At 37.9% G+C, this 60948-nt stretch overlaps 7 protein-coding genes across 8 annotated transcripts; 4 read left to right on the top strand and 3 right to left on the bottom strand.

Moving 5' to 3' along the window:
• Window positions 1-1213: 1213 nt before the first annotated feature.
• LOC111575332 (solute carrier family 22 member 7-like) lies at window positions 1214-4673 on the top strand. Its single transcript, XM_023280378.3, has 10 exons — window positions 1214-1647; window positions 1922-2025; window positions 2477-2631; window positions 2743-2911; window positions 3007-3130; window positions 3247-3356; window positions 3449-3663; window positions 3757-3865; window positions 3979-4185; window positions 4428-4673. Exons 1-10 carry the CDS (start codon window positions 1267-1269, stop codon window positions 4459-4461), a joined length of 1608 nt encoding a protein of 535 aa, XP_023136146.2. The 5' UTR covers window positions 1214-1266; the 3' UTR covers window positions 4462-4673.
• Window positions 4674-5704: 1031 nt separating this feature from the next.
• Window positions 5705-10548, top strand: LOC111575333 (solute carrier family 22 member 7-like). The gene is made up of 10 exons (XM_023280379.3): window positions 5705-6729; window positions 6826-6929; window positions 7482-7636; window positions 8081-8249; window positions 8467-8590; window positions 8685-8794; window positions 9101-9315; window positions 9532-9640; window positions 9773-9979; window positions 10064-10548. The coding sequence occupies exons 1-10, from the start codon at window positions 6346-6348 to the stop codon at window positions 10104-10106; spliced, it is 1620 nt and encodes a 539-aa protein (XP_023136147.1). The 5' UTR covers window positions 5705-6345; the 3' UTR covers window positions 10107-10548.
• A 140-nt stretch (window positions 10549-10688) lies between these two features.
• LOC111575315 (solute carrier family 22 member 7-like) lies at window positions 10689-18665 on the top strand. Its single transcript, XM_023280355.3, has 9 exons — window positions 10689-13638; window positions 14115-14218; window positions 14333-14487; window positions 14666-14834; window positions 16454-16577; window positions 16694-16803; window positions 16925-17139; window positions 17307-17415; window positions 17553-18665. Exons 1-9 carry the CDS (start codon window positions 13258-13260, stop codon window positions 17761-17763), a joined length of 1578 nt encoding a protein of 525 aa, XP_023136123.1. The 5' UTR covers window positions 10689-13257; the 3' UTR covers window positions 17764-18665.
• Window positions 18666-19035: 370 nt separating this feature from the next.
• Window positions 19036-29060, bottom strand: LOC111575314 (ATP-dependent RNA helicase DHX15). Its single transcript, XM_023280353.3, has 14 exons — window positions 28901-29060; window positions 26447-26792; window positions 26169-26362; window positions 25890-26049; window positions 24438-24656; window positions 24164-24331; window positions 23987-24073; window positions 23632-23781; window positions 23357-23465; window positions 23060-23251; window positions 21551-21673; window positions 20614-20804; window positions 19588-19757; window positions 19036-19483 (listed from the first exon to the last, which is right to left on the bottom strand). Exons 1-14 carry the CDS (start codon window positions 28963-28965, stop codon window positions 19366-19368), a joined length of 2292 nt encoding a protein of 763 aa, XP_023136121.2. The 5' UTR covers window positions 28966-29060; the 3' UTR covers window positions 19036-19365.
• Window positions 29061-31427: 2367 nt separating this feature from the next.
• On the top strand, window positions 31428-33953 carry LOC111575331 (extracellular superoxide dismutase [Cu-Zn]). The gene is made up of 2 exons (XM_023280376.3): window positions 31428-31585; window positions 32489-33953. The coding sequence occupies exons 1-2, from the start codon at window positions 31572-31574 to the stop codon at window positions 33120-33122; spliced, it is 648 nt and encodes a 215-aa protein (XP_023136144.2). The 5' UTR covers window positions 31428-31571; the 3' UTR covers window positions 33123-33953.
• A 136-nt stretch (window positions 33954-34089) lies between these two features.
• On the bottom strand, window positions 34090-45491 carry LOC111575330 (coiled-coil domain-containing protein 149-like). 2 transcript variants are annotated; one of them, XM_023280374.3, is made up of 13 exons: window positions 45270-45491; window positions 43169-43330; window positions 43002-43040; window positions 42201-42308; window positions 41847-41963; window positions 41094-41266; window positions 39766-39838; window positions 39526-39610; window positions 39240-39387; window positions 39045-39121; window positions 38891-38926; window positions 38638-38703; window positions 34090-36384 (listed from the first exon to the last, which is right to left on the bottom strand). In XM_023280374.3, the coding sequence occupies exons 1-13, from the start codon at window positions 45318-45320 to the stop codon at window positions 35837-35839; spliced, it is 1683 nt and encodes a 560-aa protein (XP_023136142.2). In that variant the 5' UTR covers window positions 45321-45491; the 3' UTR covers window positions 34090-35836. The 2 variants fall into 2 exon arrangements, with proteins under 2 accessions (XP_023136142.2, XP_023136143.2); XM_023280375.3 differs by lacking the exon at window positions 38891-38926.
• Window positions 45492-47100: 1609 nt separating this feature from the next.
• On the bottom strand, window positions 47101-52976 carry LOC111575327 (leucine-rich repeat LGI family member 2-like). Its single transcript, XM_023280371.3, has 8 exons — window positions 52655-52976; window positions 52421-52492; window positions 52210-52281; window positions 51909-51980; window positions 51670-51741; window positions 51198-51367; window positions 50348-50512; window positions 47101-49676 (listed from the first exon to the last, which is right to left on the bottom strand). The coding sequence occupies exons 1-8, from the start codon at window positions 52828-52830 to the stop codon at window positions 48841-48843; spliced, it is 1635 nt and encodes a 544-aa protein (XP_023136139.1). The 5' UTR covers window positions 52831-52976; the 3' UTR covers window positions 47101-48840.
• Between the last annotated feature and the right edge of the window lie 7972 nt (window positions 52977-60948).

Below are 60948 nucleotides of genomic sequence, written 5' to 3'. Positions count from 1 at the left end.
TCTTTGACAGAATGCCCGTAAATGGATCTAACTTCTCAATCTCAGTTTGGTTTCATTTAATTTCATTTTAATGGTCACATGACTTTTTGTAAAATGCCTTTCTCTGGAAAACTCAGTATTAAGATCATTGGTGTCATTTGTTTTTCAGTTTTCTTAACTGTTTCATCTTAACCCCACATATATTTTGAACTAAATCCAATTCTCAATGTTCAGTGTCAGGACAGTCATCGCTTCATGGCTGTCTTAATGCTGAGCTGAAAATAGAAGAAAATCTGAAATTTATTGATGATGCAATGCAGTTTCTATTTTGCAGATTTTGCAGAGAGATTTAACATTTGTTTTGAACTGTTGCACTGTAAAGGATCTGGTTTCTTCTCTGAATGGGTTTGACAGCTGCATGAAGGGACACAAAGCCATGAGATAGTAACTCAGAGATCTACTCAGTGTAATTTAATCTGAACTTCCTACTGAGAGTTTATAGATGTATGAAGCTGAACTAAAATGCAAACCCCCTTGTAGTAACTGACACTATGCAAAAGTCACTGTATGCGCTCATAAATTACTGTAAAATGTTTAGGAACAATTCTTTAATTAAGTCAAGCTTTGGCATAATGCAAATGCCCTAGGAAGGATTCAAATGTAATCCAGAGATGCTGCCAATCTAAGCCTTTTTGTGCCTTCTCCTATCTATTGTATGCCTTGTGCTTGTACACATATTGAGTATTTTCAGTGTTCTGTTCTTTGACAGCTGTCATTTTTTCCAAGCACGTTGCAAACAAACACAAAGAGCTACAAAACATTCTTTCTTAATGTGAAAGAGAGCCCCCCCCAATTAATACTTTTATCTATAAGAATAAACAAAATAGTGGGAAATGCTGATGATAAATTCAGTATCCAGTTTTTAAAAATGAACAGCCACTGTTATGTGTATGATAGATTATGTTTGTCTGCATATGATGGTAGTTAGTGAAGAAACATGATGTGTTTTCTCTGTCTCTGGATGTACACATTATGGTAATTTGGAAACAAAGGTCAACATTACAATACATATGTATTCTATGCTGAAAGGTAATGATTTATCACCACAGCCCTCTGACTAATTTTCTACCTCACTTCTGTCAGCTTGAATCAATAAAACACAGAAAACACATATTTGTTGGTAATTGTAATGATTAACATTGCATGGGTCTTTTTCAGTTTATGTCAGCTGACTTTACCTCGCTGCTACAGTATTCAGCCTCTCGCTGCCCCGGGAAGGACGGAAAAATGAAATTTGACAGCATACTTTCAGAAGTCAACGGATTTGGAAAATTCCAAATCAGGCTAGTCTTGATTCAGATGCTCTCTCGAGTCACTCTGCCATGTCACTTCCTGCTGAACAACTTCATGGCGGCTGTTCCCTCTCACCACTGCAACATCAGTGCTTTGGATGATGGAGGCATCTTTAGAAATTTAACTTTACCCCAGAAACTGGCTGTCGCTATTCCAGCAGAGCAGGATGGAACTCGGAGCTCATGTCAGATGTTTTCAAAGCCCCAGTATCAATATCTGTCAGACTCAAACAGCAGTCAGGCTACATCTCGTGTCCAGTGTCAGAATGGATGGGTGTATGACAACAGCACCTTTAAATCTACTTTAGCAACTGAGGTAAGTGCCTTTCAATAAGTGTGTCAAACCGTATGTTTCTACGGAGCATTATTGGGAAAGTAAATCTGAATTTGTTCAAGTAAAGTATTTTTTCTGAATAAAAAAATGCACATTTGTAAACAGACATTGCTTGTGGTTGAAGCTGTGACTGAGTACTGTAAATACTATGCATGCAGAAATGAGAAACATGATTTTTAACTCGTAAAAAAATTTCCCAGTGTTCAGTGTCCATCATGGGCCACTATAAAATACATATTGTAACATTTTTTTGCAGTGGGATCTTGTGTGCAGCAGAAAAGGGATGAACCGGGCAACTGCCACCTTTTTCTTCGCTGGTGTGATGGCTGGAGCCCCTTTATTTGGATTTCTCAGTGACAGGTGAGCTTGGTAATTAAGTAATAAATCTTTGGTACGTCCAAAGTGTCTCTCCATCTCTGTAGCCAATGTTGGATAACATAAAGTTAAATAAAGTAATTATATGCACGATAATATTTGAAAAATTGATAGAAATGTGCTTGCTGCGCAACTGTTTACATCAAAATGAAAACATCAGCAGCATGCAGAAATCCCCACATCAGCACACTGATTAAAAGAGTGACAGTTTTGCAGGTCTAACTTGTTTAAATCTGTATTACAGGAGGTTGATGTTCAAGAGAAACTGCCTTCTTAAATATAAACTACTCAAATAAGAAGCACAAATCAATTTATTGTGAGATAAATGGTTCGATCACATGTGTGTAATACATGTCTTACATAATATGCATGTGATATATTTAATGCAAAGTTCTCAGCAAAATCGTCACATTCAGCAAATTGTTTTTATTTTCAGGTTTGGCCGACGGCCGCTTCTGCTGGTATCTTACTTATCATCCTTGACGTTTGCAGTGCTGAGTGCATTCTCCACATCGTATATAATGTTTGTCATCATGAGATTTTTTACTGGACTGTCACTCGCAGGAATAAGTATCATCGCTATTGTTTTAAGTAAGGAGGTTAACGCTGAGAAACAAAGACAAATAAAAATAAAATGTTAGTATAAAAAATTGCATTCTTTGTTAATTAAAAAAGTTTTTATCCACGCTAATGTTTCTGCAGATGTTGAATGGTTTAGCATCGATCACAGGACTTTCGCTGGTGTAATCATAAGCCTGGACTGGACACTTGGGAACTTTCTTATGGTTGCAATAGCATATTGTGTAACTGAATGGAGGATGCTCATTGTGGCAGTGAGCTCACCCCTGATTTTGGCCACTATTGCTTGGAGGTATTAAAGTGGAGTTTTTTCAGCTTTGCAACATAAAACGTTGAATCTCACTAGATGTTGTTGAGATGCTGAATTCATCTTACTTGTCATCTTAGGTGGTTACCAGAATCTGCTAGGTGGCTCGCAGCAAATGGGAAGGCAGACGCTGCTCATCGTTACATTATGAAATGTGTTGAGATGAACAACACAACCAAATGTATGGCCAGCATCACACCAATGGTACATCTCAGCAATGATTTTGCTTTGATTAACTGACAATATTCCTGTTACATAGCAGGAAAAAAAAATGTTTTGTAAGTGATCAGTCTGATTGTGTTTGTCTGACTTTCTTACAGACATTGTTGGAATCTGTAGAAACTGAGACTGGAGATAAAAAGTACACTTTTGTAGATCTTTTCAGGACTCCAAATATTAGAAAACTTGCCATATGTTCAGGTATAGTGTGGTAAGTATCAAGTTGACTGTCCTATTATCTTTTGGGTCAATTTGACCAAATTGATCAAAGTAGAAAGTCTGAATTTGTTTTGCATTTTTCAGGTATGGAGTTGCATTTACATATTATGGGATAAGTCTGAATATCAGCGGGTTTGGACTAAGCCCATACCTCACACAATTCATATTTGCATCCACTGAAGTGCCAATGAAGATTGGTATATATTTCTTCCTGGAGAAAATTGGTAGAAGGCTTGGCCAGATGACTGCCCTGCTTGGAACTGGTCTTTGTCTCTTCATCAACATGTTTGTTTCAAAAGGTCACTTTTCATTTCATGTAATCATTACATTTTATTGCATATTCGGGGTTTTGGCAGTAAGCGTGAATCAGCTTTTTAAACTTGTTCCCTCAGATCAGTCGGTGATTCGTACAACTGTTGCAGTTCTTGGAAAAGCCATGTCGGAGGCCTCATTCACAATCATTTACCTCTACACTACTGAACTCTATCCAACAGTCGTACGGTTAGTCAACAGCAAACTCATGTAACCAATTCAAACACAGACATTGACCTCTTATGCTGTTCTGACCACTTGTCCAACAGGCGTTCATTAACCTCAGTGTTTTTATTTTTCAGTCAGAATGGTTTAGGCTACACATCGGTTTTAGCACGGCTGGGTGTGTCCATGTCCCCACTCATCATGCTATTGGAAGATGTGTGGTATCTCCTCCCTGCAGTCACCTACTGTGCAGCGGCAGTCTGCTCTGGTTTAGTGGCTTCACTCCTGCATGAAACATTAAACTCCCGCCTGCCAGAATTCATCGAGGACATTGAGAAACCAAGGTAACGAGGAGATGGTGTTAACATGTAATTCAGTATTAAAGCCACAGTAAAGGATTAACCACTACTGCTACAGAATAATCCAGTCCACCACACAAAGGTATAATTTCAGCACATTTCACATCTGACATAATGTCTGCCTGAATAATTTAATCATTTGCTGATGTCAGAAATGAAAAAAATGTTTTTGTATCTTGAAGAAATCGATGTTCAAAGCATTAACCTGGGTTTTATCTGTATTACAGGACACAATCAACAAGGATGGAGGAGACTGAATAAAAGTGACACTCGTTAACAATGTGACTGTTAATAAAGATGTTAATGAAGATGAGGTGATTTTGACATAGTAGTTTTACCATGTTTTCATAATAACAGTCAACAATGTTGTGTTTGAATGACAGTTTCCTAAATACCTTCTTATACTGTGTGAATAATCTCATTAAATGAATGAAAATGGACTGTACATGTTAATAAAAAGAAGGGAGACAGTCTGTACTGTGATATTTTCTACTGAACTTGAGGTGGATTTGTAAGATATACCTCTTTTGCTGACTGCTAACATTTGCAACATTAACTGATTAGCACTTAACCCAAAGTATGGATAATGAAATTCATAGGAATATAAGTTTTACAGGTATTTCCAAAGCAATCATATCAATTAAAGATGTTTGGATTCATCCTTTAGGAACATTTTATTTCTAATTATTTGCTGCATTCAACACATTTTCATTGGTTAGAATATTCCTAACCTCCTAAAGGGTACGCTTTTGGCAATTTAAAGAAAATTGTTGCATTTAAGTGATCTTTCATGGTAATTTATGTATTTCAATGTGTTATATTTATCAGATGGCAGCCTAGTGTGGAATATTATCAAAAGAATAAATGCAGTTTGTTAGTTTTTTTTTGTAATAGAAATCAAATTGACTGAGCATTTCACTTAATAAAATCCATCTGTTTCGGAGATATTGCAACCTCATGATAGAGCTACAGAAATAAACAAAACATAATAAGAACAAGAAGAATTATCATCGTTATCATTCTTCTTATTATTATTATCATCATTTAGATACAACTTTATACAGAAAATGGAAGTATCTGTGGAGTGTCTACAGAACAGGATAAATGGCCAAATTTACCAGTATCCAAAAATGTGACTATGATTACACCTTATATGCTTTAACTAAACAATAAAATTTGCCTTTCACTTTAACGGCTTTAAATATACATAGCAAACTTTATGGTCCTCAACCACACATTTATTTGGATGCTGACACAGTTTAATTTTAAACCAATCAGCCACAACAATAGAATCAACAACAGGTGAAGGAATACCATTGATCATCTTGTTAAAATGCAATATTCTGCTGCAACCTTGTGTCGTGGCATTAATGTAGATGTTAACTGGGCACGTAGCACCCACCCAACCGTTGTTACAAACACACATCCCCATGGCAACAGCAGTCCCCAACAGCAGCGGTCTCTCTCAGCAGGACAGTGCACCCAGCTACTCCAAAAACTGCCCAGAACCAGATAAAGGAACACAGCAAGGAAGCCAAGGTACTGACCCAGATTCCAGATCCCAGTTCGACTGTCAGCAGGATGCACCTGAACAAACCAGATTCATGGAGGCCTCATCTTACAACTGACAGAACTCAATGGATTTACTGCCAACATTGTGGTCCCAGACACCACAAGACACCGGTGGAAATACTGTGTGCGTCCATGGCCCAATTGGTAGGAGTTGTTTCTGTAGGCACGAGGGGGAACTATAAGCTAACTAACAAGGTGCATGGTTTTAATGTTGATGAATTATATTTAAGAACAATGTCCTCCACAAGCACATAGTTTTTAAACTTTAGACAGTATGTAGATGATTGTACCATCCTCAGTATGACGTAGATGTTAAATTGCCCCATGCTTAAGGACACTGCAGTAGGAACAGCCGTGTAGCTTTGGTATTATGGAGTCTTTGTGAATGATTTGTTTTTTGAATACACATTACTTGTCAGACAACTACACATTCACACAGTCTCACCCATTAGCTGACCATTAACCAACAGCATTTAATAGTATGAAAAAGGCCTGTGGCTCACTGTCTAACAAACATCGTGTGTGCTTTGTGATATTTTCTGTGACTCAAGTATTGCACCATATATTTCCAAGATGAAGTTTGACAATGTGATGGCAGAAATCAATGGCTTTGGGAGATTCCAACAAAGGACAATCTTTTTGCTGGTAATTCCTCGTATGACTTTGCCTTTCCACTTCCTGCTGAATAATTTCATTGCTACTATTCCCGCTCATCACTGCGACATCAGCGCTCTGGATGATGGAGGTCTTTTTAGGAATTTATCTCTGGAGGAGAGGCTCGCTGTTAGTGTTCCCGTCCAGCAGGATGGGAGCCCTAACTCCTGCCAAATGTTTGCAGAGCCTCAGTATCATCTGCTGCTCAACTCTTCGTCCAACTTAACTGACCTTCCCACGGTGCCGTGCCAGAACGGATGGATGTTTGACACCACCACCTTCAAGTCTACTCTGGCCACGGAGGTGAGAGTGTCATCATTCTCTGTTTGCAAAGAATTAAATTAAAATCAGTCCCAAGCAATTTTATTCTTCACGTTTCTGTTTGTGTTTTCCTCATAGTGGGATCTAGTTTGTGATAAGAAACCAGTGAACAGCGCCACGGCCACTATTTTCTTCATGGGCGTCATGGTTGGAGCAGCAATATTTGGCTACCTTAGTGACAGGTGTTCATGTCTTCACCTCTCATGTCATTCACCACCTTTTCACTCATTTATTTGAAAATACATTTAATGTAATATAAATAAGTGAAGGATGAAAAATGAATAAAGCATGAAATATTTTTTGCAAAGGAATAATTATTGCTATCAGCTTCAGTCTGTGTTAGCATCTGTGCTGTTTTGTAGCATCAGCTGTGTCAGATGTCTATTTTCTAATTGTCAAATTTGATGAAGAACACCTGTAGTCAAGAAATGAAATTGTGTCTCTTTAAATTCCATAAACAGGGCATTAAAGGTCCTTTGGCTGTCCAGTTGTTCAGCATTTATGTGCACCAAAGACAGAAACAAATGTTGTACTTCCAATCTGTCAAGTTAACACTTCTAAGACTATATAAAACTTTAACCTATACATTGAACAGCATGACTATACTTTTCTTTTTTTTTTTTTTTAACCCTGTGGCCATTGTAATATATTTATTTATGCAAATGAAGTGTTTTTGCACCAGTTTTTGTTATGATCTGCTCTGTAGATTTATCTAGAATTATCTTGTTTCACAGGTTTGGCCGGAAAAAAATGCTTCTCTTGTCCTACATCATAACTGCCCTCTTTGGATTTGCAAGTGCTTTCGCACACAGTTTCCCCATGTTTGCTGCCATGAGGTTCTTCACTGGACTTGGACTTTCTGGAATAAGTATAATCAGCGTGGTCCTCAGTGAGTTCTCTTGTAAAGCTAAGTTTGTTGATGTAATACACTCTTTGTGTTTAAATCATTGTAACCGAAAACCTCCAATGAAATGGTTTATGGCCAAACCAGGAAATGATTCACTAAATGCTTCACAGTTTCAAGGCTTGCTACTTGAAACCGTTTCTCAGGCAACTATGTATTAAAGTGACACTGCACATGCATAATGTCATTGTGCCATTAGATGCCTGTACACCAAGGACAACGTATTTTGCTTGTGAGATAGTATTTTTTTTAAGAAATGAAAAACACAACTCTGGCTTTTCGGTTATTACTTTTGTTCCCATGCATACGCTAAACTATACAAGACTTTATTACAGTACACTTCTTAACGCTGGCCTTTTTTAATCATTTTTGTGTTTTAACATCAATTAATGCCATTAATCATCTAAAAATATAAATTACACTCCACAGATATTGAATGGGTGGACATCAAGCATCGAACAGAAGCTGGTGTTTTAATGAGCATGGACTGGAGTGTTAGTACTGCTGTGCTGCCTATTCTGGCCTATTTTGTGAGGGACTGGAGGTACCTGACTGCCACTGTAACCACCCCACTGCTTGTGGCGATAATTTGTTGGTGGTAAGGAGAAATTAATAATTGAACTTTCAACCAAAACAGTTTTCTGCCAATTAACTTTAAAAAAGTATATTTTTGTATGAGTACATGTACAATCACAACAACACTGCTGTGTTTAATGATCTGTTTTCTCATTTGCAGAAGAATTTCACATTATGATAAAGCAGGTGAATGACTGATGTGTAAACTTTTTCTTTTTCCTGATCAACCTACGTTACAGGTGGCTCCCTGAGTCTGCCAGATGGCTGATAAGTAATGGAAAAGTGAACGATGCTCATTTTTACCTCAGTAAGTGTGCAGAAGTCAACAACAGAGAGGAGTTCATGGTCGACCTGATGCCTGAGGTACGACACTTTACATCATCTGCTTGTATCTATTCATAACTTGATACATAGCACGTCTCCCTTTTCTGATCAAAGTTTCCTTTTCACTCTCCAGGTTCTGTCCAAAGTAATACTTGTAGAAAAGGAAAACAGAAAATATTCCTATTTGGACCTTGTGAAGACCCCCAAAATGAGAGCACTGGCTTTATTTAGTGGCATTGTGTGGTAGGGTTATGCCTTTCAAATATTGCAAAAATGTAGGTTTACTCTATTGTACATTTATGGCTGTGCATCCTGAGAGCAACCTCTTTAAAAAATGCTTATCATTTTGGACAGTCTGCGCCCATGATGGGGAATGGTATGCTATGCACTACTATTGCTTTGGTTACAGATCACTTCTATACACACAGTTTAAAACAGTGGTTTAACTTTTAACCTTTACAGATACTGACTAGCCAATCAGAAACTATCCTTCTCTGGCGCAACTGTGTGGAGTGAAAAAAAAACACAAATCTCTCCTCCTGTTCGTAGGTTTGGAGTGACCTGTACTTATTATGGAATCAGCCTGAACGTCTCTGGATTCGGTGTGAACATTTATCTGACACAGTTTATCTACGGCACATTAGAGATCCCAGGAAAACTACTTGTCCTTTACACTTTACACAAAATAGGCCGAAGATTGACTCAGGTTGGAATGCTCATCCTGACTGGACTGTGTATTTGCATCAACCTGTTTATCCCTCAAGGTAAATGCTCAGCTCAATTGTGCATCTCTTTAAAAGAGCAAACTAATCCCTATTGCAATATTGGAATAAAAATAGCATGCATTCCCATTATTTATTTCTGATTAAAGAGTAAAGTAAAAACTCGAACAGTCCCTAAGTCATTAATTTTCAAATTCCACAGCATTAAACATCACATGAGATGAGGTTAAAATGCCCTTTACAATGTTTTCTTTTCAGATTTGGGGAATTTTCGGACAGCTGTGGGAGGTTTGGGCAAGATGTTCTCGGAAGCATCTTTTACAACGATATTTCTGTACACTTCAGAGCTTTACCCCACAGTCATGAGGTCAATAAATACATATTTTTCTTATACATATGTTTTATCCATTATCCAGAAGCAGTAGGTTGCTGGTAACTGAGAGATTTTCAGGCTTGAAGGAACTGCAGTAACAAATTCATTGTATTTTCTGTTACGCAGGCAAAATGGACTCGGTTACTGTTCCTTCATGGCCCGTTTAGGTGTGTCTATATCCCCCCTAATGATACTTCTTGAAGATGTGTGGGCCCCTCTGCCAAGTATTATTTTTGCCCTGGTGGCCTTTACTGCAGCACTGTCAGCTTCTTTTCTAGCTGAGACACGAAACATCCGTTTACCGGAGACTATTGAGGATGTGGAACAGAGGAGGTACTGGGTTTTTATTCGAACCACACCAAAACATTCAGAGTTACAGTTCTAGATTATTAAATGAAAATCTTTCTTGTATTTCAGGAGACGATTGGTCTCTACATCTGATGAAAAATCTCCTTCATAAAGGTTTTTCTTCATTGCAACCAAAAGGCTCATAAGACTCTGAGTGCCAATGATTGGTCACAGTGAATTTCCGGGAATATCAGTGGTGGTAGCACACATCTGGATATGGAACATGAAGCAGCATTAAAATATATTTGAAGTTGTGTTGAGTGACTCAATTCTAAACATTTAACTACCAGAATACATCATAAAGCAACCAAGGTAAAGAGATCCATCCTATTATTATGGTTGTGTAACCTGATGGGAAACCAAAGATAATTTTAAAACATGTATTTAGTTATATTCATAAGATGGAATCCACGATTTTTGTATTTTGCTTGAAAGAAAATTTTCTTGATTATTATGCTGGAACTCAAAATAACTGAAAATAGATTTCCCAATCAGGACGTCTCTATGTTTTGTAACAAAAACTTCTACAGTTCTCAATAAATGCATGAACCAACCATTGCTTAAGAGCTGTCTGTTCAAGGCCAAGATTTCATTATTTATTTTGGAAATTGAGCAGACGCACAGCCTTAAAATAACATGAAGTCAAACACGTTTCTAGCTGGCGTTGGAGTCAGTCAGGGTTACCACTTGTCTCCAAATACTAGCGTGAGGAGGGTGTCTGGTTTGGGAGCCTCAGAGTTAAATCTCTGCTTTATGCAGATGATGTGGTTCTATTGGCCTCATCAATTTGAGGCATCCAGCAAAAATTGAAGTGGTTTGCAGTCAAGTGTGAAACTGCTGGAAAGGGAGTCTGAGGCCATAGCCCCCTGCTGCTGGAAACTAGTGGATGGTTCTCTCTGGGCTGCAGATGAACTGCTGCCCTGAGCAAAGGACGTCAAGAATCTCGGCACCTCGGTCAAGAGTGACTGGAAAATGATGGTTTGGGTCAACATCTGCAGTAATGTGTGAGTTGTACCGGACAGTAATGCTGTACTGCATTTGCCTGTTGATATATGTTCAATATAGAATAGAAGAAGCCAGATTGGGTAAACTCCACAAAGTGGCTAAGCATTAGAGATAGCGTGAGGGGCTTGGACATCTGGAGGGAACTCGTAGTAGAGTTGCTGTTCCTTGACAGTAAAAACACCCAGCTGAATTGATTCAAGCATCAGACAGGATACCTCTTGGGCAACTACCACCCAGATGAGAGGAGGGCCTGGGGAAGACCCAGAAAATGTTGACGAGATGAAATACCTCATCCGGCCTGGCAATGCCTTGGGAGCCCCTTGGATGAACTAAGAAATGTTAATGGGAAGAGGGAAGTCTAGAATACCTTGTTTAGCTTGCTGCCACTGTGACCCCATCCCAGCGGAAGGAAATAGATAGATGAAGGTATGAGTGCATGTGGAGGTTTGGCAACTCCAGGGAGAATAGGACAGAAGAACAGTCATTAAGAGGTGACCTGTTAGTTGTATGGTCAGGGTGCATAACACATGGGTGCAAATTTAATCACTGGATCTGCCACTCAATTTCAGACTGAACCACCACTTGTGACAAATCTGATGTATTTCCCCACAGCTCCCATCTAGCTCCAAAATCCTTATCTAAAAAAAGCAAAAATGCCAAAATAACAGGGATAAATCTCATGGTTCAGAACACTATGAGAATTTCTATAGCATTCAAACTATAAACAAACTATTGTTGTGTTCCTACAACATTAAATCCTTTTATTAACTCATGCCCAGGTACACGTTTATATTGTGGTTAAATTATATGACATTTCTCAATCTATTTCTTTATATATTGAGAAGCTTCAAGATTTGTCATGAAATAATACACAGCATTTCCATTTCTCCTGCCAAACTTCCCCCTAGAGTACTGTTTACGCCCTGATGCAAGGCATATTACAAGTCCATACAAAACAATTTAACACATATCTCTTACAACATGAACCTATGAAAAGGAGGTTTAGGAACCTTACTTTAATGTGAGTATCCCTGACACCACATTGGACCTCATTATTATTCCTCATCAGGGGAAATTGTCAGAAATGTTCTCAAATTCAAATGCCAGCTGTTCTGGATGTTACTAGATGTTATCAGTTCATTAAACTATTTCTGGGCTTCAGTATCTGAAGCACAATGTTAGATCCCAATCTATATGTCAAAAGCTTCAACAACATTTCACTGACATTCCACAGCATTTACTTCATTTAAAAGCATCGGTTTATAAAATAGATGGCTGCCTATCCCTTGTCTTTTAAACAATAGATCAAGTAGAATACAGTGTGCCTGTAAATAAGAAGTTGAGATCCACTCTGAATGATTCCCTTTAAGAAGAGCCTGGTTAATTTTAAAACCTATCCTTGTATGCATTTCCGGTGTTGTACAGCTGGTGCAGCTGTCTAACATTTATTCTTTCATCCTTTGCTCACAGGTCCTGTCTTGGCAGTTGTTTCTTTGTGTTAATCTTGGACTTGATCCCTAAGTTTCTGCAGCAGATACGCATCACAGAAACAGTCCACTGAGACATGACAGGCTCCCTTTCTTCCACCAATATATTTAAATGGAGATAATGCAGTATACAACATTGTCTGTCGATCACTGATGCTTCTTTCTTTTTGTCATATTTGTAATTATTACTATTAATGCAGTCTGGGATTTTTTTGTGTGGAAAAAACGGTAAAGTGATGAAAAACAAACAAAACACAAACAGAATACCATTGGAGCTCCAGCTATTGACAATTGTTTGATCTATAGAAAAATTGCAACCACCCAGAGAACTAATTAATCTGTAAAAAATAAGACCTCTACACTATTTTAAAAAACTAAAATGTTCTGTATTACACTATTGCTGAATCACAGTCATTGTTTTGTCTTACAACCTGGTAAAGAAAGTATATTTTATTTAATGAAATGTAATATAATGATGAGTCATTTCACTACACATTGAGGATCCTATATTATATATTACCACCAATGTTTACTATTCCTTAACAGTTCCAGACAAAAGTTTATTTAATGGTTAAGTGAGGTAAAATATTCACTCAATTCAACGGTAATCCAGCAGCCCTTAGTGAAATACCAGAGGTTGCCTTCTCTTCTCTTAGAGTCAAAATTGCTGTTACTTCTCCTCAGTGTACAGACTGAAAGAGGAGATTTTATACTCGTCTTTATTTTTCAAATTCTCAAAAGAAGAAATATTGCTCACAGAGGGAGGCCACGATGAAGTTTGAGAACATTCTTGCTGAGATTAATGGATTTGGAAGATTTCAGGTAATGATCATTGTGATCAACTTCATCAGCCGCTTCACGCTGCCCTGCCACTTCATGCTCAACAACTTCATAGCAGCTGTTCCCGCTCACCACTGTGACATCAGCTCTCTGGACGATGGGGGCATTTTTATGAATTTATCTCATGCCGAGAGGCTTCTTGTTAGTATTCCGGTCAAGCAGGATGGGACTCCAAGCTCCTGTTACATGTTTACGGAGCCTCAGTATCACCTGCTGTTGAATTTATCCAACATTACTGACGGACCCACGGTGCCGTGTCAGAATGGATGGATGTACGATAACACCACCTTCAAGTCCACTCTGACCTCACAGGTGATCCTACTTTACATTTACAGTACCGTTCGAAAGTTTGGGGTCACTTAGAAATGTCTTTATTTTTGAAAGAAAAGCATTTTTTTTAAATGAAGATAACATTAAATTAATCAGAAATACAGTTTAGACATTGTTAATGTGGTAAATGACTATTCTAGCTGGAAACGGCTGATTTTTAATGGAATATCTCCATAGAGGTACAGAGGAACATTTCCAGCAACACATCACTCCTGTGTTCTAATGCTACATTGTGTTAGCTAATGGTGTTGAAAGGCTAACTGATGATTAGTAAACTCTTGTGCAATTATGTTAGCACATGAATAAAAGTGTGAGTTTTCATGGAAAACATGACATTGTCTGGGAGCAGTGTATTTGAAACTAAATAAAATGTGCTTGTTAACTAACACCTTGTAGAGCCAAGTCATTGTGTTTGAGAAACAGTATAAACTTGTATTTTCTTTATTTCTGTGCACTAGTGGGACCTGGTGTGTGATAAAAGAGGGAAAAACAAAGCAACTGCTACCATCTTCTTTGTTGGAGTCATGTTTGGAGCCATGTCCTTTGGAAGTCTAAGTGACAGGTACCGAAGTTCGGCTATTAGGCTATTGTTTACTTGATTTAATGATTGACTTCAAATAAAATTTTTTCAACCAATCACTGAAATTATATTTGGAGACTTTGTGGCTTTCCTCAGGTATGGCCGAAGGATCATGCTGCTGGTATCTTATGTGTCTGGAATGCTGTTTGCTATTGCGAGTGCATTTTCTACAACCTACATGATGTTGACAGTGCTCAGGTTCTTCACTGGCTTTTGCATCACTGGCATCGTCATCGCTTCACAAGTGCTCAGTAACTCATCTCTGTTTTATATCTAAACACTGCACAGGATATAAGATAGATTAGATAACAGTATGTTTCATTCCCCTCAGAAGACGAGGCTACCATACAGAAATTAATACAAGATTTCAAGCATTGTCGTAAAGGTTTTCTATGAATTTTGATGTGATGAGGTGCTGGTTCTTTGCAGGTGTGGAGTGGGTGGACATTGAGCACAGGAAAGTGGTGGGTGTGATCGACAGCTTATCCTGGACATTTGGGAACATAGGCTTTGCAGCTATTGCCTATTTTGTGAATGATTGGCGGTGGCTGATTGTGAGTGTTACATCACCTTTAATCCTGGCCATCATCATGTGGAGGTACGACACAAACACTCTCTTAGAAGCCCCCTGCCCCCTTATCTGGATAGGCTGTGTTTTCTGTGACTGACTAACCATGTACGATGTTTAAAGATTAACACTGAGTAAAAATCTACCCCAAATTTTACATTTTCAACAATAACCCTGTCCTCTCTGATATTTTCTGCAGAGATTCAGGGCTGAGCAGACTTATTTTTTTCAGTTTTTTATTGTATTTCTCATTCAAACAGTAAAACTATCACCAACAACTCTGTCTTGCGTCAGTGACAAAATCCACTAGGACGCAAACTAGATTGGGGTCAAAATTCAGCTTAGAAATTCCAGTGTGATGCTCCTTTGCTTTCTATGGAAGTACGTGACTGAGCAGTATTAAGCATTTTAAACTCTCAGGTGATGCCATTTGATCACTAGCAAAGCTACAATTTCAGAGAAAACTGTCTACAGCTGTGTTGCATTGTAGGTAATACAGGCCTTCGGTTTTTCAAAGAAGAAAAACAAACTGAATACAAAAAGACAGCATCACTTGTTCCTCTACATTGATTTCCATCAGTTTTTAAACTGCTCATCTTTTAAAACAATTTTATTTTATTTTAAAATTTTTATTTAAATTATTTTAATTTTATTTAGCAGATGCTTTTATCCAAAGCAACTTAAATCTGAGTTGATGCAAGATTGTCAGGGAAACACTAAGGACCTTCCCAAGAGTTCTCACTGGACAACTGCTCCCTGACCAGGATTTGAACCAACGCCCTCTCATGCCAAAGTCAGGGATGCTAGTCCCTGAGTTATCCAGCGCCAAAAAATGTAATAGGATTGTACTGCCAAATCGGTGGAGTGCTATTTTAAACTTTTAGGGGTTTGCAGTATTCTGTACACGACCTCTTCTTTTTCTCTGTATACTATACTATGTACACTACATACAGTGTACTAGACCTGTTTGCACAGACTGTTAGTCTTATTACTCCACCAAGGAGGCGGAGCATCGGCGGAATTATGTGACGACTGGTGTACGGATTTGGATGAAATTTTCAGGGAAGGTCAGAAATGACAAGGAACAAGTGATTAGATTTTGGCAGTGATGCAGCTTATAGTCTGGATCCACGGATTTGTTAAAGATTTCTGTGTCATTGCGAGATAGCGGCACAGTGTCAGTGTAACTATGACAAGAAGTGAACACTGTCAGCTGCCTGCTGTGGATCACATGAGTGCAATCCTACTACAAATCGAACGTTGCGGACTTATCGGGACTTATTAGTCAGAAATGATACAAGAAACAATTGATTAAATTGTGGGGGTGTTTCCAAGTCCCATCAATCCACGCAATTCGGTATCTGTACATAACATACACATGCAAAACACAGGCCTGGTGTCAGCGGAAGGTCATTTTGCTTGTCGGTACATCTATATTAAATGACCACATTTTATGTTGCCGTGATATCTGCCATGAATTTTTTCAAGGTTTCACCCCTCGGAAATGACACGACTGAGCAGCCTTGGTGAAGTGCTGCTTTTCTTGTGTTATTTTTAATATAAACATGTAATTGAATTTTAAACAAATAAATTTATTTTGTACTTTTGTTATCCATTTGAACTACAAACCGTCTCTGCCTTAACATTAGGTGGCTGCCAGAGTCGGCAAGGTGGCTCATTGCCAATGGCAAGTTTGAGCAAGCTCAGATGTATTTGAAAAAATGTGCCAAGATGAATGGAACACAGGAGTCAATTATCGCACTAAAAACAGAGGTTGGTGTATTACAAATGTAAGATCTAATCTTGTGTTGCCGAATACACCATGACAGTCTTTAATTCTTTTTTTCATCACATGGTTTGACGTGTAATGCTGCCTTGCATTCTTTCAGACATTATCCACTATCATCGTGACTGAGAAAAGAAATCGTTCCTATTCCTACCTCGACTTAGTGCGAACACCTGAGATGAGGAAACTGGCCCTGCATACTGGTCTGTTATGGTCTGTATTCCCAGTGCAATGAGTTTAGGTTGTAAAATATGTCTCACCACTTTCACATGTTAATAAATTTCAATAAAAGCTGCTGATGGATTTAATGAGTATATACTTTCTCTGTTGTCAGGTATTGCATTGCAAACGCATATTATGGCATCAGCTTCAACATCGCAAGCTTTAGGCTCAACTTGTATCTCACTCAGTTCACCTACGCTTTAATTGAGCTGCCATCCAAAACATTAAGTTACTACTTTCTGGATAAGGTGGGCAGACGGAGCACTGTGGTGGGAGCTCTGCTGGTTACTGGGGCCTGTCTTGGAATCAACATCCTGATACCAAAAGGTAGGCATTCATTACTCTCCTGAATTACATCTAACTGCAGCTGTTTCAGTAAGAAGTTAGTCTCTTTACATACATGGGAAGGTGTAACTGATTTTGGTATTTTCATTAATAAAATCAACTCTTAAAACAAAAAGAAGAATCTGTCCTCTAAATGTGTTTTTTCTCAGATATGTCTGTTGCCCGAACGGTGGTAGCCGTCATTGGAAAAGGGTTTTCTTCAATATCCTTTGCAACTGTTGTGCTGTACAGTTCCGAGCTGTATCCTACTGTAGTGAGGTAACTAGCTGTATGTGCACACTTGCACTCCTCATTTCAGATTAAAACTGAAGAAATTAAACAGATCTGTATTTCAGTTTTCTAACGCATCAAAGGAGCCCTGCAGTTACAACTTCCTCGGTTTTTTCGTACTTCAGGCAGAACGGTATGGGCTACAACTCCTTCATGGCTCGGTTTGGTGTAGCTGTGGCTCCTTTGATCCTTTTACTGGACGATGTCTGGAAGGATCTGCCCCAGGCCGTCTTGTGCTGCACAGCTTTCCTTGGGGCAATGGTGGCAAGAACGCTGGCTGAGACCCGGAACAGGTGCCTGCCCGAGACCATCGAGGAAATTGAACAGAAGCAGTAGTTAACAGGACCAATGACTTGTCTCGGTAGTTTTGCTTCTCGTTTTTGCCATTTTTTCCATATTGTTTCTGGCTTTTGTCGTTCTGTCACATTTTTGTAATATTTTCTCGTTTTTGTCTTTTTTTTTTTTAAACTGACTTTCGTTGCTTGTCTCATGTTGTTGTTATGCTTCTCATTTTTGTCGCTTTGCGTTTCCTTTTGGTCTCGCTTCGTTTGTCTATTTTTTTTTTGTCTCGCTTTCGTTGTTTGGCCATTTTTTTCCATTTTGTTTCAAGCTTTTGTCGTTTTGTGTCTCATTTTTGTAATATTTTGTCTTGTTTTTTGTCTGACTTTTGTTGCTTGTCTCATGTTTTTGTCGTGTTTCTCGTTTTGTTTCCTTTTTCTCGCTTGCGTCGTTTGTCTATTTATTTTCATTTAGTGTTTTGTCTCGTTCTTGTCAATTTATCTAATTTATGTAATATGTTGTCTTGTTTTTGTTGCTTGTCTCATGTTTTTGTCATTTTGTTTCCTTTTAGTCATGCTTGCCTCGTTTTGTGCTTTTGTCATTTTTGACCACTTAAGGACATATTTAGTAGTCATTTGTATTCCCAAATAAAAATTATGTGTATACAGGTTCAAAGCTCATTATTGACAATCACGATTTATTTGGGAACATGGCTGACCTTTTTTTTTGAATAACAATGTAAGTAAGTTGAGATATTATAAAGCAGTAATCACAAGCATTTGTCACACACTGCATGAATGTCTGCAAGCAGTTGAAAGATGTTAATTTTTCTAAAAATCTGTATGGCACAAACTGTTCTCATTTCCATCTTGTGAATCACCTTTTGACTAATAGATATTGCCTTGTCAGCTTTAGTGGATACACAATGTCTGCTTAATTTTAATAAAACTGTTCAACAAGTTTTTGTTTCCCTAAAGTTTCAAACACAAAAACTCACTGTCAACAATTTGTCTGTGCAACAGATTTTATCATCTGAACTCCATGTTATGTAATACAAGAAAGGTGAGTTGAACTGTAACGAACTGCTGTAAAAGAACCAATAAATCACGAATTGACACGATATCGAGTCATTTTCAAGTCACAGGAGATATTAACTCGTGTATTGATTCATCACAAACCAGCCTTTGAAATACTTATTTACACATTAAATCTGACATTTACTCCTGAACTCATACCAAAACAGTATCTTGACAAAAGAGCAAAACTTGCTCCTCGTGACAACACTACTTTTGCAACCACTGAATTTACTAATTCATTTATACACAGAAACTAAGTCAAAGCTCCTTTATTAAAGAAACAAAGCAAGCACAAATCTTTGCTGACTCAGCAGTCTCCTAAAGGAAGTCCAACCACATCTGAATGACATGTTTCTGATATTCCTTTTGAAAATCATTGTAGCCAGGTCTAACAGTTGCTGCGGATATTTAATCTGACAATACACTTAGTAACAGAATTAACATTGATGGGAAAAAGAGAGAGAAAAAAGAGCAAACAAAATATAAAAATCAAAAAGCCAATTTTTTAAACATTAAGATACAATGATACAGAAAGATCTAAAACTATAGTATGCAGTTGTTGTCCAGGACACTTCTTGGCTGTTCAGTACTGGGAATACTCTTTGCTCTCTAGTTTGGCAATAATTCGCTCCAGCTGTCTTTTAGCTTCACATTGTGGGAAGTTACTCATTTCATAGTACTGGGGTGCGATCTTCACCAGCCTGTAACGAAGAGAGGAGAACGTCAAGAATGCCGTGACTGAGATTACTAATCTTGATTTATTTGAATCCTGTTTGACCTGAAATGCAACCAACAGCACACGTACCACTCTGGCTTGATGTCTGTGCAAGTGCGGATGTAGTTCTTGGTGGTGAGGACAAATTCATTGTACAGCACCCACTCGGGCTTGTGGTCCAGGACTGTAGATGGGTGCAGCTGGACCACTTGGTTGTCTTTTACTGTGAGGTAATGACCTGTGCGCTCCAAATGAGCCACCTGCAGGAAGGAAACAGAAAAGACTCAATATAGTAGACCTTTGCAAAGCATTGAGTGATGTTAGTATGCAAACATCTCATGTCAAACATTAAATAATTTCCTGTAAAGCAGTGGTCCCCAAACACTGGGCCACAGAGAGAATAAAAACGGCTTATTTTATATTTTATTTCTGCCGCAGTCTGCAGGGTGTTTTATTTTGAAAAATGACTAGATCGTTTCCTGCACTTGACCTTAAAGTCGTCAATCTGCCAAAATTAATCAAAAGCAAACGTCTCTGGAGAGCTTCTTTTCAAAGAGGGAGAGATTTGATGCTGACGCAGAAGAAAAAGGAAGTAAATATTTAACAATAAGTAATTTTAATTGTTTAGGTGACGATCGACGTACCTTTGTCTGTCTGTTCACAACTTTACTCAAAAACTGACTAATGGATTTGTATGAAATTCTCAAGGAAGGTCAGAAATGACGACGGACCAAGTGATTAGATTTTGGCAGTGATGAGGCTTATAGTCTGGATCCACAGATTTGTTAAAGATTTCTGTATCATTGCTAGATAGCAGCACGGCGTCACTGTAACTATGACAACAAGTGAACACTACATCAACTGCCTGCTGATGATCACGATTGTGATCCTACTACAAATCCACCACTGTGGACTTACTGTGACTTATCCATCGGAAATGATACAATGACTGAGCAGCCTTAGCGGAGTACTGCGCTCTGAGTGCTTTTTTTGTTTGTTATGTGCACGATGACTGGTCTGTAGAAAATTATTTTGCTTGAATCCGGTCTGTGGTGCAAAAAAGTTTGGAGACCGCTACTGTGAAGACATTATTAGGATGGCATTAGATCAGCTCACCTGCATGAAGAAACCAGTGCAGAGCGCTCGCCGAATGTTGATGTAATAATCTCTGCTCGTGAATTCTGTGCTCCGTCGAGGCAGGTTGAAGCGGTCCATGATCCTGGACAGCTGTTGTCGCACATTGTCAGCGGACATGAGTGAGCGGTAGTTGACAAAGTTGTCGTAGCACCACTGGTTAGATTCATGGTCTGGGAAAAAAGGGACGACAAGCATTCCAGTGTCAAGTATCAGATCTTCTTTGATGTTATTTTTACAACAAAATGAAAGCTGCACTAACCGCTATGATTTACAGTGAAAAGATCAAATGGCTGCAAGAAGCCAAAATGGCAAAGAGGCATAGAAATATGATGTGTTTTGGAAGAATTTATTGTTTTTCTCACCAAAATGAAATGAGAGGTCTCTAAAACTGCACTGTGCACTGCCCAGTTGACCAGGTGAGTAACTAGCTAGTGCAGGGGTGTCTAACTGAAATTTCTCTAGAAAAGTAAGTGCAGTTTCAACAGCACTGAGCCTAAAAAAACTTGTGCCAGTACAGGGGACAAATTTAAAATAGCAGTTACTTTTATTGAAAAATTGGAGTTAATGTCGTCTGTAATTTTTACACTTTACAAAGTCATCCCTCGGGCTGAATCGGACCCTCTGGCGGGCCGGTTTTGGCCCGCAGGCCGTATGTTTGACACCCCTGAGCTAGTGGATCGAATCAGAACTAGACATTAACGGCACAGTGGGCTTAAAAAAAGAGAAAATGCTTCCACTAAATTAAAGCTAATGTAGCTCCAATATGTAGGCAACTGTGTCCAAACATGTTTGCTATTACTTAATGATATGTTGTGTCCCAAGAGTGGCAAAAAACATGCTAATGTGGATTTTACATTCTCTGTGCTGCAATTTAATAAATGCAGAAAGGAGATGCTTCGTATAGACCGATGCTCACTTTGTTTGAAGGCGTGGTAGACGTTAAGCAGCGTCAAGTGGTCTCCATCAATGTGAGCAAACCTCATCTTGGACTCGTCTGCTGCCTTCTTAGCCTCCGTGGGACGGACAAAACACTGTGGGACTAAACAAGGTTGGTATGGGCCCCAACAAAGCCGCCCATAGGGATGAGTCAAACATTCACAGAAAAATGGAGCAAAGCCTATGATGCTAGGGCACTTGACACTGCGCTGGGACAGGGCAGGACCACAAGCTCTATCAAAGAGGGGGGCTGCAGTCTTTTCTCATGGTCATTCCCAACTGTAATGGCTATTAGCTCGTAGAGAGAGTGGAAGTCATTTAACCACATCTGTAAAACAAGAGTTTTCACACAACTACAAAGCGTTAGGGACACCAGCAATGCTCTGACTTTTTACGATTCAGAAATTTTCCTTTGTGCTTCAGACATAATGATTCGGTCTTTAAGTGAACAGATGATTAAAACATTTTCAGGCTACACAACATAACTCCACATATATTAGTTAAAATCCAAACTGCATTATTTCAATAAAAAGAAAAAAAACCCAATATATTTGACAAATGTGACAAAATTCAGGTGGTGCCTGCCCTATCCACATGCTTTGGGTGATGAAACACATCTGAATGTGAAACCTACTCTTCAAAAAATATGTAAATACAATCGACCATAACAAATTAAAACTTAATGTTTAAAGTCCAAACTTGAGCGCTTTCATATTGTAATACTGAACTGTGGACTAAAAGGCTTTTCTGATGATACAAACTCACATTGGGGCTGCATGTCTATGAGAAAAATGTCATGATGAGTGTGTTGTTCAAAACTGTCACAGTATTTGTACACAGCACATTCTTCATACCACAATAAACCTGTCTTACTGTTGAACTCCAATATTTTTAGTTGCTAGAAAAATTGAAATTGTCCAACTACTATTTTCAAACAAACAATCCTGAAAGATTGTTGATATGTTTGAGAATTAAAGCTTTTACATTCATTATAGATAAATTAAAATATTGCTACTATTGGTCTGCATCTATGTGTTCTCCAGGAAAAATCTAACATCTGCTGCCTTTTCCCTTCTGAATGAAACTTGACACATAATCTGCACTTCATTGTCATTTTTTTAAGTAATCTTTAGTCTCTAAGCTCCCTTTATGTCTCAGTAGATCCATGTGCTCTCCATCTGAAGATTGTCATATCTCTACATGTTGCAAATTCAAAGACTTTTACTGCTAATTAGCTAAAGTGACATAAATGTGGAAACTTTCACAGCAACAGAAAATGTGAAAAAAAACAAATATTACCAAATTAAATGTGCATTAATCTATGATAAAACAGCCCTGCACTAATTCATATACATTTCAAACTGCTGTGCACAAACTAACTTTCAGGTTGGGACCATTTTTAACACCGCCGGTATTCAGAAGTGTTATTAACCCTGAGAGACTTGGCCTACAGTAGGCATGAAGATGTCAGCCCAGTCCTGGGCATTACCTGACAACATGGCAGTAATGGAAAGGATCTCGTTGGAGCAGTTAAACTCGCAGCTCGCAATGACCATCTTTGCCAGCTGGGGGTCCAATGGAAATTCCGCCATCATGGAGCCCAGCTCCGTCAGGTCGCCATCATCGTTGAGAGCTGCCAGGTAGTTCAGCAGCTCCAGGGCCCTCATTAACGTCTCAGGAGCTGCAGTGAAGAAGAGGGAGGAGTAAGGAATGACAGCGAGTCATGCCTAACCAGTATATAAGGATAATTTACCATTCACAATAAAACTAATGCAGACTGACTCACCTGGTGGATCCATGAAGTCAAAGTGCACCAGGTCATCGATACCCAGCTTTTTCAGCTGCAGCACAACAGATCCCAAGTTGGACCGAAGAATCTCAGGATACGTGTTGTCCTGGAGAGTGATGATAAAAAATTTTTTTTAACAATAACTCTGTTGTAAGAAGATAAACTACAAGGAGCAAATATCAACCCAACACACACTAGTCCATTTGAGTGATGCTCCACGGCCCTATATTCACTGTGGTGTTCAAAGACTTCATGTTACTGTGGTCACTTGCCTGCATCTCTGTTTTGTAGGCCTTCTCTGTGTAGAGGCGGAAACATTTCCCTGGACGAGTTCTGCCAGCTCGTCCTGCCCTCTGCTGGGCAGAAGCTTTACTGATGGCTGTGACGAGCAAAGACTCGACTCTGATGCGAGGATTGTACACCTGGACGCAAGTTTGAAAGCATATTTAAGTGAATGAGTCGACATGGGCTGCACAGGTTGTGACCACTAAACAACACCAACAAATAATAAACAGATCGACATTTATACTTCAGAGATGCACAGAAAGATCCAAAGCACCTTTAAGACTGTATTTGAGACAGAAAACAAAATGAGGTCAAAACAAAACAGAATCACTTGTTGCCCACCTTTTGTTTGGCAAATCCAGGATCAATGACAAACACCACACCATCGATTGTTAGAGAGGTCTCAGCAATATTTGTCGACACCACAACCTGAGGAGGACACAACAGGCTGTCAGATAGTTGTTTTGAAATTTGATTCGAGGAAACTCTATGCAATCTGTGTTAGTATTTAAAATGCACCTTTCTTCCTATTGCACCATTGGGCTTCCTTGGAGGAGGTGGCTCAAAGATCCTTTGCTGCTGCTGTGGGGGCAATGTGGAATAAAGTGGAATGATTTTGATGTCTCCGACTTCAGGTCCGAGGTCATCTACCTCACGCTTGATCCTCTTGCAGGCCTCATCAATTTCCTGAAAAATAAAATAAAAAAATTTACTTTGCTTTTTGGGGAAACAGGCCACAGCTATTTCAAACAGAATTCAATTGGATTGAAAATATAAGCATCAGAAGTATTACCTCTTGACCAGTGAGGAAGAGAAGGCAGTCACCTTCGTCTTCCTCACACATATGAATCTGAATGACGGTGCGGATCGCTGCCTCAAGGTAGTCCCGCTCTGGCTCGGGGGTGTAAAAGATCTCTACAGGATGTGTGCGCCCAGGGATAGTCAGCAGAGGACAGCTGTCGAAGTACACCTGGAACTTTCCAGCATCTAGTGTGGCACTCATGACAATCACCTGTGCAGAATAAAATGATTGCAAGGGTCTTTTTCTACTTATATTTCTTCCACTTAAAGATTAATACATCCAGATTTAAATATCTTTATGCCGACATCAGTTGCATCTCTAGAACGGTGTTACTCCGACCAGCAAATTCAACAGCCTTATTTGATAGTTTAATGACAACTGCGTGGCCAAGTGAGGAAAGTGGTGTAATTTTTTAGGTTCATGGATACAAAAGACGTTGCTCTGATATTGATGTGATACTGTTTTCCTATGTGTAAACTCCGACACTCATCTATTCTAATTAAAGCTAGAGTATGTAATGCATCTGAGGCATATTTTTTTTTTAGATTTCTTGAAAGTCTCTTTACATCCTGACAGCAACCAATAAATCAAGTCTTCTAAAGAAATAAAATTTTAAAAAAATGCTAACAAAGAAAAACGCACGAGAATAATAATAACAATAATAACTATATCTATATAGCACCCTTAAGAACAGCGTTCTCAATGCTTTGACAGTCAAAACATGCAACACAGACAATCAAGCAAGATACAGGAGACAAGTCAGAGCAGTCAATTAAAATAAAGAGTAAAAATTATAATAAATTAAATGAATAATTAGCTAGATTAGCACTCAAATCAAACAAGTGAACTAGGCAGTTTCAAAATCAAACAATAAGATTGAGGGTTAAAATAAAAAAATAAAATAAAAAAATAGAGAATTAAAGAATTAGAGAGATAATTTCACACCAAAGAACAAGACAGCAAAAAGTAATATAAAACAACAGAACATCTAAAATAAACAGGACATAATGCAAAATAGAACACTAAAACTAAACAAAGCAAAGCTAAAAGTAAACTTCACATAAAAGCAAGTCTATAACAGTGATCAGAAGTGATTTAAAAGACGTCACTGACTCTGCAAGCTTATCTTCTCAGACAGGTTGTTCCAAAGTCGAGGGGCCCTGATGGAGAAAGCTCAGTCACCTTTAGATTTAAGCCTCGACTTTGGAACAACCAGAAGGATCCATCTGAGGATCTAAGGCTGCCAGCGGGCTCATAAGGGGTCAACAGATCACAAATGTAGCTTGAGACCCTGGCAAGCTTTAAAAGTGATCAGTAAAATCTTAAAATCAATTCTAAAATGAACAGGGAACCAGCGGAGGGAAACCAGGATAGGTGTGATGTGATGTGATGTCGTCTGTGAAAACAATGCATTACTGTTATTCGAAAAAGGAAAAGAAATACCTTCAGATCTGGTCTTTGACGAACCACTTCCTTCAGAACTCCCATCAGGATATCTGTGGCCAGAGTTCGCTCGTGGGCTTCGTCCAGAATGATCACACCGTATCGCTCCAGCAGCGGGTCATTCATAGCCTCTCTTAGTAACATACCGTCTGTCATGTACCTGAAGAAATAAAGTGGCTTTCTTTGTTAGTATGGGATGTTCTGGATTAGAACAAATAAGACTAATCACAAGCAGTTTTTATGCATTAGCAGACTTCAATCACGCACAGCACCACTTACTTTAGTATAGTCTTGGCAGAGCTGCAGTCCTCAAATCGGATGGAGTAGCCAACCTCTTGTCCAAGCATGACGTCCATTTCATCTGCCACCCTTTGAGCGACACTCATGGCTGCCACTCTCCTGGGCTGAGTACAAGCTACTGCCCTCTTAGGACCAGGCAAGCCTCTCACCATGTCCACACACCACTGCGGGATCTGGAGTTTCAAACAATCAGCATCACATTATTGGACATCATGTCCAGCACATGAGAGAGGGAGTTAATTCACTGCATTTCTCACCTGTGTCGTCTTTCCAGAGCCAGTCTCTCCGACTAGGACAAAGCTCTGATGGCGTGTGATGATATCGCTGAAGCTTTCCTTGTACTCCCACACTGGAAGCTGTAACCTCTTCTTCAGGATCTCGTAGTAACGTGGCGTGTGCGGCAGGTTGGTGAACGGATTGATCTGCTGTTGCACGGCCATCTGCTTGAGGGGAGGTAACCCTGCTGAGGTGGCTGCCGTGCTGTTAGGAGGGGCAATGGTCGGCTTTGGGTCTCTGTCCCGGTCTCTGTCCCGGTCCCGATCCCTGTCTCGGTCCCGGTCCCTGGAGCGGTCCTCACGGTCTCTGTCACGGTCCCTGTCTCTGCTGTCAGAATCAGAACAGTGCATCATCGTAAACACTTCCGCCGTAGAGAAATCATAATGAGGTTATTTGGTCACTTTCTACGCATAACATTAAGAAAATGGCCACAATGATATCCTGTACAATTAATGGAACAGTTTCCTGTGTGTTCACGACATTAGCAAAATATGCAGCTATCTTGAGGGACAGACTTTGGCCTATGTGAAGTGCAGATGTGTAATTGTTAAAATTACAAAGTTGAAACTCACATTAAACAGTGGCTGAAAGTGAACCAGTCTTGTGATCATTGACCCTTAACTTCTTTGTATACCTTTTGTAATGTCCTTTTATTGTGACCTACTGTCCTATGTTTCACTGCATGTTTCACTGTTATTACTCCGCCAAGGAACGCGGTGGAATAATAGTAGTATGTTTGTCTGTCTGTTAGTCTGCCTGTGTGCAACATTACTCAAAAACGGTCTGGATCACGGAATTGTTAAAGATTTCTGTATCATTGCTAGATAGCAGCACGGCGTCACTGTACCTATGACAACAAGTGAGCACTACGTCATAATATGACTGTTTACTAATTGCATTGTTTCAAATCCTGATTTTGCTTTGAGAGTTACGAGGATTTTGTACTGTGACTGGGATATTTTACAGTACAATAATTAACTGCGCATGTTTTTTTCTGCAATACATATTCTCCAGAAAGCTTGAATAACTTATGTGATGGCTTTGTGGCGTTGATTTAAATGTCAAACAAATCAGCCGTGTAGAGGCAGCAGCTGCATGACACTGCATATAAGGTACCTGTTTTTAGTCAGCTTTATCCTTTCTGTGGCCAAAAAGTTCACATACAACTTACTGAAGTTATTTTACAAACAAATCTTCCTTTTCAGTGTTTCTCTTTCCTGTTACTAACAGATTTTGTGCATGCCAACAAACACTGTATCTTGCAAATTTAGCTAAAAACAACAACAATCCTTAGTGTATGCAAGAGCCCTTAAATGGGAATAAATTATAATCAGACTTCTCTTGTATAGTGGTGAAGGAAGATTGCAACCATGCCAGTTTTCTTTTTATATAAAGCAGCTATAGAGTGGTGGCATGATGTGTTTGAGTTAGACTTCACCTCCTGCAATGTTACTATTCTGCATTGCACATATTTCTACATTTTGGTACAATATTCTCCTCTGATACAGATTTGATGGCACATATATTCACACTGCCCTATCTGCAATAATGCAATGGACGCTCAGTTGTCAGTTTATTAGCTACATCCAGCTGCAACAAATATATTATAATGCTACAGCAATAAATACTACTTATATTTACCGTTTCTATAAGATCAGTTTGAAATTTGTGTAAAAATTTGTGTAAACCCAAGAGTGTACTATTCAACCAACTTTGAATTAAATATTTGAGTCACAGTAAAACATAATGCAGTTAACCGCTTCAAAAACGACTCCCTCCTCACAAAACTGTTCCAGTAAAGCTCAGCATTAGTTATAACCTCCATTAAGACAGGTTTTGTTGCATGGCGGTTCGGCTGCATTGGTTTCTGTCAGGTTAAAGACACTGACAACTGAAAGCAGGTCGTTACTAAGTGTTTCTACGGAGCCGCCAAAGTTTCGGTGAGCTAACGCAATGCTAACAGCGAGGTTTGTTGGAATTAACATATTTTTACAATTTCTAATAGTGGCTCGCTATTTAAATAAGCCAACAACAGTCTTCTTAATCGTAGCTAAGGTTAGCCAGCTAAATCAACTGGAGCTAGCTTGAAAAGGTTGTTAGCAACCGGCTAAGTTAACGTTAGCCGCACACACGTGCCTCAATGGTGACGGTAACGTTGATGCTTCGTTTGTTAGCTTCAGTCGTCCTCCAATAGTTACATGAAGTTGTTAAAACAACATAACTAACATTAGTGAGCTTATATCAAAAGAACAGCGAGGTGACGTTAAGAAGACATAGCTAAACCAGCGGTACAACTCTAACGGCTACGATAATATTGTCTCGGTCAGTCTGGTACATCCATGGTGGCTGTTAGCCAACTTAACTAGCAGCGGCTAACAGTTAGCTTGTACCTAACTGGTTTAAGCGGCCACGCTAACTGTGGAGCTGCAACTTACCCATCAGACCTCTTCTTATTGGAGGAGTAGTCATCACCCAAATCCAGACGATGTCTTTTGGACATCTTTAGGGGGAAATGCAGCTTATCCTATATCAATCAACGCGAACACAATTCTACCGGGCAATATGCAGACTGACTCGGTTTCCTGATTCCTGTCCTCGACAGCTTCTTCATTCCGTAATTGTCTCTCAGCCTTCGTTACTGCCGCCTGCTGCTCTGGAGTTTGACTGGAATCTACAGCCACATGTTTTGTCGAAGGTTTGATACCATTTTTGATTGGTATTTTGATATTTCTACATAAAATTGATCTATTATTTTCTAGTCAAAGACATTTTCAGTACCTTTACAACACAATATTTGCACCATCAAGTCACTTTAGCATGTCTTGCCTTTTCTGCACACAATCAATTTAACGTTAGAATTTTTCTGCACATTATCAATTTAACAGGTCTTCATTTTTCACTACAATTATGCTTAATCTACTCAGTCCGTGTATATGATCATTACAACATTACCTGTCTGCTGTGTATTTACCACCACAAGTATACTGCTTTGCTATCTTTACATTATTTAGATCTATCTATCTATCTATCTATCTATCTATCTATCTATCTATCTATCTATCTATCTATCTATCTATCTATCTATCTATCTATCTATCTATCTATCTATCTATCTATCTATCTATCTATCTATCTATCTATCTATGCTTAAATGGGATCTACAGCAAAATCCAGTTTTAAAACCCAGACTGATTGATTCTAATATGCATCAGAATTAATTATGCATTATTATATTCTACAACTTCCTTTGGCAGGCACTTTTATCCAAAGCAACGTACATCTGAATATATATTATGTATTATCATCCTATGTCATGTAAAGACCTTCTGACCTTTTTGTTTGCAACACAATTCATAAATCATGGACACAACTGTGTGGAAATCCATATAGGATAATAATGAGGTCTTCCACTCCAATATTTCATTATTTGCACACCATAACAATCCAGACTTTTTTGGGGGGGGAATTTGCATGTTTATTGTGGACAGTATTAAAAAGTATGACTATCATTCCACTCCCATAATTTACACATACAGTATGGGCTACTCCTGTATATCTAACAATTGGCTCCTAATATGTTAGGTCAGATTTCCAAAAATCTGTAACACTCATTTTACCATTGGGCAAAACAAAGTACACATTACACAGACAGTGGGAGAAATGACACTTAGTTTAAATATATTGCTAGTATGCAGCTGAAAATTTTAAAACAGGTAATGACCAAATAAAACATTCATTTAAACATCTTATACACTGAAACATCAGTTAAAAAAAAAAGAACTCATAATGATATAATTAAGTGGGTCATTCCAGAATTGGACAACATTTGCACTTCAACATTTTTGAAAAATAAACCTTCTCTTTCACAATTTTCTGCTACATATTCATCAATAATAGGTAATAAACTATCAAAGGATTGATTGGCTCAGCTTACACATCAATGGTACCATTTTTATTCCATGTTTTATTTGTTGTTTGCTAACCCTACTCTAATCACAGTAACAGGGTTGCTAATCCATGCTAATGTTAGCTTTTTCTCAGGAGTAGAAGCTAGATATTTAGCTGTTACTGCTGACCAAGAGGGCAAGCTTACTGATGGAAAAAAGTAAAAGTAATTTGTCTTATCTTGATAATATGCATAACAGGGTTGCATGAGGTAGAGTGAGTCATTCAATAAAGGCTGACAATGTTATGAAATTATGAAAAATAGAAGAGAGGACATAGCTTTGCTCTACCTATTCTTTCGGAAAATTGTTTAATGATGTTAATTCCAGTGTTTCATGTGATTCACTGTTTTCTTCTTCTTCTACCATGCATAATAGTTACTATTTAAAATACTATGTTGATTATAAAAATGTTCCCACAATTACCAGGGTCATCAATGAACAAAATAATACCCAAAAAAAGGAGATTTAAATTTAATTTTAACTGTTTTATTTGAAATTCAGTTTGGTCATCAGGTGGATGGGACAAGAGAAAAATAGCATTTTAGGGGGAACTCCAGACTTACTTGCTATTTGAAATAATATTTTCAAACATTGTTTTCTCCAAGTTTTTTTTTTTTTTTTTTTTTTTAAGATTTGGTCTCAGGATAAGTAAAATTACACAACAACTGGATGTTTTAGTGTTTTGTACAGGCTTATTTGAAATTTGATGTAAAATTTCCTCCAATTATGGAATGACCCAAATAACACTGAATTTCCCGTTCTGGCCACATAATGGGTTAAACTACATCCACTGACAGTGGGATTACTCAAGTGAAAATGTTTATAATTTGGCATTTCTATGTAAAAAAGCTATTTTAATGAATTGCACAGAGCTAATGAACACGCTATTGCCACAGCACTGTCTCCAGCTGTTTTGGATTGATGGTTTTCTTCAGCTACAAGCCTTCACACTTTCAGGCGTATTCAAATGAAAAGTCTCAACAGAAATCTGATAGGGTCCTGTGAAGATTTCTGCTCCTCCCTGTGCAAGCGACGCCCACTGGACACGCTTACAAAACTGTTAGGAAATATTCTACATCATAACTCGTCCATTTATACGTAAACGACTTATCAAGAGTGAAAAGTTTCGATTTTGCCGCAGTTTTTCTCTTTTTTGATCATGCGTCAATACGGGTAAGTGGACTTTGCTATGCAGCGCTATCTGAAAACTCCATGTTTAGTCTGTAATAGCCTGTAATTACCTTTATTTGCAATACTGCGACATCACGTTTGCCGTGTGATATGAACATTCCGTAACCTCATTTTGGGCTCTTCCTTTTTTAGGTCTAAATATATTATATAGGCAGTAATGTTGTGTGCTTTTATTTTGGAGATGCCAATATTAAGACAATTTGATGTTATGTAACAAACCACAGTCACATTAATGATCTGGGAAATCTTTGTACTACTTTAAACTCATATTTGCAGGAAGATTTTGTTTATTTGTGGCAGACTTAAAGTTCATTTCATTATATTTTTTTTTTAGATTTACGCAACCTTATATTATGCAAAAATCTTCATAGATAAAACCTCTCAGCCACATATACTACTAGTCAAAAGTTTGGACACGCCTTCTCATTTAATTCTTTTTATTTATTTGTATTGTTTTCTACATTGTAAATTAATTCTGAAGATTATCACTTTTTTGTTTACAACATAATTCCATATGTATTCTTTTATAGTTTTGATGTCTTCAGTATTAATCTGCAATGTAGAACATAATTAAATAAAAACTATTGACTGAGACGGTGTGTCCAAACATTTGACTGGTGGTGTATAAAGTATTTTAATTGATATAATATTAGTGATTAAGTGATAATTAAATAGTATGTTCAATCATGTAGCATCCTATTGTTTTCTGACAGTACTTCTGCATTGGTTTATGTAACACTGTACCTCTAACAAAGCATTTTAACACTGTTTTGCTACTTTTGCTCAGTTAAAGGAACTTTGAATTGCTGTACATTTACTTGATGGGCATTTTAATGCAAAACGTATGATATGAGATCCTATTCTGATCATTTCAATGTCTTTCAGGTCAGTGAGTATAGTGAAAACTGCCCTGCTGGTTCTGCTGGCTGCCTGTCAACAATGCGTCTCAGCCTACAGTGACTCTCTGGCCCCACCAGAGGTCTCGCAGCACAATGACACTCTCTATGCAGCCTGCAAAATGAAACCCAGCACCTCACTGCCCGAGGGCCTGCCCAAGGTATACGGTCACGTCGTGTTTAAGCAGGATTATCCTCAGGGAAAACTCAAAGTGCTTCTCCGGCTCACCGGCTTCCCCAGAGACGGCCGTCCAGAGCCGAGAGCGGTGCACATCCATCAGTACGGAGACTTGAGACGGGGATGTGACTCCACCGGTGGCCACTACAATCCATATGATGTGCATCACCCTAACCACCCAGGAGACTTTGGCAACTTTGTGACCCCGCAAGGGAAAATCAACGCGATAATAGAATCTGAGGCCACATTGTTTGGAAGCCTGTCTGTGCTGGGAAGAGCAGTGGTGGTCCATGAAAAGATGGATGACTTAGGGCGCGGTGGAGACACTGGGAGCCTACTGCATGGAAATGCAGGCCGAAGGCTTGCCTGCTGCGTTATTGGCATTTCTACCCCCGATCTCTGGAACATGCAAAAACAGAATGCTCGCCGGCTGAGGAGAATCTAGCCCGACAGTAGTTGAATTCCCTTCAGGACAGATTTTGTCTACATGGTTGTGTGCATTGTGCCTAATACCTAGAAAAATCTAACTCCAAAAAAATCACCATAGCCTATGAAAAGTAAACACACTTTACAATCTGGTGTGAGAGTTCTCTCAGTGCTAAGAATAAAATGTGGTGTTCCATATTGGCGGTGCAGTTCATCAACCCACTATACTGATATATTTCAGCAACTTTTAGATGGATTGCTATGGAATTTGGCACAGACATTTATGGTCACCAGAGGATGAATCCTGATGATTTTGGTGACATGACAGTAAGAATGACATTTGTGTCTTTTGTCTTGATAACAACTGGATGGATTGCAATTTTGGTGCCTCATTCAAATAATCTGGATGACCTGAAATTATTTTTTTTATCTAGCCTCATCATCAGATTCAGCTTTCAGTTTGTCCAATACTTGGTTTTGTGACCAAATTCTTGAAAAAAATCCCATTCTCCTCAGCCTCAGCTGTGTTTTCTGTTTATTACCACTAACATGCTAACCTTATAAAGGCTTGCAGAACTGCTAGCATACAGCTGTAATCTTGCTTAAAAAAATGCAGAAAGCACAAACCATTTAAACAGCTTTTTAAGTACATCCAGTTAAGGCTTACCAAAAGAGCAACATGTCACAGTATATCAGTCAGTCTATGCATGTATCTGATTTATGAAGCTGAGACAATAAAAGCCCTTGAAAAGTAATTTGCACACATCCACAGAGATAACACGATGTAATTTGTATCTGATGACTTTGTATTTTCTTCCCTCAAAGACAAAATAAAAATACTGGTAACACAGTTGTGACTTCATTGTGCATTTCTGTAAATATGTTCCTAACTAAGATCTGTTTAATCTCAATAGACAAATTATATTGTAAATCATCAAATATTTCTTGTGAGCATGTCTGTCAATGAATTAGGTCACAGCACAGAAGAAAATGCAAATCTCTTTAATCAGTGTATAGCATATTGTCATGCAGCATTTTATATTACTTTGATAATATTGTATTCATGATTAAAAATAACTTGTATAAGAATGTCTGCCTTAAAACAAAGTGACTGTAGCTTCTAGACAGAATGCTAGGAGGAATCAGAGCCTTGCAGTATGAATCTAGCAATAAGAAATAAAACAGGACGTGTTTGTATTCTGTTTGAAGAAACAAAAATAAAACAGCTTCTAAGTTTAAACAGTGTTCACAGCAGTCAGAGGAGTATTGATTGATGCAGAGATCATCACCATATGCTAAGTTTCACAGGGATGGTGTGTACAGAGGTAGAAAGATGAAGGAGAATGTCTCTTAGAAACATTTCATTTGGAAGTGAGACAAACTCTTGGTGTTGATAGAGTACTGACAGCAGCCATTGCACTTTGTCCTGTTCCATTTTTAAAATGTCTGTGTGAAAACAAGTCAGATTCAATGCCTTAGTCAAAAGTTAGCAGCAGAAATTTTCTGCAAATTAGGCTTTCATTCACAAAGTTCAAACTCAGTCTCTCAGAACAATGATTTCCACGACTAACAGGAAAGAACACTGAAATTTAAAGTTCAAAAGCAAAACATCGAAATCCCAACAACAGTGCAGCATTTCAGCATCGTCAGACACACTCTACAGACTGTTTTTATCACTATGAATCACCGTTTCTCTACCTTTGATATACAGACAGGCGACAAAGGAATAACCAACATGGTATGTCTTAGTAAGATGATGGGCTACCACATGCTGCCAAAAGAGCTTCAGTACACCTTGGCATTGATTCTCCAAGTGTCTGAAACTCTGCTGGAGGGAGGGAACATCATTCTTCCAAAAGTTATTCCTTCGCTTAGTGCTTTGATGATGCTGTCAAACAGTCTGAAATCTCTGTTCCATTGGGTTGAAATTTGGTGATCTGGTGAATCACAGCATGCGACTCACATAACTTTCATACTCATCAAAGCATTCAATGAACTCTCATTCCCTATGGATGGGACATTGTCATCCTGGAAGAGGCCACTCTTACCCAGGATAGATATGTTTCATCATAGGATAAAGGGGATCACTCAGAACTTTGTATTGATTTACAGCGACTCTTGCCTCTAAGGGGACAAGTGGAGCCAAACCACGCCAGCAAAACAGAGCCACCTGATCCCCTCATTGTTGGAGTAAAAGGTTCAGGTTTTTCCCTTTCTTTTGTCACCAGTCTACATACACTACATATATAAATAACTGAGAGAAAATCCCTGTAGCCAGTTTCGAAACTCTTATAGAAACCCTTCTAGAGGAGAGAGGAATGTCAAAGCAGCATTTTAATACCAGTGGTTTCGGAATGAGATACTGAAAAATCACAAGACTGTATTGTTTGGGTGTCCAGGTATTAATGTCCACATAGTGTAATTCATCAGCTTGAAAGGCAAATCTACTTAAAAAATTACAGAGAATTCAGAAAATGAATCACATGAAAGCAGGAAAGTTAGATAATCTGTTCTAGACTTCTTTACGGTTTGGAAGGAGTCATTTCTTTCACAGAGATATATTAATAAAATCAATCATGTGCCATTATTATTTTTCAAGTGTTTCTTGAAGTATGAATTATTCCTAAAAATAAATACCATTATATGATTTTAAATACATCTTTTGTCATTATTTTGGATTTTTCTTACTTTTTTTTTAAACGTTATGCAGCATGTGGAGGCTCCTAGAAAGCTTCATGTCTCCTCACAAACATCTGTCTCCTGGTTTGACTGGACCTCCTCCTGCTGCTCCTCATAAGCAGTAGTAGAGACAGCAGTAGATGAAGCCGTATCTATATTTTCTTCTGTTATAATACACTCTGTTACAACATTTTCTGCCACTTCAGTACATTCGTCTGACTCATCCCCTCTTCCTCCTGCTGGGTCTGATTCCTCTGAAGGTTGTGGTGAGTTGCAGCGGTCTGAGGGATGAGGTTTGTTCAAATATGTCTCTTTGGAAGGGGAGTCACTTGGACACTCTTCTTCTGTTAAAGCAGTACAATCCACTGTGGTCTGTGATTGGCCACTTTCGTGACACTCATCGATATTTGGCTTTTCTGTTTGAGGGCTGGCTGGCGCCTCCTCTGCTGGCTGGGTGGAAGACTTCAGGTGGTCTGTCTCTGCACTGGATGGTGATGATGCGTCATCTTGAAGATCCGACACCATTGGTGTTTCAATGTCTTGGCGTGGAACTTCTGTGGAGCTCTGCTGCTGGACAGGTATAGTTTCAGACCCCTTGTCACCTATAAGAGCAGATGGGAGCGTAACATTCAAGAAATGTAGTTTTAATATGCACTACTGGTCAAAAGTTTGAGGTCACTCAGAAATGGCCTTATGGGGGATCAATATAGCGGCGTAGGGATAAGTCACGTCCGGGAGTGCTGGTAAAACAATCCGCTGATATTTTCATTTAACCCTACTAAAAATCAAACTTCCATTCAACTAGTGATTGACTTTCCAAAGATGAGCATTAACACCTATTTCTTAAGACAAGAGGTTCGGCCAAAGAAGAGAAATACGGACACACCTGAAGAACAAGCTAGCATGGCCGCAGAAGATGCTAACGCGGCTAACGCTGCTAATGCTACGGCTAACACGGATCATGGGACAGAGGCTGGCATCCGAGCAGCTTTACGTGAAGCGGTGCATGAGGTGCAACTAATGTCACGAAAGCAATGGATGAAAAGTTTGCGCTTCTTTTAGAGCTGTTTAAAAAACACGGCGATACATTGGAGAGCCATGAGGCTGGACGAGGCCGAACAGAGAATAGGAGCCGTAGAGGATGCAGTGAACCCGGTCAAAGCCAAGGTTGAGACTCTGGAAAAGACTGTGGACTTTTTGGTCGAGAGTATTGATGATTTAGAGAACCGTGGGCGAAGGATGAATATCCGAATACTGAATCTTCCCGAGGGCGCTGAAGGGACTAACCCAACGCGCTTTTTCGAGCACTGACTGCACGAAACGCTGCACATTGAAGGGAAAGGCCCAGCAGCGCCGAGATCCCAAAATGGCTTTTGCCATATGGCAAAACCGCTCGGCCATATGGCAAAAGCCATTTTGGGATCTCGCTGTCTCTCCCAAAGATGATGCCTTTTTGAAGACTTGGGAACTTTATCTAACTTATTCGGGACTTGAAGTCTCAACTATTATTAAAAGAGCATTTGTGTTTTGAAATGGCAAATGTTTGTCATTTGTCATTTTAAATTATTCTTACTAATTTATGTTTAATATTGGGCCAATGTTTGCTTGTCGTTTGTTTGTTTTTGTGTATGTATAACAAAGAAAACAATAAACATACTTGGGGAAAAAAAAAAGAAATGTCCTTATTTCTGAAAGCATTTTTTTTCGATGAAGATAACATTAAAATAATCAGAAATACCGTCTAGACACTGTTAATGTGGTAAATGACTATTCTAGCTGGAAACAGTGTAAACTCTGTGGTGGGAATCCAAATATATCTTTACCTGTTATGTGCAGCAGATTGCAACATTCAAGGTGTTTTTGAGATTACATTGGATCAAACCTTTAAATAGAGTCTTTGGGTGAAGGATGTCAATATTTTTTCCATCTTCTCTTTCAACTCTTAAAGGCACAATTTGGGATACAAATTTGGAGGAACTGTAATGATTTCTTATTGTGCGTGCACATTCAAAAGATATCAGTAAAGGAAAATGTCGTACATCTACCGATTAGGAGTGATGGGGCTACGAGTTGGAGCCGGATAGAGAACAATGTGTCTGTAGACGTGTTTTGGAAAACTGGAGAAACTTTATGGAAATACTAGATTTAAACAGTTTTTTTTCCCCCCCATAAAACATGTTCTCATCCCTAGTAGACATTAAACAGAAAAATCGAGATGCAAACTGCTACTGAACAACATTTCAAAAAATAATGTTTGTATTTGCCCTATAGGTTTGCAGTGTGTATAGAGTCTACCGAGTTAACATATCAGGCTAATCCATTACCTTGACTAAATACTGAAGCTACAGATATGAAAAAGGAAAAAAACATGATTGAACTTTACTGTCTCTTTATGTTATAATAATGTTTTAATGTTAAATCTCTGTCTAATAGCATAGCTATTATAATACTGTTCAAAAGTTTGGGGTCACTTAGAAATGTCCTTATTCTTGAAAGAAAAGCATTTTTTTAATGAAAATAACATTAAATGAATCAGAAATACAGTCTTGACATTGTTAATGTGGTAAATGGCTATTCTAGCTGGAAACAGCTGATTTTTAATGGAATATCTACATAGGGGTACAGAGGAACATTTCCAGCAACCATCACTCCTATGTTCTAATGCTACATTGTGTTAGCTAATGGTGTTGAAAGGCTAATTGATGATTAGAAAACCCTTGTGCAATTATGTTAGCACATGAATAAAAGTGTGAGTTTTCATGGAAAATATGAAATTGCCTTGGTGACCCCAAACTTTTGAACAGTAGTGTATCTGGAAAAGAACTGATAGAGGCATAGTTTTACTGAATATTCACCTTCCTGTCCAGGAGATTCTGGTGACTCAACCTGCTGAGTGTCCAGGATGATGGCATCTCTTCCTCCTATTATCACAAAACATTATTCATAGTAAGCTCTTACAAAGTGGTAAAAATAGTTATCCGCATGCTACTACTTTGGTAAATGTTTGCATTAGATAGTGATGGGTAGATTTAACTTTGATGATAGTTCTAGAAGATGATGAAGCTCAGAATTTAAGCAGTAGATGACTTTGTTATTAGAAAAACATACTTCCACAAATTCCCAGAGACACATTATAAGTGAGGCCTCCAGGTAGCAAGAAGAAAAAGGGCAAAAGAAGGAAAAGATATTATACAACAGTATGCAGAACACAGGATAGAATGATAAACCGTTGTCAGAATATATTGAAGACACTTATATCCACCTGGAAGGCTCCATAATCCCGACATCTCCAGTGTTTTTAGTTTCTTCTCCAGCTCTGCTACTCGATTTCCAAGAATCCTAATGCCAAAAAACAACAGGAAGACATAATTTACATAAGTTTGGCTCTGAAATATGTAAACAAATCAAACCCAGGGATCTGCAGAACATTCAGTGTGTGAAGTATGAACTTCAGTACTTGTTGATTTGGCGTTGGTGCTGAACCACCATGTTCTTCTCGTGGATCGTTTCCAGCAGAGCCGTGGCGAGAGACTTGAGGTCGGAGATGGACTGAGGAGTCACCGGCAAACTGCAACCATTTTCTTCAGACAGTAACAGCTCCTTCACTGCATGTACATCATGAGTCACAGGTAAAGTAAGCAGGAGCACACTTGAATATAGTCGTTTACAGGAGCGCATGCGCCAAAGGCTATACGTAAATATAAAAAATGTGAAGGTTTTCCAAAAAATATCATTTTCCTGACCTTGTTTAGCAGAGAGCACTCCGGTCAGAGCGCTACTGTTGGGTTTCCCACAGATTTTAGAGTTCTTCCTGCACTCCAGGGCACTCTGAAATCGGTTAGAAAAGCAGACGAATATGTTTTTGATTAAAAAAAAAAATGTTTTTAATAAGTAATGTGTAAAATGCTAAAAGTTTCAATGAAAGAAATGCTTTAAAAATGCATTGAAAAATAGATGGAAAAATGAAAAGTAAATGTAACTACCTTGTACTTCATCAGATTTGTTTTAAGCAAGTTGACTTCTTCTTGTAGTTGATTGAGCCGTTCATGCAAATACCTGAAAAGATATTTTGATCAAAAGCCACATGACAGAAATCATTGAAGCTGTTCAGTTGTGTTTTTAATAATTAAGAAGCCTTCAAGTTGACTCCATAAAATCAAATATTGTTGCATCTTTTATCTAAAAGCTGATACATTATGTAAATACAAAAATACATGATGTAAACATACACGTGCTTGTTGAAATAGTTAAGTGGTTGTAGGATAACAATATGACCCACACTAAGCCTTTTCTTTAGAAGGTAAGGAAAGGCAAATTTATTTGTATAGCACAATTCATACACAAGGCAATTTGAGGTACTTTACAATGACCAAGAAATACATTCAGAAAAATAATTAGAAAGATGATTTCAAAGTAGACATTAAGAGCAGACATTAAAATCACAGTAATAAAACATGAAAGTGCATTAAAAGTCAAGAAAATAGATTTTGCATCTAAGAGAAAGCTGCAGTAAACAATGTGGGTGTTCAGGCCTGATTTAAAAGAGCCCACAGTTTGAGCAGACCTCAGGTGTTCAGGAAGTTTATTCCACAGGTGAGGAGCATAATAACTGAATGCTGCTTCACTAGTCTTGGTTCTGGGAACACACAGTAAACCTGTCCCTGATGACCTGAGGGCTCTGGATGCTTCATATTGATGAAGGAAATTGCACACACCTTTTGCTACAGATACTTTCTAGTGTCACATGCCATTCCTTCATTTCCCACGGTTATCCACAATTCTTTTATCATTTATTACTGTCTGTTAGACCTCCCTCTTACCTTTTGTTGCCACACCTTTGCTATTTGCATCTGTCTGTGTGTCCCTTTGATTCAACCAGCTTTTGTTCTTTGTTGTATTACCTCATATTACTGATTGGCAACCGTATGCAAATTAACCACTATTCACTTGTGTATTTACATACGGCCCCCCTCCTTACTCTCTGACCATCCCTATAAAATGTGTACTTTCCAAATGTTCCAGGTGGGCTTACCTTCACAGACTCATGCTCTGTGTTGGTAAGCCCACCGTATGCCGAAATACCAATAAACACACCACTACAGCAAACTTCGGACTAACAGTGAAATTTCTTCAACAAGTCCAGGATGTATTCTTATCCAAGATCATTCAGTGCTTTGTAGACCAGGAGTAAGATTTTGAACTCTATCCTTTGACTAACAGGAAGCCAGTGTAGTAATTTGAGGACCGGTGTAACACGGTCCAGTTTCCTGGCGTTAGCTAGGACGACAACAACAAAAACAGAGAAACCAACCTGTTCTCCATGCAGAGTGCATCTATGTCTAATATGCGAATGTCATCGTTCCCAACGATGTGGTTCATTTCCAAGTTGAGTCGATGAGCCTTCTGTTGAAACACGTCACGCTCTGCTCGAACGTCCTGAAGCTCGTCTGTGAGTGACTTCACACTGTGTTCCAGCACCTCGTTCTGCAGCAGAAAAACACACGAGGTGTCAGTGCAAGTGACTCTACTGATAACACTGCTGTCCTTACTTGCTGGTGAAATGTTTCATCTGCTTATACTGTATTCGTCTTTATATCTCATAGAACACTTTACACAATTTGCTACAGAAAGCTTATACTTTACATACTTTTCCATTACTATCACATCTTGTTGTGATTAATCTCTTGCATGCATATCAAAAGTTGTACCTTTGTGCCCTTCAGTGAACCTCTTATGTACTGTAAATTATATACAGTAATATCTAAGGAGGAATACCGACGCTTTGGAGGCAGAGAATGAAAAGTGAGCTGTTTTTTCAAGTGTGCATAAATGCTACTAAGTGAAAATAGTCTTTTTTTTAAAATCCATTTAAACATGCGTCAGTGAAAGCAACAATCATAGAGAACTCCCATCTCACAAAAAACTTTGAAAGTTTAGAGTAAATTTGTTTGTAGTATGTTACAGTTAGACGTGTGATCACTTGACACTAAATGACAAAATGACAAATGATTAAACTTTAACTGAATATCACCAGAAAAATCTAAACAGAGTGGGCTGTCCTCACCTGTTCTCTCGCTCTTTCCAACTGTTTGACCAGATCTTCTCTCTCATGTGCAGGAAAGTGTCGAGCGCCGACCTCCTCGTCTCCCAGCCTCTGTTTGGTGATAGTCATTCGTAGGAGCTACACGAACACAAAGTAAGTAAAGTCTATAATTTCCACCGTTTTCTGCATTCAGTGTGTGTTTACACAGCTTTATTTATCTCAGATTACTTCAAAGTTGTGTCTAAAAATGAACACCACTCACTTAGATATTTCGTAGTTGGTTAGAAGAATACACATATATTGGAGTTGTTGGAGATCATCAACAAAAAATGAACATGCATTATAAACTTTTTTTTAGCTTATTTGTCATACTACCTTGTTATCCCCCTGAGCTTCTACCAGTCGTTGTTTCAGTTCCTTCATCTCCTCAGAGAGTTGACTGTTTTTTTCTCTGGAGTCTCCCAGTAGCTGGGCTAAATTCACCTGAACAAGACATGAACACAGTGAGTTAAATCACACAGTTGAAATTAGTTGTTAAACTAATTTTTCCTTCAAGAGTCGTGTTCTGAAATGTGTAAAGATTCATTATTTAAACCCTTGATGCCTGAATTTATTTACAATTATATATATAAAAAAATTATTTGTATTTTTGCTTTCAAGCTGATGCTAAATTAAGTGGAGATTGTTAATTTGTCTATAGCACATAGAATACATATATAATAATAATAATAACAGATTCCTAATAATGTAGGTCCCACAAACCAGTGCTTGCAAAAGGTTCCTAGGTACATACTGAATATGCACAAACTGGCATTAGGGGAATGCATACGCTATCTCAGCTGCAGTCTGAATGCAAGCGGTATGAGCACTGAAGGGTCAAACCTAAAATCCCTTTCTGAGCAGCAATGATGACGAGCCTCTCAGTCCTGTTATTTAGCATATGTGCTAAGCATAGGCGCTCCACCCACAGACCGTCTGAGTCATCAAGGCTCAGTGCTGTCAGCAGTTCTGTCTCAACCCCCTGGTATGTTTCAGTATAAACTTAATGACCAGCCAGGTCAGTAAAAACAGACGTGCTCTGTGTGCACATTGCTGACTTTAAGTAGTATGTATCCCCGTGTATATTCTTATTAGACAGTTCTGCACAAACAATATCAGCAGTTTGAAATCACTCACTTGATTCCTTTTCTCAGGGGGCAGTGAGGGATCTCCATCCTGTTCATTATGAAAACAAAGGAAACCGTCATTCTCTCCAAAACCGACCAGGGCAATTTCTATTTTCTGTTTTGCTGCCTAAAATAACACTTATGATGTAACTTTAAGACCGCATTAGTTGGGCTTACAATGAGTTCTCTGTACTTCTTTTTGAGTCCTTGGTGTCGTTCGCGGAGCTGGTTGGCCATCAGCTTGTACTGATCTCTCTCCTGCTGGCAGGTGTCCAGCTCTTTAGACAGAATCAGAAGAGCTTCTTTCTTGCTCTCCAACTTCTGCTTACAAACTAGGAACTGAATGCAAAAACAAATATTTTGCTGTCAAAAGTTACAGGCATTATTAAGTAATAACACTCTTTATTTATACGGTGCTTCTCATAATCCTCAGAGTGCTTCAGAAGGCAGCAGTGATTAACCACAAGTTAATATTACATGATGATGTGGAAGTTAAGCAGCTCACAACTGTTGATTAAAGATTATAATGAAACAATGCAGTCAGTATGAACAATGAATATCTCATTAGCCACGGCATTAGAGCTACAACTGCTGATTGTTTTCACTAGTGATTTATCTAGTATGGATGTTTTTGATCAGCCATTAAGCCTATTAAATAGTAAAATGGTGAAAAACGCTGCTGTCTTCCTGAATCCAAAGATATTACTCTTATTTGAGAAGCTGAGGCAAGACAATACATGATATTTTATTATATTATATCCATTATTTTTAACATAAGGGAATAATTCCTGAATACAAAAGCTGACTATAGTGTGGATTAAATACATTTTGGACAATTTGTCGCCACTCGAACAGTGAAAAAAGTCCACAATTGACAACTATAAAAATGTGACTTTTAACTTGTTTTTCTGGTTCGGTGCTCCTAATATGTTGTTGATGTTATTATGACTTTATCATGGAAGAAGTATTCAGAGCATTTACACAGCAAAAATACTCAGACACCAGCATCAGAATTTTTTCAGAATTTTACACTTTTAGCTGACAATACAACTCCAGCTGTCATATAAATGCTGTGGAATACAGCATACAGCAGTGGTGTCAAACTCATTTAGTTCAGGGGCCACATACATCCCAATTTGATCTCAAGTGGGCCGGACCAGTAAAATCACAGCAAAATAACCTATAATAATGACGACTCTGAATTTTTCCTTTGTTTTAGTGCCAAAAAAGTACATTCTGAAAATGTTCACATTCAAGGAGTTATCTTTTTACAAAACATTATGAACAAACTGAAATTTCTTAAGAAAAACAAATTCAATTTCAACATTATTATGCCTCAGTTTGTCATTTACACATTACAACTTACAGATCACAGTGTGTCTATAAAGGCACAAAACTTTTAGTCACAAGTATCTGGAACTGAATGATATAGTATTTTACTTTAAATAACAACAAAAACAAGATAAAGTATTACAAAAATGAGAAACAAAATGAAAAAAATTAGACAAACAAAAAAGAGACAAAAAATGACAAAAGCATGAAGCAGAACAACAAAAAACAACAGAAATGTGGCAAAATATTGCAAAAATGAGACACAAAATGACAAAAGAACAATGAGCAATCATGTATTTTACTTAATGATCTAAATAACTTTTCATGGTCTGGGAATCATTCTAAATTTATGGTTTTATAAATTTAAAATTTGCAGTTAATGTCTTCTCTGTAATTTTTACACTTTACAAAGTCGTCCCGCGGGCTGTATTAGACTCTCTGGAGGGCCAGTTTTGGCCCGTGGGCCGCATGTTTGACACCTCTGCATACAGTATTTCTTTCTTAAATTTAGTGGAGCTGAAGTATAAATGAGCATAAAATGGAAGTACTCAAGTAAAGCCCAATTAGAAACTGCAGTTCTTGAGTAATTCTCCCTAGGTACTGTAACCTAAATGTAGTGATTATAAGGGATTACCTCAGTAACCTGCAGCAGCGTGGTGCAGGTTGTTACTACATGTCTGTGATTTTAAAAGACACTGGGCTGTGCAGGTACAAGGAAAAAGAAACAATAAAAACCTTCCTTCTCATACACGTAGGTTCACTTCAGGTTCAGGCAGCAGCTGAGATTTAATGTTTAATCAGGATGTATTTTAACTGTCTGTGTGCGCAAACAAACAGAATTCCGAAAGAGCAATGGGGATATTAACAACATCATTTAAGTGGACAAGGCACTTCTGCCACCATCCGTGAACATTAGTGGCGACTGAGTGTCTTTCCTCGGTCTCACCTCACTGATCAGTCCCTGCCAGTCGCTCTCGCTCCTCCGGGACGGATCCATGTTTGTCTTCGAGCCGCACAATAAAAGTCAACAGTCAGCAACACACGGGGAGTTTCACTTCACCATCACCGTGTCGGTCCTGCTGAATTCAGAGACATTTTTTTTGCATCACCGAAACGGATTAGGTGATCGAGGGACGCAACTGCATCACTTCCGTCCCTCTCCACGTCAGTGACGCGTCATGGCGCGTTTAGAGACCCTCGTAAAACCAAATGACACCGCAGTCTGGCACATGTTGTCCGCCGTGGAAAGCGAGGAGTGTTTAGAAGCAGTTATCCTTTAAAAAAAAAAAAAAATCACGAAATACACTACCAGTCAATAGTGTGGAAACACCTTCTCATTCAAAGGTTTTATTTAATTACTTCATACATTGTAGATTAATACTGAAGATTATTATTATTATAGTCCATAATTTATTATTTGGGGACACTGACTGCTTGGATGCAATGTACACTACCGTTCAAAAGTTTGGGGTCACTGAGAAATGTCCATATTTTTGAAAGAAAAGCGGCATTAAATGAATCAGAAATCCAGTCTAGACATTGTTAATGTGGTAAATGACTATTCTAGCTGGAAGTGACTGATGTTTAATGGAATATCTCCATAGGGGTACAGAGGAACATTTCAGGCAACCATCACTCCTGTGTTCTAATGCTATATTGTGTTAGCTAATGGTGTTAAAATGCTAATTGATGACTAGAAAACCCTTGTGCAGTTATGTTAGCACATGAATAAAAGTGTGAGTTTTCATGGAAAACATGAAATTGTGTGTGACCACAAACTTTTGAACGGTAGTGTACATATAGCATATGTGTATAACTTTTTTTGGTTGTTTTTACATTTTATGGTCTGTTAAATAGGCCAGTGCTTGGAATGCAAACCACAAAGAAGACTATAATGATATATTAATAATTAAAACTATTAACACTGAAGTGAACTCAGTATGGCAGGTTTTATTTTTATTTTTTTATATCAACAGGTTAAGCTAATTTTATGAAAATAGGAAGTTGATCTATTGTTGTATTTTAAAGATTGTGGTTTCAGCTGATGCTAAAATTCAAATCAGATTTCATGCTATGACATATTTAACAATAACAATTAATGAAACTGCAGTTGTGAACATCAGAAATAACTGTGATCTTTCATCATTGATTTTATAGCAGCCATTTGACTTCTTATCCTGTTTGTAATTTCTACAGTATAGGTAATTAACAAAAAAATCACCGTTTTTTTTCTACCTGATGTGACCCTTTGTGCATTGTATAAAATACACTGTGCAAAGCATCATGCATCGTAACATTAAGGGGAATGAAAAAATGCTCTTGTCTATTATTGTGTTGGCATGTATTACGGGATATTCTGTATGTGGCTGTTTCATTATCTTGATTTATCACCAAAAGCACAGTTGTGCATTGTGGGGAGACACATTTAAAGTGTTGTTAGTCAAATCACCCCTCAACATTAAATGAAAATAGTAGCAGATTATATTAATGCTCTCTGTGTATGGGCTACCGTTTATATTTTCTATTTAGACTAAATAGCAAACACAAGGCAAACATTTTTCCTCTATTCTTGTTCTCTGATATAAACCATTTGCTTTTGCCTTTTGTCTTGTGTTGCAGTTGAAATAAAATGCTGCCTCAGACACCACACACTGACAGGACTATCAATTTCAAACATGCTGTCTGAGGCACTTTGTCTTTGCTTTATGGCCACATTTCACTGTCTGTAGATCTGCTAACAGCGGAGGACAGAGTGACGCAGAATTGATTACAATACATTTGGTTAAATGTTCTTTAATGCATTTCCACAAACCTGTTTTTACATATAGGTTGTTGATGTGTAAAAGATCAGTTCCTCGTCATTGCTTTAGGGTAATAGAGTGGAAATATACATCATCGCTATGTAGAACATCAGCATAGATGGAAAGATTATAATATTTTTTGTCCAAGAAATCTGAAAAGCTAACAAAACAATATTGCTTCCACTAGTTAGCATATGTTTCATCTAATTGACAGTCTACACAGACCATGGCCTAACTGGCATAACATGGCATTGTTATGTGTGAAAATAAATCTATAAATAAATCTGTACAATAGATGGAAAATATCAAAAAGATCAGTAAAGAAAAGAGCACACATTGTGGCTTAATGAAAATGTCTCCTAAAAAGCATTCCAAGTTATATTATAGCAGTACACGACTCACCTTGTGATTGTAATTCAGGACCAACACCTAGTATTACACATTTTGCATAGGAGTCAGGAGTAAATTATAACATCCTATTTTGCTATTAATGAGGCACTCAGTAGCATAAATCTTACGGTAGCTTGTTATAAATGTGTTGTTAGTCTTTAAGCTCATCATTTTTATCTGATACATTTTGCTGTATTTTTGGTAAAGAAGAAAACCTCCGGGTCATGCATTTTTAAATAATCAGTCATAGCAATTAGTGGGATTAGATGGCTTCAAAATTTCTGCTGGCTGCTCTGACGATGCTTCCGCTCTTTCAAACTAATTGCTTCACCTCAAGAGTTTTGAGCAGAGCAGTTTGACAGTTTGACAGAAACTTACTCCACACACAATCTTCCAATATCCAATTTACTGGGCTACATGCGACAGTTTTTGGAATTTTCTGAAACCGACAAACCAACAGTTAAGCCAGAACACGAGGTGTGATATAACAGTAAGTGAGTAAGAAAGGTTTGAGCTCCCTTTTTTTCATTTTCTCTCACTATTACTTCTGCAAAATTTCGTGCATACAGCTCTATGATGAATTTCCAGGTACGCTTTCAGGCAAAGGGTGAAAAAGTGTGCATTGTTGTCCCTGTTTTTAAACGATTATCACATTTCAGCGCGTTATTCACCCTGTCCTTAAGTGCAGCTTTAGCCCTGTTCAGACAATACATTATTCTAAGTATAGTTTGAGCTGACTGACACCTTGAGAAGTCACTAAAATAAGTTTTTTGTTAAGTTTTGTTCAATGTAGAGTGGTGAGGGACCATGGACTGAATAGCATTTCAGATTTTCTTTCTTTCTTTGAGGCAATAGGAACCACTAAATTTGCATCAAGTTCACTGGTGCATCAAAACGAATCATATATTTAAGCATTAAATAAGGCTTTTAATTTGTAAAATCTTTAATGGATATGCCAATGGACACTCCCTACCTCTTTGTTTGATAGAATTACAATAAAAGCCAAGGCCTTTTAAGGATATGTCTAGTTTGTCATAAAATCATCTTCATGCGGTTTCATTTCAAAGGTTGCAAATGTTCTATATTTCTGTCAACCTTCAGCTTAAAATAAACTACTTGTGGTCTAACATTGATCATATTTGCAGATTTGCTAGAAATGCATAAACCTTGCAGAAACTTGGCAACAAACTTTTGTCTCAAACCAAGAAGGTTATATCTAGTTGCATAAGGAAAATATACAGCATCTGAGACTCCTTTATAGCATACACACATTATCGATCTGGGTGACCAACACATATTGTCTATCAGTAGAGATTCTGTTTAGTATTACAAGCTTAAGTCTACAAATATATGCTCGAAAACCATTGATTTGCCCTTGAAGCTGGAGGAGAAGATGAAACTCCTCCGGTCAGTGGTCACTACAGTGAATGAGCGAGGTGACTGCACATAGATGTCCTTGAACTTGTGAAATGTTTTTGTCTCCCCGTCCCAGAGGTAGATCTGTGTGAAGGAATAATCACTGCCAAGAGCCAGATAGTGTCTGTCTGCGAAGGTGAAGGGCTGGAGGATCATGGCTCCTCGGGAGGGAAGAGGCTGCACCTCAGTGAACTGCTTACTGGTCCACTTGAGGACTTTGGAGTCACCGATGTAGCAAGTCATGGCCAGGTACATCTCACCCTCCACCCGAAAGGCTTTGATCGCCACCACATCATCCACATTTGGGATTTCGCCGTGAAGTATGAACTTCATTGTGCTCTTGTTCCACAGGTAGATGACAGGCGGCTGAGAGCGACTGGCTAAGATGAGGTGAGACTTTCCGTCCACCTCCACAAACTCAGCATCTGTGTCCCGGAACCATTCATGGAGGAACTGGTAGGAGTAGAAACCAGTCTCATTGCGATCCGGTTGGTCAGTCCACTTGTAGAGAGTGGACAGTCCCGCCTTGGAGCTGTCCACGATCACAAAATACCAATCACCTTCCATCTCAAAGACCTCAATATCATTTGGCTTCGAGATGTTGAACACCTCAATAGTTTGAAACTTGGTGAATTTGTTTTGTTGATCATCAAACTTGTAAATGTGGGAGCCGCCAAAAAGCTGAGTGACAATTATCAATACGTGGTTTTCAACCAGCACTGACTTGCATCCAACAACAGATTTCCCTGTGAGGAAAGAAGTCATCAGTGGCAACACGTTACATAAAGTTAAATATTGGCTCAATGATTAACTCAGGCTAAAAATTTATTTTATGTTTAAAAAAAATGAATTGCATTGTTTAGATTACAGGATATTGCTGATTGTTTTAAATTTTTAGTTTTCATCACCAAATATGAAAAGACCAAAACCAACAATAACTCTGTCAGTCATTTTTTTCAACCACCACCTCTCCATAGCACTTAGCCCTTTGTGCTTGCTGAATACATAAATCTTTTAATAGTAGCTACGAACATATTCATTCATTTTTTAAAACGTTATTTCCTAAAAGAGCTGAATAATGTATTTGTTGGGACAGTGGGGAACCGAGGATAAATATGCATTTGGTGCATTTACTTCTGAGAATTTACAGGATCAAGATAGCGCTGACTCAAAATAAACTAGTGACAATCATTATTATAATAAAGTAACATGTCAGTCAATACAACACTGCGGCTCATTTGTGTATTTCTAATAGTTCTAATGCCCATAGGCACACAGGAATAAGTTATATTGGATTTTGGATATGCTGGCAAAGACATGTCTTCTAGTCTAATAGGATTTCTTGGCAACCAGGGGAAGAAAGTAGAAAATCACTAGCCCTATCTTTAAAAAAAAAATAGGATGGGTGTTATCAAACCTGTTATGTTATCAAACTTCCTGAAATTCATTTCGATGTGATCCCACTCCATGACCACGCAGCTGTTGGTGTTGGGGGCGGCCATCGCCACGTAGATGTCCTCTTTAAAGGAGAAGATGTCTGCTGACATGGACTGAATGGGAATGGACTGATGACGCACAAAGTCTGTAAGATGCAGACAAAAACAGAAACTGCTGGTTTACTGATAAAGGGAAAGCATTTTAGACTTAAATTACATTTTCTGTTCGGTAAACAGCTTTAGCTGTGAAGAGTCAAGATGATCATATTTAGCTTTTGGTATCAGTTACACTTTGCATTTAATACTCTTTGCTTTGCTCTGGTCTCATATTGCGATTTGCCATAATATGATTATGTCAATTTAGAGTCGTGCTTGTCTGTCCACATTTACACCGATAAAGGTTACACTGTTTATGAAATAAGGACTGAAACTAATGATGACAGCTCCCACAAAAGCTCTAACAAAAATCTATTTCTAACATACTGATTTATAGCAGGGTGTATGTTTACTTTATTTTAGCATGTAAGCATGCTTACATTGCACGTAGCTGTGCATACACAGCTGCAGACTCTTAGTCCTGTTTCTTAGCTCAGCTGTATGAAGATGCGTGTCCATATGTAAATATGTTTTCAGAGACAAACACATGAGCAGACCTTGAGTGTGTTTGGTTTGAAGCACACAGTCGAACATGGCAGCATCACATTTAATTATTCAACAGTTTCATTGATTTCTTTTTTCCTGTCCTTATCGATTTACTTTGTTTAACATGACAATTTTAGCTGCGTGCTTGACTGTTCAGAAACGCCTTTGAGGCTGCACCGGCGGTTTTACCTGTAGAAATACATTCGCCTGGCGGAATAGGAAGGTCATTGAGCCGCTTGCCCTTCATGTCATTGGGGCCGGCGCAGAAGACATCTGACACTGTGGCATTTGTGTTTTTCAGCCACGTCATCAGCCACTTGTTCTCACAACTGCACTGGAAAGAGTTGCCCCGCAGATCCCTGAAGATAGATAGATAGATAGATAGATAGATAGATAGATAGATAGATAGATAGATAGATAGATAGATAGATAGATAGATAGATAGATAGATAGATAGATAGATAGATAGATAGATAGATAGATAGATAGATAGATAGATAGATAGATAGATTTATAGATTTATATTTCATACTATTCTTGGGAGATTTAATGCCAAACACAAAGTGAGGCCTGAGTCAGCATCACTTTGGAATGCAGTATGTAAAAAGTAGATACACACACACACACACACACACTGCTGACACCACAACTGCTTACTCACAGTTCCAGCAACGAATCCAAGTCAAAAAAGAGATCTCTTGGCAGAAACCTCATCTTGTTATTTGCAAGGGAGCTGAAGCAGACACACGGGGAGAAAACAGAAAAACACATTTCTGTCTGCTCTCAGCCTTTTTATCAAGGTGCAGCGTCAGTTTTTCTCTGTAATGACGGTGCTGTAGAGTGTAAATATAAGGTGTAAAAGTTGTTTCTGATTGGTTGAGAGAAGGAGAGCAGACTTACAGATGAGTCAAACCTCGTAGGCCGCGAAAGGCATTTTTGGTGACTGTTTCAATCTTGTTCCCCTCAATGAATCTGTTCCATGAATAATACACGTGTTGGTAAATGTCACATATGCATACATGTATTTATTATTTTTATTTTTAGCCCACTGGTTGGAGATGTAGGATTAACTGAACGGGTCTTGTGACTGAGATGACTTAGATTAGGGTTGGAGATGCATCTATTTTTATTTGCAGTAATTATATAACGATATTTAAGATGTTTAATGTAAAAAGCAGTTTGTCTGCATAGTAATACTCACAGATACTCTAGATGAGGCAGACCAGAGAAGGCATCGTCTTTGATTGTGGTCAGAGAATTTGCATTTAGAAGTCTGCAACAGAAAAACAAACCTTATCAACTGAGTAAGCTGAAGATTTAAACTCTCCTCTTCAGCACTTTTGCTTGTTTTCAAACTCCAAATTAACAGAAAAAGTTTGCATCATTGAATCTGAGAGACTAAAGCCGCTTACAACAGCTGAAGAGAAGGCATCAGTGAAAACATCCCCTCTGTGATTTCTGCAATGGATCCATTGACCATGCTTCTGTTGGGGGGAAACACATAAAGGACATCTTAACACTCTGTACCAGACACACCGGGTGCCAAGTCTGCACATAATAGGTAGTGAGCTGGATGCAGCACGAGGTGTTTACTGGAGGATCCACTGAAGCACTAACCCTCTCTGGGTGGGTAACTGTGTACTTACAGGGAGTTGATCTCATTCGGTATAGTCCTGGGGATCTGTGAGGTACCGACGCAGATGATGGTCTCCTTGGAGCAGGAGCATCCTGAAGGGCATTTGAAATTCCTTTTCGATTCAACGGATCCACAAATGCACAGAAGCGCAAACCCGACCAGCAGCCACTGCTTAGGAGATGTCATGTTGCCTCTTAGACATCAGTGTAAGAGATCCGAGGTTGGAGCTCGCAGTCGGTTTTTGTCCGCTGGACGAAATGAAAATGCAGCAGCGCAGCGCAAAGCCCTGACACAGGCTGATACAGGCTGCAGCTGCGTCCCGGAAGGCTGCTTCGGTTCTGGACGGAGGGGGGAGAAAAAAAAACACAAACACGTTGATTCGTCAGTGATCACAATGGTGATTTGTCATTGAGAAAGACTCGAAACAATCATGTGCGTTTGCATGCCATCATTATTTGATGTAACGTCTCCAAACGTAATTTTATTCTAAAGAGATGTTTAGAAATGATAAAAGAAGCAAATATGTAGTGAAGGGGTTCATTTCAGCACCATGGAGAGCATTAGTATATTTAAAACGATGTTGATGCTGAAAATCGAAACTGCAATTGTGATTTTGCTTTCTTAATTTAGTCATTTTGTCCCACTCTTCCTTGTATGTCTTTTTTAAGAGTACTTTTTAGCCATTTTTCTTGCAGATTACTTTACATACTGAAACAATATATAAACACAGAACATAGTTTTTTGCACTAAAACAAAGAAAAAATTTGGAGTTGTCATTATTTATCGGTTATTATGCTGTGATTTTACTGGTCTGGCCCGCTTGAGATCAAATTGGGCTGAATGTGGCCCCTGAACTTAAATGAGTTTGACACCCCTGGTGTAGTGGGTGTGTTCGTGCTATTACATAAGTCCACCACTAGAGGGAAGCTGCTGATAAACAAAAGGGGGAACCAAGTCCCAATTTTTCTCTGTTGCAGTTAACAGCTTTGCTAACGAAAGGAAACAATTATCTGCAGCCTCCTGGAGGCTTTCTGCATTGGTTTTTACCACTGAAGCTTGTTCATAAGTGAGTGTTTTATATGATTATAACATGTGCTTAAATTATTCTGGCCATATGTAGAAGAAAAATTTGAAGGAAGGTACATTTTAGCTGATTCATTCGTGTGTCCATGTAAGTTTCAAAATCCTAAACAAAGAGGCTTTTAAAATACACAATGTCATGCAATTACACAGGATTCATATTTAACCAGAAAAAAGAAAAAAATCCCTGTCACAATAGTAGTGTGATTGTAATATTAGGTGATTTATGTGCATTTTATCTTTATCACTTGTTGCCAAAAGATGACATTTATTTGGTAGATGCTCCTTAGATTGTTTTTCAAATGCAGCATTTTTTTTTTATTATTATTATTTTTTTTTTTTTACAGTTTACCCTCTGTTTTAGTGATTTTCTGTGTGTTGTGTTGGTCGCAATCTGATCTCCTGTGTAGTTCACAAATTTCACACATTACCTCACAGGATTTTATCCAAGTGCATGACATTTTGTTGTCCAACGACTAGAAATTAACTCCTCTGTCCCACTGTCAAGTGGAACTCATTATTCATAAAGTATGCATTCACACAACAATAGGGTTGTTAGTTGTCCCAGCAGACCCTAACAAGGTGCTGACCTTTGCTGGAGGACCAGGAGTCTATGAGCACGAGTGAAACCAAATACCCATAGCCAGAAGGGAGCAACCGTACATGTCTGCCATTGCTGGCATAATTCATGACAGCTCTGCCTCTAGCATTGCTGTTTTTAGGCTAGAGTATCCCTAAACACTCAGGACACGTGCAAGCTGAGACCAGATGACGCGCAGCAAACATCCTTTAGCTATTTCCTTCTAGACAGCCATCAAAATGTGATTAAGGACCTGAGAATATCAGTTTAGAGAAGATTTTATTTCCATGTATGTTTTGTAAAATTCAACAATCTGCCTGTTTGCTGTCTGTCGCCTGTAACCCTTGACACAGTACATGTCATATTGTTACGTTTTGTTCATATCTCAGATGTCTGTGCAGTTTTATGGACACAGTAAAATAAACTTGCTTCCATTTGGTAATTTAAAACACAAACAAAACTACACATGTCACTTAGGATGGATTTATCTGGAATTTTTATAGTTAAAATCAGTTGAAAAATTAAAAACGTTTCATGTGTTTTTAGAAAAAAAAACATACGACTGACGTGATAAATTATGTAAAATAAAACAAGATGATTGGACATCTTCACTCACACAGAAAAATATCAACAGAAATGAAGTAATAACCGATTCTACACAGATGGCATCTGTTTTTTTTTAAGACAATTGTAAAACAAACTAAACTGATCCTAAGGCAGGGGTGTCAAACATGCGGCCTACGGGGCAAAAACGGCCCACCAGAGCGTCCAATCTGCAGGACAACTTTGCAAAGTGTAAAAATTACAAAGAAGACATCAACTGCAAATTATAAATATGTAAAACTATAAATTTCAAACAATTTCTAGATCTTGACAAGTTATTTAGATCATAAAGCAAAATACTTGTGAGTTCTAGGTACGTTGGTACACTAAATTTTAATGTGGAAATGATAAAATGAGGCATAATATTGCTGAAATTTCACTTATTTTTCTTCAGAAATTTCAGATTGTTCATAATGTTCTGTAAAATCATAACTCCTTAAATAAGAAAATTTTCACAATGTACTTTATTGCACTAAAGCAAAGGAAAAAATGTTGTCTATTTCATTGTTTATAGGTTATTATGTTGTGATTTTACTGGTCTGATCCACTTGAGATCAAACTGGTTTGTATGAAGCCCTTGAAATAAACTGAATTTGACACCCCCATCCTAAAGAGTACAAAATTACTGAAGCAAAACTGCCATAAAACATAAAATACTTGGAGGAATTCATTATAACTGCCGACACACATGAAGCTACTGTGATGCTATGATTTAACTCTTACAACGTAAATTGATAATTGGGGCATCCTAATTACATGGCTTACATGTTGTTAATAACCTGATCTTATTTTTTACAGAATAATTAACATTACAACATTGTACAAACAACATAAACTACTGTTCAAAAGTTTGAGATCATCCAGACAATTCCATATTTTCCATGAAAACTCACCTCTTTATTCATGTGCTAACATAATTGCACAAGAGTTTTCTAATCATCAATTAGCCTTTCAACACCATTAGCTAACACAATGTATCATTAGAACATAGGAGTGATGGTTGCTGGAAATGTTCCTCTGTACCCCTATGGAGATATTCCATTAAAAATCAGTTGTTTCCAGCTAGAATAGTCATTTACCACATTAACAATTTATAGATTGTATTTCTGATTCATTTAATGTTATCCTCATTGAAAAAAATTGCTTCTCTTTCAAAAATAAAGACACTTCTAAGTGACCTCAAACTTTTGGACAGTAGTGTACATGTATTACTAAATATTAACATAGTGAGGTCTATTCCTTTAAACTGGTATTTATGTTGAAACAAAAATTAGGTTCACTGCTCCTTTAACATTGTGCTTTTAATGTCCACATTTCTTCAGGTTTTCCCGCTGTAACTCAGCCGCCCTTTTCTTTGAGCATGATCACAGAGAAAAGACGAAGAAAGAATGGTAAGTTTAATGACAAAATCATGTTTTACATTTTTATTTTGGTAAAGGAAATACGTAAGTAAATACTTGGAAACTTAGAAAAATGACATTGCAGCAATGCACATTTGAAGGGAATCAAATAGTTAACTTAAACCAGTGGAGTTGGTATTACTTGTTAATTTAGATAAACTTAATTAAATTGTGTGTTACTAATTGAAATAATTTATTTACGTTGATCCAACAATTCTGTTTTTTTTAATTTTTTTTTTTTTTTTACTGCAGCTTGTATTAGTCCAACTATGTCCAACAACCAAATGACATGGGATAACACTGACTGATTTTATTTTTAGACAACCTGAACAGATAATTAGACATTTACTCACTATTTTTTCACAATAATTTGATAACAGCACATAACAGTGGTCATACTTACTAAACTTTATTAGTATATGAATATTAACATAGTCAGCTGCCAATGGATCCAAATGGATTTTGGTCTCTGCATTTATTTAATCAAAAAGCTCATTAATGATCCATAAACCATTCAACAAATCTTAAAAAAGTAGTCCGCTACATCTCATGAAGTCTTGTTTCAAATTCAAAGTTAACAGTTTAAATTTTTGCATAAAATACAACTGACAGTTTATGAATTGAGGGTGTCACAAGTTACACAGCAAAGGTCTCTGAGTTTTCCTGTATCATAAAAATACACTTTTATCATTTTATTTTTACATGAAGGTGTCATTTTTTCTTTTTTTTTTTTTTTTTTTTTAAATTGTGATATTTTTATATCTGTATATATCAGTAAACCTGTTGAACCCTTCACCAGGAGTTCAGTTAAAGTGACCTAAATACTCACCGTGAACATTCATCCTCCTTCAGTGAATTGTCTTTATCGGTGGTTTAGGGTAACACTCTAATCCCTTACATCCACTAAAGCAGTTCACATACGACACTTTCGAATCCAAAAGTGACCTTTTACCCTTTGAACCGTGAAACCCTTGATGGATGAGGGGGTGGGGGGTAACCTGGAGAAGTTTGGTGTCTGGCTGCTGGTGACTGCTTCACAGCAGGTGTTCAGCCCCTCAAACTTCTCCAGTTCCCACTCAGGAGCTGCACAAACCTCAATAGTCAGAATGAAACACGCCATATTAGTTCACTGTGTTAGGGACCAGTAATGTATTTCATACAAATCCTCACATTTGAAAATGATTTTTATTTTCTGTTTACTTTTAAATATGTGACAAGGACACTGCTCGCTCTTTTCCCTTAAGTGACTTTAAGACATAAATAGTGATAATCTGAATTCTGACAAATATATTCTGCATCACTTTGATGCAACTCCAAGCAAAGTTACAAGTTTACATCAAGCGAAACAATCAGGTCCATAACCTTGTTGATTTTGTAGGTGATGGATTTCTGATGGCGACTCATTGTTTTGTGGCATTTTAAGCACTGGACTTTGGAAAAAGTGTCTTTTGTTGAGCTCTTAAGTTGTATGGTGTTTACAATTCTTCTTCACAATGTTTCTAAGGTAAATATTGTGCTTTTAATGGCACAGAGAGCTATCACTCGTGATTACTTTACAAATTATTATTTGACATGCAAGCTATCTTATCAGCTCGTATTATTGTGATTCATGTTTTAGACACAGATAGCCAGCAGTATTACTTCGATAATAATAATAATACTAATAATATTACTACTGCTACTACTAGTACTACTAATAATAATAACAACAATTATTATTATTATTATTATTATTAGTAGTAGTAGTAGTAGTAGTAGTATTAATTATAATGTATAATGTGTTTTTAACAATATAATAGTAATAACAATAATAAGAATAATAGAATAATAATGCTAATTATTATTGTTATTAATTATAACATATCCTGTATTTTAACAATAATAATAAGAATTACTATTATTATTACTATTATTATTATTATTTTGTGTAATAATGATTAGAATATAGAATATATAATTATTGCAACAATTAGTGTATTTTATTTATTTATTATTATTACTATTATTATCATTATTATTACTATTATTCTTATTATTATTGTTAACCATTACAGTTAAACTACTCAGAATTTATGTCAAATGAAAGAGGTTTTATCAACATATAGAAGAAATATCAATAGCTAATAGCAATGGCAATGCTATGTTGTTGTTGTTGCTATTGTTATTATCATTATTGCATTTTAGAATCATTTTTATTATTATTTAATCATTTTAACTCTAATTGTGGTAGTGCAACTTTCATTTCAATAAAGGCCAGAGTCACATTGGTAGGTTTTAGGATTTCTTTTTTGACCTCATGTTCTGCCAGTAACCATCAGTGCTCCTGCCATTAAAAACATAGAATCACAACTGTAATAAATCTAAATGAAGTACATTTTTTACATACTGTTAGTAAGTTAGAAAGCCATCTTTTAGTGATACAGTCACTTTTGACCAAAATAGTAAAATTCAGTCTGTGTATTTTGTATATTTCCTCGCACAAATGATATTATACAAATTACAAATTCCATCTAACAAATACTTTTTTCTCCAAGAATTAACAGTTCATCATTATAATTGAAACCTGTGAGCTGTTATTTGCTTGGACTAATTGAACTTTTTAGTAAAAAATCTATCCAAATTGTTCCGTAAACCTAACAGAGTTTCTCGAGTGGTTTCAAGCGCCCCACGTAGAAACAAGTCAGCTCTGTGACTGGACAAACAACCGTCCAGCAAACACTTGTCGACTCTGATAATCTGTCACTTTAAAATCAACAACTTGTTAACGCTGGAAGATTTGCTGTGTTGCTTTTCAACTTATCCCTCACTGTCAGGCGACTGTTTTTAGAGCGAGTCCGTATTGTGTATCTATTCCCCCTGTTCTGCATCAGCATCTGATGTGTGAGTGTGAGAGGAGGGCTGAAAAGGTCTAAACATGGTCTGTTCATAGCGGTGATTAATGGTGCTCATGATTTAACACCTGCTGTTTTAATGTAGCCACTGTAAGAAACTGATCTCAACACGCTTGCGTGAGCGCTGTCCCCATTTTAAATAGCTAACTAAATTTATCGGCTTTGTGTAGGTCAGTCCAACCTGTGTGCGCTGTGAAATTTTTAGTAGCTAAGACTTGAGCTGTACATGAAAAAGAAAATCCCCACGTGAGCTCTGCTTATTCCAGATGACATTTCATCATGTCAGGGAACCCACTTTTATGAAGTTTAATGGAAATAGTTGCACAATATTTCCATAATTATTCATTGGATTGTGGTTTATTTTTATTCGTTTGATCAATATGGAGCTTTAATTATTAACTGCCTGCTTAAAATGAACTCACCTGTTAGTTAAAAGCTTGTCTCAAGATAATATTGGGAAAAGACCTTGTACATGAGTAAAAATACAAAAAAATAATGCAAAATACTGAATAGCAAGTAAGGCCTCACACTTAAGTAAAGGACAGATGGATTAAAGTGCTTCATGTTTTGCTTATATCAATATTTACCACACTGATAGATTATTAATACTCTCTGATGTAGCTGTTCAAGAGGAGATATATCACTTTATATAGTAAGGTATGCTAGTAGACTGGTTCCCAACTAGGAGCAGCGACTGTGAAATCTGACAGGGAGTCCAACTAGGAACTGCTTTTTTATAAAAGGTCAAAAGATATAAGGGTTATTTTATAAGCTTAGCAGATATCTTGTGTCATATATTGGTTTTAGGTGAAAGCTTAACCTAACTACAGCTGTCAAATGAATGTAGTGAAAGCATAAAAAGTGCATGATTTCCCCCAAATTAACTGGAGTAAATCATTTCAATGCTAAAGCAAATTTCAAGTATCTCCAAAGTGTATTTCTGTACACCACTCGAGTAAATGTACTCAAGTTGTTTCCACAGCTGCTCCAAAAACCGATTATTTCTAAGTGTCTACGCCACATTAGTGACACGGAGAGTGAAAGTGGGCTTTGAGGGTGACAAAGGCTTTATACTGGTGGCCTTGATATTGCTGTCAGTTTGCCCTCCACACTGAGCAACTGTTGGCCCACCCCCTCCCGGCTGCATACCACCAATCTGGGGCCCTGTCCAGGAAAAACACTTGTGTATTCGACGCTTAGAGAGACCACTAATAACAGGATCGTTATTATGCAAGACGCTCTGATTCAGCATTGTCTTCTGGGAGCGAACGTCCTCATCTACACTTGGTTTGGTCCGAATATTCTAAGAAGCCCCATGAGGCAGAAGGAGCTCAACAGATATGACACAAATCTGCTACATCTGCAGACGAATGGATGAATTTAGCTTTTTTTAGCTGACTGGCACCAGCTGATGCCAAGTTCTTGTCTCCATCATGTAAGCAGCTGTTTCAGTGAGTGGGCAAAGCATTGAGGACATTCTTGTCTCCACCAGTGTTATTAATTATTATTGCCAACGTTTGCAACTGTGCAATACTTGTTATAGAGGCATCAAGTTGAGAGATATATGACGGACTTGGCCTTCATGTCACACTGTAAAAAGTAGATCTGGGCTGTAGTTGAAGTAAAGTGATGTTTTTAACCCTTCGATGTATAAATGGGTCAAAAATGACCCATTGGGCCCATGGAGTTTGCATGTTCCTTCTCCCTGTGCATGTTTTCTCCAGGTACTCCATCTTCTTCCCACTGTCTA

The sequence above is a fragment of the Amphiprion ocellaris genome, chromosome 4 (assembly GCF_022539595.1).
Source record: "Amphiprion ocellaris isolate individual 3 ecotype Okinawa chromosome 4, ASM2253959v1, whole genome shotgun sequence".
In the NCBI taxonomy this organism is placed as follows: domain Eukaryota; kingdom Metazoa; phylum Chordata; class Actinopteri; family Pomacentridae; genus Amphiprion; species Amphiprion ocellaris.
This window is presented reverse-complemented; position numbering and strand designations above follow the sequence as displayed.

What these genes read in the sequence shown, in the direction of transcription:
- LOC111575314 (XM_023280353.3), bottom strand. Translation starts at nt 28,965, where the DNA reads ATGTCCAAAAGACATCGTCTGGATTTGGGTGATGACTACTCCTCCAAT. An exon ending in CCTACAAAACAGAGATGCAG is followed by an intron (nt 23,466 to 23,631) that starts GCAAGTGACCAC and finishes ATCACTCTCCAG; the next exon opens with GACAACACGTATCCTGAGAT. An exon ending in CATTACTGCCATGTTGTCAG is followed by an intron (nt 21,674 to 23,059) that starts GTAATGCCCAGG and finishes AACCTTGTTTAG; the next exon opens with TCCCACAGTGTTTTGTCCGT.
- LOC111575330 (XM_023280374.3), bottom strand. Translation starts at nt 45,320, where the DNA reads ATGGATCCGTCCCGGAGGAGCGAGAGCGACTGGCAGGGACTGATCAGT. An exon ending in GGCAGGGACTGATCAGTGAG is followed by an intron (nt 43,331 to 45,269) that starts GTGAGACCGAGG and finishes TTTTGCATTCAG; the next exon opens with TTCCTAGTTTGTAAGCAGAA. An exon ending in AAGCTCAGGGGGATAACAAG is followed by an intron (nt 41,964 to 42,200) that starts GTAGTATGACAA and finishes GTGTTCGTGTAG; the next exon opens with CTCCTACGAATGACTATCAC.
- LOC111575332 (XM_023280378.3), top strand. Translation starts at nt 1,267, where the DNA reads ATGAAATTTGACAGCATACTTTCAGAAGTCAACGGATTTGGAAAATTC. An exon ending in AATCTACTTTAGCAACTGAG is followed by an intron (nt 1,648 to 1,921) that starts GTAAGTGCCTTT and finishes ATTTTTTTGCAG; the next exon opens with TGGGATCTTGTGTGCAGCAG. An exon ending in TTGGCCACTATTGCTTGGAG is followed by an intron (nt 2,912 to 3,006) that starts GTATTAAAGTGG and finishes TTGTCATCTTAG; the next exon opens with GTGGTTACCAGAATCTGCTA.
- LOC111575327 (XM_023280371.3), bottom strand. Translation starts at nt 52,830, where the DNA reads ATGACATCTCCTAAGCAGTGGCTGCTGGTCGGGTTTGCGCTTCTGTGC. An exon ending in ATGCCTTCTCTTCAGCTGTT is followed by an intron (nt 52,282 to 52,420) that starts GTAAGCGGCTTT and finishes TTTCTGTTGCAG; the next exon opens with ACTTCTAAATGCAAATTCTC. An exon ending in TTGGATTCGTTGCTGGAACT is followed by an intron (nt 51,368 to 51,669) that starts GTGAGTAAGCAG and finishes ATCTATCTTCAG; the next exon opens with GGATCTGCGGGGCAACTCTT.
- LOC111575333 (XM_023280379.3), top strand. Translation starts at nt 6,346, where the DNA reads ATGAAGTTTGACAATGTGATGGCAGAAATCAATGGCTTTGGGAGATTC. An exon ending in TTATTTAGTGGCATTGTGTG is followed by an intron (nt 8,795 to 9,100) that starts GTAGGGTTATGC and finishes TCCTGTTCGTAG; the next exon opens with GTTTGGAGTGACCTGTACTT. An exon ending in GAGGATGTGGAACAGAGGAG is followed by an intron (nt 9,980 to 10,063) that starts GTACTGGGTTTT and finishes CTTGTATTTCAG; the next exon opens with GAGACGATTGGTCTCTACAT.
- LOC111575315 (XM_023280355.3), top strand. Translation starts at nt 13,258, where the DNA reads ATGAAGTTTGAGAACATTCTTGCTGAGATTAATGGATTTGGAAGATTT. An exon ending in CTGGCCATCATCATGTGGAG is followed by an intron (nt 14,835 to 16,453) that starts GTACGACACAAA and finishes CCTTAACATTAG; the next exon opens with GTGGCTGCCAGAGTCGGCAA. An exon ending in CAACATCCTGATACCAAAAG is followed by an intron (nt 17,140 to 17,306) that starts GTAGGCATTCAT and finishes GTTTTTTCTCAG; the next exon opens with ATATGTCTGTTGCCCGAACG.